We start from the raw sequence: 72,089 nt of genomic DNA, 5'->3' as shown, positions 1-72,089 counted from the left end.
TTCGACCCATTACATGATGATATATGTCCCCAGGGGTCATAAGATCCCTAGGGACATATTAGAATCATTCATATGGGTTAAAGGGGGTCGTAGATTGACCTATGACCTCGTTCGACCCATTACATGATGACATATGTCCCCAAGGGTCCTAGGATCCCTTGGGACATATTAGAATCATTCATATGGGTCAAAGGGGGCATAGGTTTACCAATGACCCCCTTTGACCCATTAAATGATGACATATGTCCCTACCGGTCTTAGGACCCCTAGGGACATATTAGAATCTTTGACCAATTACATGATGACATATTTCTCTAGGGGTCCTAGGACCCCTAGGAATGTCTTAAAATTGTTCATGACCCATTACATGATGGCATATGTCCCTAGGGGTCCTAGGACCCCTAGGGACATATTAGAATCTTTCATATCGGTCTAAGGGGGTCATAGGTTGACCTATGACCCCCTTCGATGCATTATATGACGACATATGTCCCTAGGGGTCCTAAGACCCGTAGGGACATATTAGAATCGTTTATATGGATCAAAGAGGGTCAAAGGTTGACCTATGACCTGCTTTGACCTATTAAATGATGACATATGTTCTTAGGGGTCTTAGGACCCCTAGGGACATATTAGAATCGTTTGTATGGGTCAAAAGGAGTCATAGGTTGACCTATGACCACCTTCGATACATTACATGATGACATATGTCCCTAGGGGTCCTAGGACACTTAGGGACATATTAGAATTCTTCATATGGGTCAAACGGGGTCATATGATGACTTATGACCTGCTTTTTCTCATTAAATGACAAGATATGTCCCTAGGGGTCTGTCATGTCCCCTTTTCAAATAATTTAAAAAGAAAATCTTTGCTAAGGCAGGCGGGCCCAAGAAAGTGAAGTTTCGGAAAAGGGGGTTAATCTTTGGAAACCGTTGGACTAATAAATGAAAATTATTATTAAAATAAGTTTCATTAACCTCTCTTGGACATGAGTTACAGTTATGCCCTCTTTTAAGGGGTTTGGAGGCATCTTGGGCTCATTCCAGACTTGATTTTCGCTCATTCTTTGTTATTCTTCAGAGGCTGCCAAACCTGTGGAGAAGGAGACCCAAGAACGGGAGTTTGCAGGTTTCCAAGGAGACCCAAGAACGGGAGTTTGCAGGTTTCCAAGAAGGCTAAGGATGGGAGTTTGAAGCCATTCCATGTGCATGCTCATACAGAGTTTGCCTTTGTGCTGAACAGTGCAGATTTGTGAGTTTCCGGGTGTATTTTTGTAAGAGTTTGGTGTTTCCGGTTGAGTATTTCATATCAGTTTTGGTTGCTGCTGTATATTAGACTTTAAGCTGTTAAAATAGAGCTGAATATATATATTGGGACGTGATTAAACTTCTGAGATAGATTATTAGTGTTCTTGTGGTGTTTTTGGGCATATTTTGTGCTATTTCGGGAGCCCGATGAGCATAGTTTTGGTCCTACATTTTCGAGTTGTTGTGTAAAGGCTATACAGATCTGGAAATGTCAATTTGTAGGCTATTATGCTGCTGAAAGTTCTGTAAAAATTTCCATTTTCAGATTCATTAATAATTTGTGAAGTTGTGAAGCTTTTAGCACTATTTTCAACATACCCGATTTGGGGTTTCTTGAGGAATTTGGTGGATCTTTGGGATATTAGCTGTTTGATTTTAAAGATCTTATTAGAGGTTGAAAATATCATGAAAAATCAGAAAAGGGACATTTCAGTGGTATCAGAGCCATGATCTTGCCAGCCTGAGGGTTTGTAGAAGTTGCAGGTCAGTTTTGACAACTACCCAGATCTTGCATTTCAGTTTTGAGAACTACCCAAATCTTGCATGTCATAATTTATGATTGCATGTTGCTTCTAATCAGTTGCATGTCAAAATTTATGGTTGCATGCTACTTCTAATCATTTTTATGTTAGTTCTTGGTGAATTTGGTGGTTGTAGAAGTTTGCATTTCAGTTTTGACAAGTACCCAGATCTTGCATATCAGTTTTGACAACTACCCAGATCTTGCATGTCATAATTTGGTGGTTGCATGCTTCTAATCAGTTGCATGTCCAAATCTATAGTTTCATGCTACTTATAATCATTTGCATGTTAGTTCTTGGTGAATTTGGTGGTTGTAGAAGTTTGCATTTCAGTTTTGACAACTACCCAGATCTTGCATGTCATAATTTGGTGGTTGCATGTTGCTTCTAATCAGTTGCATGTCCAAATCTATGGTTGCATGCTACTTCTAATCATTTGCATGTTAGTTCTTGGTGTTTGAAGAAGTTATATCCTATTGGGGTTACACTCTACTTTATCCAGAATGGACAGGTATAGTACAGAGTCTCAGAGGGAACAATCTTGGACAATTGATAGCCAGAGTCAAAATAATAGAAAGGATGGTTATTTAGACATTCGAGATAAACTTATGAAAATAAGCCATGACATGTCTAAACAGTTGGTTGAGCACCACCATATAAATGACATGTTATCTGACCCAGCTAAGGTGGATAAGTTGACTGGATTTCTATTTGGTAGATTTTCTCACAGGACAGATGACACAATTCCCAAGAACTTGCATGAGGAGTTTAAGAAACTAGCTGATAGCCAGGTAGAGGTCTCAGATTCTACTCTGCCACAAGAGGTGGTGGGAAAGGATATTACACAGATTGATAGTAACGGTCAACTTGATACTCAAATTAAGACAATTGTTTACAGGTCGTCAAAGGGTGATGCCACAGGTATTCAGGATGGTATAGTTACAACAGGCAGTGACTACAGTGTAGTGGGTTCAGATGATGATTATGAGGATGTTGTTGTGCAGGATGGTGAGATACCTAGTAGAGATGAGCAAACATTGAGCATTCATGACTTTGCTGAGAAAGAGTACCAGACACAGTTAGATGCTTCATCACATGAGGTTGAGGCTGGTAGTACTTCACATGATTTGTCCAGCCAGCTGAAGGTGAACAAAGATAGTAGTGTGACTTCATTATCTCATCATGATAGGTATGTGGAGTTAGTTGGTAGTGGTCATATTACTCAGGTGAGGAGTTTGCTTGAGTTACCAGTTGATTCTAGTTTACGGATATGGACTCGAGATTGTTATATTGGCATTTGGGATTCAGTTGACTGGAGATCTTTAACACTTTTTGGTAGCAGTGTTTTTTTGGGTGCTATCATGGATTTGATTAGCAGATTACACGGTGTTGTCTTTCCTTGTGCCAGTATCTTGTCTGATGTTGGTATTAGTTTTTATACACCAATGTTGGGCTTTGTTCATATATCCAGTCAGCCATACTTGCTAGAATGTGTTGATGATATTTCATATTTGGCAGTGTGTATAGATGAGTCCCAGGATCATATTGGCATTGATGACATCCAGAAGGATGCAGTGGGCAGTTTTGAAGACTTAGTTCCCTTGGGTATAGAGGAGTTGGACAGCAATGCTAATGTTTTTGATACTCTGTATGCTGATATGAGCTTTAGATTTGATTCACAGGATATGGATGGTAATACTCTAGAGACTAGTAACTTTGAGGACACTCCTTCAGACAGTGCATCAGAGGAGGTTTGTAGGAGACAGTCAAACCAGTGCCATCATGTGTCTAATCAGTTGAGAGTTAGTGACCAAGACATTGCTATCACTTGCCAACATTTCGATGCTGCTCGTCAGTTGTTAGCAGTTTATGGATGGGGTTCTCCTACTAGTGATGAGCAGGGAGGAAGTTATCTTTCCTTGACAAAGATCCACTCTTTATGGGAGGCTATTCGGATTTTGAGACAAAATTATATGCAGTTGGTAGCCGACAGAGATTATCTTATGGAGTGGGGCAGTACAGCATATGATGCATTGTTGGCCAAGGAAGATGAGGTGAGTGAGCTTACTGAGCAGCTTGAGGTGACTTCTGAGACTCTTGAGAGTACACAGTTGGCTCTCAAGGAGTCACAGTTTCATTTGGCTAAGGTGACCATGGAGTTAGAGAGACTATAGTCTTTACCTAATTCTATACAGTCACAAGCTATGGTGTTTGGTGATCCGAGGATGTCCATGGCCGAGATTGTTAGAGACAGTGGAGATGGGGATGCATCCATCCTTGATACTAACATTGGCATATCAGGTTCATTCCCACTAGAGTCAGGTTCAATTGAGTTGGGTGCTGTAGCAGATTTTTGTGGTGTGCCTGACATGGTGGTGAACTCTAGTACTAATGGCACGAAGACTAGAGATGTTGTATCAAAGACCATGTGTGACGTTGGTGAGCTGATAGTTGGCATGGTTCCTACTAGTAATACTACTCCCTTCGTAATGTCTTTAGAGGTAGTAGTCAGTTCCAACTTGGTTAATGATCGATTGCAGTTAGTTACATCTGGATTGCAGTCTGAGCCACTGACTGAGATTGGTGCATTCTATCGGCATTACACTATGAGGTATGCTCATCTATCTACCTTTGATGACCATGTTGATGAGATGATGATACAGAGATGTACTTTGGTTCCTAGTGCTTATCATCAGTTATGGGATAGTTTGATGCCTCGGGATGAGAGTTGTGATGGGCATGACATGGTGATAAGTCCTGCAATTGATAGGTTGATAATACATGACTTAGAGCAGGAATTTTGGAGTGATGCTTTAGCAGGTGTTGTTATTGATTCTACTCCTTTGGCTATGACATCTCTTGACTTAGCTGGTGATCAGTCACAGTGGGTTGTATCACTTCTTCATGGTGAGCTGTTGACTGAGGTTGGGTTTTTTTTATCAACATTATATTTCAGGGTATGTACATCAGTTAGCATTTGATCCTTGTGCTAAGAAGTTGATGGCAAACAAATTTGGTTTGGATTCCATTTCCTACTCTTTATCTTGTAATGTCTTTTCACCATTAGCAGTGTATGGGAGTTATGGTTATGAGATAGTAGCCGATGATTTGCAGAGTTGTGTTGACTATAGGAGTTGTACAGTGTGTGGATTCTCCATACTTGGTACAGTTTCATTCGAGAGGGTTCACCATTATTGCAGAGTTGGATTGTACATTCCATATAGGCCAGTGGGATGCGTTGATGGTATTTACTGTGTTGGTAGTTTGATTTGTCCACTTTACTTGGGTTCTGATGTTCTAAGAGTTTGTGCCTCATGGGTTTTTGATTGTGGTAGTGGTGATTTCGGAGTTTGGTTGAGCTATAATTGTCAATTTGATTATGGATTCCTCTTGGTCATATTGCAGAGGATATTACAGGAGCCTGTGTTAATTGTTAGTAGTATAGTTCATGACTACATTTGGGATCCAGGTGGATTGATTGGTTTATTGTTCAGCCATTGCTTGAGGACAAGCAATGATTGGGAGGGGAGGACTTGTCATGTCCCCTTTTCAAATAATTTAAAAAGAAAATCTTTGCTAAGGCAGGAGGGCCCAAGAAAGTGAAGTTTCGGAAAAGGGGGTTAATCTTTGGAAACTGTTGGACTAATAAATGAAAATTATTATTAAAATAAGTTTCATTAACCTCTCTTGGACGTGAGTTATAGTTATGCCCTCTTTTAAGGGGTTTGGAGGCATCTTGGGCTCATTCCAGACTTGATTTTCGCTCATTCTTTGTTATTCTTCAGAGGCTGCCAAACCTGTGGAGAAGGAGACCCAAGAACAGGAGTTTGCAGGTTTCCAAGGAGACCCAAGAACGGGAGTTTGCAGGTTTCCAGGAAGGCTAAGGACGGGAGTTTGAAGCCATTCCATGTGCATGCTCATACAGAGTTTGCCTTTGTGCTGAACAGTGCAGATTTGTGAGTTTCCGGGTGTATTTTTGTAAGAGTTTGGTGTTTCCGGTTGAGTATTTCATATCAGTTTTGGTTGCTGCTGTATTTTAGACTTTAAGCTGTTAAAATAGAGCTGAATATATATATTGGGACGTGATTAAACTTTTGAGATAGATTATTAGTGTTCTTGTGGTGTTTTCGGGCATATTTTGTGCTATTTCGGGAGCCCGATGATCATAGTTTTGGTCCTACATTTTCGAGCTGTTGTGTAAAGGCTATACGGATCTGGAAATGTCAATTTGTAGGCTGTTATGCTGCTGAAAGTTCTGTAAAAATTTCCATTTTTAGATTCATTAATAATTTGTGAAGTTGTGAAGCTTTTAGCACTATTTTCAACATACCCGATTTGGGGTTTCTTGAGGAATTTGGTGGATCTTTGGGATATTAGCTGTTTGATTTTAAAGATCTGATTAGAGGTTGAAAATATCATGAAAAATCAGAAAAGGGACATTTCAGGGTCCTACGGGACATATTAGAATTGTTCTTATGGGTCAAAGGGGGTCATAGGGTGACCTATGACCCCCTTCGAACCATTACATGATGACATATGTCCTTAGGGATCCTAGGACCCCTATGGATATATTAGAATGCTTCATATGGGTCAAAAGGGTTCATAGGTTGACTTATGACCCCCTTCGACCCATTAAATGATGACATATGTCCCTAAGTGTCCTAGGACACCTAGGGACATTAGAATGCTTCATATGGGTCAAAGGGTTTCATAGGTTGACCTATGACACCCTTCGACCCATTAAATGATGACATATATCCCTAGGGGTCCTAGGACCCCTAGGGACATATTAGAATCATTCTTATGGGTCAAAGGGGGTCATAGGTTGACCTATGACCCCTTCGACCTATTACATGATGATATATGTCCCTACGGGTCCTATGACTCCTAGGGATATATTAGAATCATTCTTATGGGTCAAAGGGGGTTATAGGATGACGTATGACCCCATTTGACTCATTAAATGATGACATATGTCCCTAGGTGTCCTAAGACCCCTAGAGACATATTAGAATCATTCTTATGGGTCAAAAGAGGTCATAGGTTGACCTATGACCCCCTTCGACCCATTAAATGATGACATATATCCCTAGGGGTCCTAGGACCCCTAGGGACATATTAGAATTCTTGTTATGGGTCAAAGGGGGTCATAGGTTGAGCTATGATCCCCTTCGACCCATTACATGACGACATATTTCCCTAGGGGTCCTAAGATCCCAAGGGACATATTAGAATCTTTTTAATAAGTCAAAAGGGGTCATAGGGTGACCTATAACCCCCTTCAACCCATTACATAACGACATATGTCCATAGGGGTCCTAAGACCCCTAGGGACATATTAGAATCGTTCGTATGGGTCAAAAGGAGTCATAGGTTGACCTATGACCACCTTCGACACATTACATGATGACATATGTCCCTAGGGGTCCTAGGACCCTTAGGGACATATTAGAATGCTTCATATGGGTCAAACGGGGTCATATGATGATCTATGATCTGCTTTTTCTCATTAAATGACAAGATATGTCCCTAGGGGTCCTAGGGGACATATTAGAATTGTTCCTATGGGTCAAAGGCGGTCATAGGGTGACCTATGACCCCCTTCGAACCATTACATGATGACATATGTCCTTAGGGATCCTAGGACCCCTATGGATATATTAGAATGCTTCATATGGGTCAAAAGGGTTCATAGGTTGACTTATGACCCCCTTCGACCCATTAAATGACGACATATGTCTCTAAGTGTCTTAGGACACCTAGGGACATTAGAATGCTTCATATGGGTCAAAGGTGTCATAGGTTGACCTATGACCCCCTTCGACCCATTAAATGACGACATATATCCCTAGGGGTCCATATTAGAATCATTCTTATGGGTCAAAGGGGGTCATAGGTTGACCTATGACCCCCTTGACCTATTACATGATGATATATATTCCTAGGGGTCCTATGACTCCTAGGGACATATTAGAATCGTTCTTATGGGTCAAAGGGGGTTATAGGATGATGTATGACCCCATTTGACCCATTAAATTATGACATATGTCCCTAGGTGTCCTAGGACCCCTAGAGACATATTAGAATCATTCTTATGGGTCAAAAGAGGTCATAAGTTGACCTATGACCCCCTTTGACCCATTAAATGATTACATATATCCCTAGGGGTCCTAGGACCCCTAGGGACATATTAGAATCATTGTTATGGGTGAAAGGGGGTCATAGGTTGAGCTATGATCCCCTTCGACCCATTACATGACGACATATGTCCTTAGGAGTCCTAAGACCCCAAGGGACATATTAGAATCCTTTTAATAGGTCAAAAGGGGTCATAGCGTGACCTATAACCCCCTTCGACCCATTACGTAACGACATATGTCCATAGGGGTCCTAGGACCCCTAGGGACATATTAGAATGCTTCATATGGTTCAAAAGGGGCCATAGGTTGATCTATGACCTCCTTCGACCCATTAAATGATGACATAGGACCCCTAAGGACATATTATAATCATTCTTATGGCTCAAAGGGGCTCATATGTTAACCTATGAAACCCTTCGACATATTACCTGATGACATATTTCCATAGGGGTCCTAGGACCCCTAGGAACATATTAGATTCATTCATATGGGTCTAAGGGGGTCATAGCTTGACCTATGACCCCGTTCGACCCATTACATGGTGACATATGTCCCTAGGGGTCCTAGGACCTATAAAGACATATTAAAATCATTCTTATGGGTCAAAGGAGGTCATAGGTTGATTTATGATGCACTTCGACACATTACATAATGACATATGTCCCTAGAGGTCTTAGGACACCTAGGGACATATTAGAATTCTTCATGTGGGTCAAAGAATGTCATAGGTTGACCTATGACCCCCTTCGACCTATTAAATGATAACATATATAGCTAGGGGTCCTAGGACACCTAGGGACATATTACAATCGTTCTTATGGGTCAAAGGGGGTCATAGGTTGACCTATAACCCCCTCTGACCCATTACATGATGACATATGTCCCTAGGGGTCCTAGGACCTCTAGAGACATATTAGAATGCTTCATATGGGTCAAAGGGGGTCATAATTTAACCTATAACCCCCTTCAACCCATTAAATGACAACATATATCCCTAGGGGTCCTAGGACTCTTAGGGACATATTAGAATCTTCAATCCATTACATGACGACAGATGTCCCTAGGGGTTCTAGGATCCCTCGGAACATATTAGAATCATTCATATGGGTTAAAAGGGGTCATAGGTTGACCTATGACCCCGTTCGACCCATTACATGATGAAATATGTCTCCAAGGGTCCTAGGATCCCTAGGGACATATTAGAATCGTATACATGGGTCAAAGGAGGTTCTAGGGACTTATTGGAATCATTCTTATGGGTCAAAAGAGCTCATAGCTTGACCTATGACCCCCTTGGACACATTACATGATGAAATATGTCCCTAGGGGTCCTAGAACCCCTAGGGACATATTAGAATAGTTCTTATGGGTCAAAGGGGCTAATAGGGTAACCTATGACCCCCTTTGACCCATTACATGATGACATATGTCCTAGGGATATATTAGAATCGTTCTTATGAGTGTAAGGGTGTCATAGGTTGACTTATGACCCACTTGGACACATTACGTGATGACATTTGTCCCTAAGAGTCCTAAGACCCTTAGGGACATATTAGAAAGCTTCATATGGGTCAAAGGTTGTCATAGGTTGACCTATGACCCCCTTCAATCTATTAAATGATGACATATGTATCTAGCGGTCTTAGGACCCCTAGGGATATATTAAAATCATTCTTATGGGTTAAAGGGGGTCATAGGTTGTCCTATGACCCCCTTTGACCCTTTAAATGATGACATATGTCCCTAGGGGTCCTAGGACCCCTAGAGACATATTAGAATCATTCTAATGGGTTCAAGGGGGTCATAGGTTGAACTATGACCCCTATGATCCCCTTCGACAGATTGCATGATGAAATATGTCCCTAGGTGTCTTAGGACCCCTAGGGACATATTAGAATTGTTCATATTGGTCAAATGGGGTCATAGTTTGACCTAGGACCCCCTTCGACCAATTACATGACGACATATGTCCCTAGGGGTCTTAGGATCCCTAGGGACATATTAGAATCGTTCATATGGGTCAAAGTGGCTCATACATTGATTTATGATCCCCTTCAACTCATAAGAACAATTCTAATATCTACCTAGGGGTCCTAGGACCCCTAAGAACATATGTCATCATTTAATAGGTCAAAGAGGATCATAGGTACCCCTATGGGCCCCTTTGACCCATAAGAACAATTCTAATATGTCCCTAAGGTTCTTAGAACCTGTTAGGGACATATGTCATCATGTAATGGGTCGAAGGGGGTCATAGGTCAACCTATGACCCCCTTTGACCCATAAGAACGATCCTCATATGTCCCTAGGGGTCCTAAGAACCCTAGGGACATATGTCATCATGTAATTGGTTGAAAGGGGTGATAGGTTAACTTATGACCGCCTTTGACCCACATGAATGATTCTAATATGTTCCTAGGGGTCCTAGGACCCTTAGCTTTATATGTCATCATTTAAGGGGTCGAAGGAGGTCATAGGTCAACTTATGACACCCTTTGACCCATATGAACCATTCTAATATGTCCCTAGGTCTCCTAGGACCCCTAAGGACATATGTCGTCATGTAATGTGTCGAAGAGGATCATAAGTCAACCTATGACCCCCTTTGACCCATAAGAATAATTCTAATATGTCCTTAGGGGTCCTAGGATCCCTAGGAACATATGTCATCATCTAATTGGTCGAAGGGGGTCATACGTCACCTTATGAGCCCCTTTGACCCATAAAAACGATTCTAATATGTTCGTAGGGGTCCTAGGACCCCTAGGGACATATGTGGTCATGTAATTGGTCACCTATGACCCCCTTTGACCCATAAGAACGATTCTAATATGTCCCTAGGAACATATGTCATCATTTAATGAGTTGAAGGGGATCATAGGTCAACCTATGACTCCCTTTGACACATAAAAATGATTGCAACATGTCTCAAGCTGTCCTAAGACCCCTAAGTACATATGACAACCTTTGATCCATATGATGCATTCTTATATGTTCCCCTAGGGACATATGTCATCATGTAATGTGTCAAAGTAGGTCAATTGTCAACCTATGACCCCTTTTGACCCATAAGAATGATTTTAATATGTCCTTAGGGTTTCAAGGACCCCTAGGGCAATATGTCATCATGTAATGTGTTGAAGCGGGTCATAGGTCAACCTCTGACCACCTTTGACCCATAAGAATGATTCTAATATGTTCCTAAGGGTCCTAGGACCTCTAGGGACATATGTCATTATGTAATGGGTCGAAGGGGATCATAAGTCAACCTATAAGCCCCTTTGACTCATATGAATGATTCTAATATGTCCCTAGGGGTGCTAGGACCCCTAGGGACATATGTCATCATGTAATAGATCGAATGAGGTTATAGGTCAACCTATGATGCCCTTTGACCAATATGAATGATTCTAATACATCCCTAAGGGTCCTAGGACCCCTAGGGACATATGTCATCATTTAATGGGTCGAAGGGGATCATAGGTCAACCTATGACCCCTTTTGACCTATAAGAATGATTCTAATATATCTCTATGGGTCCTAGGACCCCTTTGGACATATGTTATCATGTAATGCGTCGAAGGGGGTCATAGATCAACCTATCACCCCCTTTGACCCATAAGAAGCATTCTAATATGTCCCTAAGGGGTCGTATGACTCTTAGGGACATATGTCATCATGTAATGGGTTAAAGAGGGTCATAGGTCAACCTATGACCCCCTTAGACCTATAAGAATGATTCTAATATGTCCCTAGGGTTTTGAGGACCCTTAGGGACATATGTCATTATGTAATGGTTCAAAGCAGGTCATAGGTCAACCTATGACCACCTTTGACCCATAAGAATGATTTTAATATTTTCTTAGGGGTCCTAGGACCCTTAGGGACATATGTCATCATGTAATGCGTCGAAGAGGATCATAGGTCAACCTATGACCCCTTTTGTCCCATAAGAACGATTCTTATATGTCCCTAGGGGTCGTAGGACTCCTAAGGACAAATGTTGTCATTTAATGGGTTGAAGGGGATAATAGGTCAATCTATGACCCCCTTCGATCCATATGAATGATTCTAATATGTCCCTAGGGGTCCTAGGACCCATAGGGAAATATGTCATCATGTAATGTATCGAAAGGGGTCATAGATCAACCTATGACATCCTTTGACCCATAAGAATGATTATCATATGTCCTTAGGGGTCTTAAAGACATATGTAGTCATGTAATGGGTCAAAGGGGGTCATAGGTCAATCTATGACCCCCTTTGACCCATATGAACAATTCTAATATGTCCCTAGGGGTCTTAGGAGCCCTAGTGACATATGTCATCATTTAATGGGTCAAAGGTCATAGGTCAACCTATGACCCCCTTTGACCCCTAGGGACATATGTCATCATTTAATGAGTCAAAGGGGTTCATAGGTCAACCTATGACCTCTTTTGACCCAAATGAACAATTCTAATATGTTCTTAGGGGTCTTAGGAGCCCTAGTGACATGTCATCATTTAATGAGTCAAATGGAGTCATAGGTCAACCTATGACCCCTTTTTACCCATATGAACAATTCTAATATGTCCCTAGGTTTCCTATGACCTGTATGGACATATGTCATCATGTAATGTGTCAAAGGGTATCATAGGTTGACCTATGACCCCATTTGACCCATAAGAATGATTTTAATATGTCCCTAGGGGTCCTAGGACCCCTAGGGACATATGTTGTCATGTAATGGGTTGAAGGGTGTCATAGGTCACCCTATAACCCCCTTTGACCCATAAAAATGATTCTAATATGTCCTTAGGGGTCCTAGGACCCCTAGGGACATATGTTGTCATGTAAAGGGTCAAAGGGGGTCATAGGTCAACCTATGACTCCCTTTGACCCATAAGAACTATTCTAATATGTCCCTAAGGTTCCTAGGATCCTTTTGGATATATGTCATTATGTAATTTGTCGAAGCGGGTCATAGGTCAACCTATGACCCCCTTTGACCCATAAGAAGCATACTAATATTTCCCTAGGGGTCCTAGGACCCCTAGAGACATATGTCATCATATAATAGGTCAAAGGGGGTCATAGGTCAACCTATGACCCCCTTTGACCCATATGAACAATTCTAATATGTCCCTAGGTGTCTTATGACCCGTAGGGACATATGTCATCATGTAATGGGTTAAAGGGGGTCATAGGTTGACCTATGACCCCTTTTGACTCATAAGAATGATTCTAATACATCTCTAGGGGTCCTAGGCCCCCTAAGGACATATGTCGTCATGTAAGGGGTTGAAGGGTGTCATGGGTCACCTTATGACCACCTTTGACCCATAAGAATGATTCTAATATTTTCCTAGGGGTCCTAGGGACATATGTCATCATGTAATGCATTGAAGGGGGTCATGAGTCAACTTATGAACCTCTTTGACCCATAAGAACAATTCTCATATGTCCCTAGGGGTCGTAGGGACATATGTCGTCATGTAATGGGTCAAACCTATGACCCCCTTTGACCCATATGAACAATTCTAATATGTCCCTAGTGGTCCTAAGACCCTTAGGGACATATGTCATCATTTAATGGATCAAAGGGGATCATAGGTCAACCTATGACCCCCTTCAATCCATTTGAACAATTCTAATATGTCCCTAGGGGACCTAGGACCCTTAGGGACATATGCCATGATGTAATGTGTCGAAGGGGGTCATAGGTCAACCTATGACCTCCTTTGACCCATAAGAATGATTCTCATATGTTCCTAGGGGTCCTCAGAACATATGTCGTCATGTAATGGGTCAAAGGGGGTCATAGATCAACCTATGACCCCTTTTGACCCATATGAACAGTTCTAATATGTCCCTGGGCGTCCTAGGACCCCTAGGGACATATGTCAACATTAAATAGGTCAAAGGGGGTCATAGGTCAACCTATGACCCCCTTTGATCCATATGAACAATTCTAATATGTCCCTAGGGGTCCTAAGACCCCTAGGGACATATATCATCATTTAATGGGTCAAAGGGGTTCATAGGTCAACCTATGATCTCCTTTGATCCATATGGACAATTCTAATATGTCCCTACGGGTCTTAGGACCCCTAGGGACATATGTCATCATTTAATGGGTCGAAGGGGGTCCTAGGTCAGCCTATGACCCCCTTTGACCCATATGAACAATTGGACAAATGTCTTCATGTAATGGGTCGAAGGGTGTCATAGGTCAACTTATGACCCCCTTTGACCCATATGAACGATTCTAATATGTCCCTAGGGGTTCCAAGACCCTTAGGGACATATGTCATCATGTAATGTGTCAAAGGGGGTCATAGGTCAACCTATGACCCCCTTCGACCCATAAGAATGATTCTAATATGTCCCTAGGGTTCTTAGGACCTCTAGCAACATATTCCATTATATAATAGGTCGAAGGGGATCATAAGTCAACCTATGAGCCCCTTCAACCCATGTGAATGATTCTAATATGTCCCTAGGGGTGCTAGGACCCCTAGTGACATATGTCGTCATGTAATGGGTCAAAGGGGGTCATAGGTCAACTTATGACCCCCTTTGACCCATAAGAACGATTCTAATATGTCCCTATGGGTCCTAGAACCCTAAGAACATATGTCATCATTTAATGAGTTGAATGATGTCATATGTCAACCAACGACCCCCTTTGACCCATAAGAATGATTCTAATATATCCTTAGGGGTCCTAAGACCCCTAGGGACATATGTTGTCATATAATGCGTCGAAGGGGGTCATAGGTCAACCTATGACCTCCTTCGACCCATAAGAACGATTCCAATATGTCACTAGGGGTCTTAGGACCCTTAGGGACATATGTTGTTATGTAATGGGTCGAAGGGACCTATGACCCCTTTTGACTCATATATATTAATAATATACATAAATATTAATAACATACATATTAATATAATAATATATATTAATAACATATATATATATATAATAAAAATATTACGTTATTATATATATTAATAACATACTTATATATATATATATATTACATTATTATATTTAGTAAAAATAATAATAATATAAATTATATTTATAGATTATAATGAGAATAACATAATATTTTAATATTATATTAATATATTATATGTTATATCTTTACATTACATTATTATATATATATATATATAATATATTATAATACATATTTACATAGTAATATAACAAAAATAATTTATAAATAATAAGCTATAAAATATTATGTTATAATATATATTACGTTATTATATATATTAATAAGATATATATAAGGTTATTATATTTAATAAAAATATTACGTTATTACATATAAATTAATAACATATATATATATAATATAAATAGATTACGTTATTATATTTAGTAAAAATAATAATAATATAAATTATATTTATAGATTATAATGAGAATAACATAATATATTATTATATATTAATATATTATATGTTATATCTTTACATTACGTTATATATATATATATATATATATATATATATATATATATATATATATATATATATATATATTTACATAGTAATATAACAAAAATAATTTATAAATCATAAGCTATAAGTCTTAAATCTAGTTTTGCCTCCAAAATGGGTTGGGATTTCAAGTTTTCCACCAAAATTCACCTAGCCATATCGGATATCTGATTTGAAATCGGATATCCGATATCCGATTAGGCTTGGTATTTACTAAGCCTACTTAGTCAGCCCAAAAGATATGTTTGAAGAGGGTTTTAGTGATACTCAGACTTCAGGTAGTCGTCTGACAATGTTATTTTCATTGAAATTGAATGAAACGAAAAGGGTTTTTTAATATCGCTCTCAAGATTCCATCAATATAATTTCTGTCAAATTCTAAGATCGATAAGTATTTATTAGTTAATTATCAATGAAGATTATTGTAAAGTGCTGATTGACATGCTAATTGAAAAATAGCTATAATTTTCAAACGGTATAACATTTTTTAAATTTAAAAGTTGCGTCACATTCTATGCTTCGCCTAGTATAAGAAAAAAAATTAAATTAAATTTGGTAAAATTTTCTATTAGTTAAGGTGGTCAGACACGAGACTTTTTTTTTTCCAAAAAACTTTTGGTAGAAAAATCATATTTAATTAATTATTTGGAATAAAAATACCAAAAAATATGTATCACATCCGGGCACGAGTCTACTTTTCATATCTATAATTATATTAAAAAAAAATTATCATTTGATTTTCATTAAGGTGGTCAGACATGCACCTACTTTTTATTTTTGCCCTGAAATTTTTGTAGTACTACATTAAAATTCAAACTTTTGACCAATCAATTATTTTTTTCTCCTGATAAGGCCTAGTAGTTTAGAAACTAAATTCAATTTTCTATAGATTATTTTCTTACAACTTTTTGATATAAAGTCCATAACCACGTTAAAATTATGTGTCAAGTTGACATAACCCTAATTTTCTGATTTTTTACTGCCACTTAAGGCCATAGTTTGGTACACCATGATCCTGCACATACCCGTCACTCCCGTGGGCAATAGGTCTTGAGGGATGCCTGACTTTTTGAAATCTATCTTAGGAATCCAAGTTGCCTCTGACTCAAGTTTTCCCTTCCACTCAATGAGATGTTCCATGTATTCCTGGTGTCTTGTTTCCTTGTTAACTCTAATATCCAACACTTGTCCAACTCCTAACTTGCTTGGTGTAGGTACTACTGCAGGCTCTAGATCAGTATTGACCTCGTGACTACTCTAAAGTAGTGTACTATTGAACTCAACCAAATCTTTCACATTAAATAATGGAGAGATTCCCAAATCTAATGGTAAATCAACTTTTTAGGCATTGGCTCCATATTTGGCCAGGATTTTGCAAGGACCTACTCTTTTCATCTATGGCTTGGTTGGCATACCTTTTTGCAATGTAGATTTGTTCAAATTTACCATAATATAATCCCCAACAACAAACCAAATGTCTTTCCTTCTTTCATCCACCTTGGTCTTTAGTTTTGTGTATTTTCTTGAATAGGCCTCTTGACTTGGTCTTGGATTTCTTTCATGGTTTGGGAAAAATCCTAGCATGTCCACTTCTATGCTCCATTCCTCCAAGATCTCTCAACTCATACACACCTCTAGGATGGATGCCATAGATAATTTCAAAGGGGATTTTTCTGGTGGTTTTATTCCTACTATCATTGTGGTGATACTCTACTTGGGGAATGATGACATCCCAAGTTTTCTCATACTCCTTAGTTAGGCACTTCAAGAGAATACCTACCACCTTGTTAACCACTTTAGTCTAACCATCTATTTTAGGATGGTAGGCTAATCCAAATGAAAATTTTCAACCAAGTCTGCTCCGTAAGGTCTTCCAAAAGTGACTCATGAATTTTAGATCCCTATCTGAAACTATACTTAATGGAAGGTCATGGATCCTCATAACCTCTTTGAAGAACAAATATGCAATATGACTTGCATCATTGGTAGTTTTACAAAGAATGAAGTGTGTCATCTTGCTGAACTTTTCCACAACAACATAGATACTGTCATAACCCTATTTTGTATTAGGTAGTCCTACTATGAAGTCCATGCTCACACATTCCCATGGTCTATTGGGGATTGGTAAGGGCTGATAGAGACATGCATTACTCATCCTTCCTTAAGCTTTCATACACACCATGTATTGTTCCACATATTTGGTCATATCTTTGACTAGTTTAGGCCAGTAATAGAAACTTTGGACTAGTTCTAAAGTTTCTCTAACACCAAAATGCCCACTTAGACTATCATTGTGCTTCTCCTATCTTAGATTCTCTCTTTATGGATCCCATTGGTACACACAACTGATTGCCTTTGAATAGAAATCCATTCTGCAATGTAAACTTAGAGAATTCTCTATGAAAATGATTTTAAAAATCAAAACATACCTTGTATGCCTTTGCAAAATCTTCATCTTCTTGATAAAAACTCTTGAAGCTCTCAATCCCAATTCTATGGAACTGTACCTCTTGAACTGTTAACACCCTTCTTCTTAGTGCATATGCTACTTTATTCATCTGTCCTTTCTTATGCTTGATTGTGAAGGTGAAAGCTTGCAAGTACTCCATCCACATCAAATGTCTATTACTTAACTTTTTTTGTGTGTTGATGTAGATGAGATCTTGATTACATGAAAAAACAACAACTTCCTTGGGTAATAGGTAATGTCTCCACTTTCTATGAGATTGAACTAGGACATATAGTTCTAGGTCATAGGATGACTACTTCTTTTTAGCCTCATTAATTTTTTCACTAAAGAAGGCTACTGACCTACCTTCTTGAGTTAACACCACCCTACTACTAGGAAACTTGCATCACACTCTATGGTAAAAAGTTTCTCAAAACTAGGTAGTTGCAAAACAAGTTAGGTAGCTACTTGCTTCTTCAACATTTCAAAAGACTTCTCAACTTCTAAGGTACATTTGAACTTAGACTTGACCCCACCCTTTATGGTATCTAGTAAAGGTGCACATATGCCACTAAAATTCCTAATGAATTTCCTATAGAATTGAGCTAGACCATGAAAAGTTCTTACCTCAGTAGATGTAGTAGGTGGTGGCTAGTTTGGGATTGCTACAATCTTCTCTTGGTCCATATTTTGGGTTGCCTTAAACACCACAAAGCATAAGTACACAATCTCTTTCTTGAAGAAATCACACTTCTCAAGGTTGATAGCAAGATTTTCCTTATGAAGTCTTTGCAATACTACATCCACATACTTGATGTGTTCCTCCTTAGTCTTGTTGAAGATGAGTATATCATCTAGATACACCACCAAAAATATTCATGTGAAGTCTTTAAAAACTTTATTCATGAGCCTCATGAATGTGCTAGGAGCATTGGAGAAACCAAATGGAATCACTAGCCATTCATATAGCCCATGCATGGCCATGAATTTTGTCTTCCATTCATCTCCCTCCATAATCCTGATTTAGTGGTATCCACTCTTCAAGTCCTGTTTGGTGAAGTACATAGCTCCTCCAAGACAATCCATGAGATCCTCAATATTAGGTATGGGAAACCTATACCTCATTGTGATCCTATTTATGGCTCTTGAGTCCTTACATAATCTCCATTTCCCCGCTTTCTTGGATGCTAGTCACATGGATTGTACATGGGCTTATGTTCTTCTTGATCAAACCTTGGTCCATCAGTTCTTGCACCTGTCTAGCCACTTCCAAATTTTGGTCTAGAGTGAACTTGTATGCTTCTTTGTTAGGTAGGGATGCATTAGGAAAAAATTCTATTTGATGGCTTATGACACTTTTAGGAGGTAAGGTAGCAAGAGTGCCATCACTCACAATGTATTTGTATTTCTCAAGCAATGCTTGAACTTCTGCAAAAGTAAAGGGTCCTTAACTATCTTGTCTTCTCCCCTGGACTTTAGAACTACTTAGATAACCTTGTCTCTCTTCATCTTTAAGGTCTTAAAAAAATTCCTTCCCATGCAAAAAAATACACTAGGCACCTTAGACTGTGGCTCCTCTCCCTCCAACAAAGACTAGATTTTAAATTTCCTACCTCCTTTCTTGAATGATATGGAATTTACCTTGTCATCATAGACAACCTTTCTGTTATACTTTTTGGGTCTACCCAATAGTAGGTGGCAAGCATCCATGTGTCACACAATAGTCTATCCTTATACCCTGGTATGGAGAAGTCCACCCAAGTCTATTCTTTGAATAATATTCTCTATCCTTTGTTGAGCCAAGTCACTTTGTATGGGTTCACATGTGATACTTTAGTTAGCTTAAGCTTCTCAACTACCTCCTCTAATATTATATTATTAGTAGAACTTTAATATACCACAACCTTACAAAATTTTCCAAGGATCTTGCATTTGATCCTTAACAGAGCTCTCTCATGTTTGGGTTCATCATGAGTAGGTTGTTTGATTAGCATCCTCCTAAACATAAGGTTCTCAGATTTTTTTGACTCTATATGATCCACCTCATTCTCCTTGAAACTATCCTCTTGTGCACATGTCACTCTCTTTCCATGATTTGAAGAAGAGTGCTTCTTAGGTCATCTATATGTTGGATGGACAAGTTGACTACAATTATAACATTTCATACTAGCATAGTATGAGTTGCTTTAGCCTGATCCTCTACCTCTATTTGTACTTCCTTGGTTTCCTTTCCCTCTACTATAACCTTCTCTAAGAGTACTTTCAGTGGATTTCTCTATGAGATTATTCTCACCTTGATTACTCTGCTCATTACCTTTTCCATGGTAACCTCCTCTTTATCCTCTCTAATTTCTACCCTTACCTATGTCCTTGAAGTTGGAATCTCCTTTCTTGTTGTTCTTTTCGTACACCTTTAGGGATATCTAATGGAACCTTTGAATAGTGGTAGGTGCCCAAAAACTAAGCTCCTCTTAGATATTCCACTTCAAACCACCCAAGTATCTAGCCACCATTATTGGCCCTTTTTCTTACTTCTTACATCTAAGGCACAACCTTTGAAACTCCTTTGTATAAGAAGCTACATACAAATCCTTTTTTCTTAATCCTTGTCTCCTTTTGTGAAGTTGGATTTCAAAGTCTTCTAATAGGATATTCTCCTTCAACTTGGTAACAAAGGCATTCTAGTTGGCTATATGATTCTTATCCATGCTAATCCTCTAATCTTGTACATACTTCCACCAAGTCAAAGCTAAGCCTTTGAGTCTTGACTTAGCCACTTTGAAATTTTGTACCTCTGATAGCCCTTCACATTAAAAATGGTTCTCCATGTCATCCAACCAATCCATCACTTCATCTATATCCAACCTTCCATTGAATAGTGTCACAACATCCAAAGCTTTCCCTCTTAGATCTTTAATAGCTTTCAAGAAGGGCTCATCATTCAAAATAGGGTTTGGTTCATGGACGACATCTTCTTTTGCTACCTCCTTACCATTCTCATTTCCTTGTTCTTCCTTTCTTTTAGCTACATCAACAACTTCCTCCAACTTTGTCTTCGCCTCTTCCAAGGCTATTCTTCTTTATCTTGTCTAGGGTTCCCAAAGACAAAGTTGGTTGAAGTTGTTGAAGTAGCTAAAAGAAAGGAAGAAGAAGCCAATGAGACTAGTAAGGAGGTAGAAAAAGAAGATGTTGTCCTTGAATCAAACCCTATCTTGAATGGAGAGACCTTCTTAAAAGATATTAAAGAACTAGGAGGGAAAGCTTTGGAACTTGTGCCACTATTAAATGGAAAGATGGATATAGATGCAGTGATGGATTGGTTGGATAGCATGGAGAATTATTTTGAGTGTGAAGAGCTATTAGAGGCACAAAAGTTCAAAGTGGCTATTCTTCTGGACCTTGGAGTATATTCTTCTCTGTTTTCTCATCAAATTCCTTGGCTAGATCTATATTAGTCACTATGCTTGAGTCACCCACTGACTCTCTAGTAGCTACAAACATACACCTTCTTCCCAAGTCCTTTACTTGCTTTAATACCACTCTAATGTGACAAAAAATCTTGCTCTTACCCTATCTTCCTCTAGAGTCTCCTTAGGTGTTTTTCTTGATCCAATAGGGTAGCTAGTCACCCTCCTTCCCTTAGGATCCTAACACAAAGGTCCTATTCCATTCAACTAGTCGACGCCAACAAGGTAGAACAAACATAGCATTACCACTTCCTATACTTTCTTTCTTCCTCTTTAATAAGTTCATCAACTACCTCAACTTTATGATCAACACCCAAAATGGAAGTATGAATATCTCAGATGACACTAAGACACTTTGCAAACCATATTACCAAATCTGGGAATGAAACCCTAAATGACTTTAATAAACACTTTGAAATGTGTGCAAAATTGCTTGTAAAAAGGCTACAACCAATTAGCTCTCCAAATGAAGTAAAACTCAAATACCTTGAAAATTTTCTAAATAAGGGGTCAAAAAACCACTAGTTCAAACACCCTTTATAGAGACATTAAGGATTAAGGGGGTCTAGGGTTCCCAACTTGTCCATACACTATGACCATAATTTTAGCCTAAAACCAAGGGTTTTAAGGGTTTTACTAACTAACTACAAATAAGTAAGCTCTTCCCTACATATAAGACTTGCCAAAGGCTCCCATTGAATTTGGGGCTTCACTGCACCTTTCTTCAACACTCTCCATGATTTTTCTGAAGTATCACACACTTTCAACCACTCCTAACACCTCTGCATCTTACTATGATCCCTAGCCATGCAAATCTAGCTCACCATAAAAATACTTTTTTTTTCTTTCCATGGACCCTCCTTTGTTCTACAATATGTACAAAGAGTCATCTATCAAATCCTAAGAGGCCGTACAGATCCTACAGTGAGAGTGGGAGTTATGACTCCATATTGGTCCAAGTCTAGATTCAAAACAATAGACGCACAAAAAACAAAATAATTTCTACAAGAAACTAAAACTTTAGAAATCCAAAAACTAGAAATGTACAGAATCTCACATTAATCTCTTCTAACACCTGAAGCAATTACAATTCTCAATATAATCAATTAAAGTTCCAAAAATCTTAAAAGCTTAAAACTGTAACTATTAACTTGTTGTCAGTCCGTACACACCAGAATTTCTCCAAACTTCCAATCCTAACAAAAGGTCAAGGATGGCATTATAAACACATCCCAAATCCTATCCTAACTACTTGAGAAAGTTACTAAGGTCCAACTAAAAATTTTCTCTTTTACAAGAAAAGTTGTCAATGTTGTCAATGATAGTTCATTGACAACTTTTAAGCAATTTTTGCATTTTTGAGCATTTGACTCTCAAACTTGCCCCAAATATTTTCAAACATGTCTGAATGCCTTAAATGGTTAGAAAATATGTAATAAGGAACTTGAAATCCTTATTTGACCTTATTATCATTCAAAACACAAAAATTCTTTATATAGCCTAATTGAGCAACTAGGAGCAACTTGAACCTTTTAAGACTCTCTGATCTTAACTTACCTCAACATAGCACTAGGTTAAGTTGTTTATTCACCTAGTGGTGTGGCTAGCACCACTACAAGAAAAAATACCCTAGGAGCCCTAGGTCTTCCACAACCCCACCTACATGCCCCTACACCATAATACAACTCCTATAAAGATAGGATAATGTAAGATAATGTATTTTAGAGGATATTCCACTAACATGATTTTTTCAAATTACATCTTCCCTCAACAAAACTTGTCACTACCAAGACATAATATTAAGGAGAACTTTTCTTAGTCACATTGCTATCACTCTAGCCAAGATCTTATTGGATATATATTTAAAAGAGTGATAGGCATCTAATTTTTGACAAGTGATATTTCATCTTGAGGGAGGAGTTGAATAATGCCCTTTTTAGTATCTTTTCCTAAATAAATAACTCAAATATCCTCCTTTTAGGGCATCCAAAAGATCTCCAATATTTCATTAATAAATATGGATGGTGATATTAGTTACCCCAGGGGATTTATCATTCTTGATAAACTAATGATACAAGACAATGGTATTTGGGTGGATATTATTATTCTTGTTGTTATCTTTCTAATTTTGCAAGCCAATCTACCTATTCAAGGCTTCTAGGAACACTAACATCACAAAACACTAGTGTTCTTATAGCTTGCTACCTCACTTCAATATATTCCTTCATAGAAACAATAACACTATGATAATATATCATTTTCCATAGAATTTCCTGTACCAAGTTTCCCACATTCCCCATACAATTCTTCTTTTTTTGAACATTATTTTTTTCTTCATGATCCAAGTTGTCCAACCCTCTATACAATCCTTATGTAACCTTTGTAGATCCATACCATGTTTTTTTCTCTATTTTACATTATTTTCATCACCACGAATCCTTATGTAAGATCTGTATATAGCTACACTTTTTTAACTTAAAATGATATATTCTTCCTAAAAAATCCTTTACAAGAATGTCTTTAAGTACATCATCTACTTGCTTAATCAAGAAAATGAGTAGGTTAGTTAAAAATTGAACTTATTGCCACTGTACTTTGGATTCAACCTGCCCAATTAGGAGGCCTTCTATCTCCAAAATCCTAATAGATTTAAAGAATGACATTAAGTTTTCCCCACAGTTTCCTTACACTATGACATGTTACATTTTCCCCACTTTTCACTTACATTATGATGTTCTATTTTCACCACTATCTTTTAACATTACCACTTTCCCTAGTTTGCCTTTAGTCCTTTCAAGTCCACTTGCCAATCTTCCTATTTTCCTTGATGTATCTATCATATTTTACAAACCATTTTAAGAAATTCGATCACATTCTTAATGGAATTTTTTGGCTTTATAGAGTTTGAAAAAAAAATATTTCTTTATGGTTGTTCCATCACAATTTTAAATGGACTGTACTATAAGTAACCAAAAAATGCTTGAAAAAGTAACCTATTTATTGAAGAATGACTGAACATATCATATGATGTTGAATATATGCAAAAAAAATTATTTTGTAATGTTTCCTATCATACCCTCTTAACAACTACTCAAATAAAAAATTGGGTTATAATTGAATCCTTCATTGAAATAGTCAGCCCTATGTAAACTATAATGAACTCAAACATTTTGTAAAAGAAAATCAGCTGAATTTTGTGCTTCAAAACCCTTCTTTCTTGATTTGGCTAGCCTCATTAGTTTGCAAGAATGCCTTCTAGGATGCCCTCAATTAAAACCCCAAAAGAAAAGTTATTGATGGTCAAATGGTTGCCCAAAGTGAATATTCATGATCATTATTGTTGATAACTCCGTGGGAAAAAAGAATTCCAAACTCATATTCAAACAAATAATTGTTGAATAGGTGCATTTGAATAATATTCACAGAATTGTGCATTCTTCCTAATTTTCTTTGTGTATTCTAAGTTTCCTTTGCTATCAAAACATATAAATGGTTGGACATACAATTTAGAAATCACTCCTTCTACAAGCATTTTATTTCTAAATTTCACAAAATATCCCAAAGCATGCATCCTACTTAAAACTATCCTTCGGTTTATAATGGTTACTATAATTGTAATTCCTTCTCTATACTTTCTTAGATTATTTCTATAGAGAAGGCCAAATAAATTTCTAACTGAGACTATTGTGCACTTATAATTAAATTCTATTTATTTATACATGTCGAAGTTATTCATTCACAACAGTATCAATTATGTCAACTACATCAGAATTGTCTATATCAGATACATATCTTTTATTTAAAGAATTCTCACTATACATATTAGAATTTTCTACATTTGATGTTTGGAAAGACAATAAAAATTTCCTCTCATAAGGATTTTCTACAGTTCATAAAAACCCTATATTTCTCTTCCTTTTTATTGTAGAAATTGTGAAAGCAAGGGTTGGCCAGAAGTGCGATCTATCACAACCAAAGACTAAACAAAGTTTTTTTAAAGATGCATAGGCTTGAAGACTGCTAAGGAAGACAAAGGCCCATTACAGAGAATGTCAAGCTTTGAAATATTTTCTCAAAAAAATGTCTCTAACCATCTATTTTTTGTATATTTTGAGCCTTGCAAATACATTGACTACTATAAATTATAGTATGTACAACTATTGCTACTATTTTTTTGAAGTTTGTGTGATAACACAAATTATACTTAATAATATTAATGATAAAATAGATAAAGTGTTACTCTATATGATTCTTCCTTATTAGATGCTCTCAGATAGTCATCAATTGTTTGTCTCAAAAATTACTATTAAGATTCAATGTATACTTTGTCTTTCTTTTGGTCAAATGTTACACATTTGTTTCTTATCTTATATATCCTACCAACTCGTAGGCAGTCTTTTATTAGGTTATAATTTTCTTGCTATTGAAGTTGGTTGCATGTTTTCCGTGTCTCTAAATTATTTAGGTTTTAATTGCTTCTTATTGCCATTGATCCTCCCATTAAAACTTGAGTAGTCTTTGGGTTTGATTCCCCTCAAATGAATGTTTTTTTTTTTTTGGATGTAATAATTAAAAGAGTAAAAATCTTAGGAATAGATTCTAAGGAATTTGAAACTAGATACAAGTCTAGTTTAGTTGAAAAAACATTGCTGCAAGGAATTTATATAAGGACAATATAGTTCTAATATTATTTAAATTCTAATGAACATTTAGGTCTATCATTCAAATTAAGAAAGACAAATAAATGTTAGAATTGTTCCTTTTGGTTAGGATATATATTAATGGTTTGATATTATAATTAGTTTATTATAACTTCATTTTATTTGACGATGAATTAGTATTTAAGGATTAGTTAAATGAATATATGATTTGTTAAATCTATGACTGTCCTTTTGTTGTGAGAACTTTGTTGCTTGAGGATTAGGTTTCATAATCAAATAGGGAATTTGGAATATTATGATTTTTTGTATCATTCATCATTTGTTTTATTCTCACCTACAACATGAATGGCTCCTTTTAAGTAATATACAATTGATGTGTATTTCTAGTTCCTATGAATTAGATACTCTTCCAAGGGTATCACAATTGTTTCTACTCCTTTGATTCATGAGTTAATAGAGGTGTCATAACATACTCTAGATGAGAACTCTCTCTTCCAATCTGAATCAGTTTTAGGTTTTTTTTTCAAGGGCTTAGTTGATTTACTTCAGTCCCATCATTTGCTAAAGAGGCATACTGGAATGTACACTTTCTTATTGTAGTACTCTGTGTATAAGTTGAGGACAAGGGAAAACATCTTTACCAAATTATGTGTTTGAGATGATACCATATAGAAACTACATACATTATTTTACCTTTTGTGACTTCAATTATGTTCTAAGACTAAATTGTCCATAATATAAAGTTTGGCAGGCCTGGGTCCTTAGATAAACTATAGTCTACATGCACATTGTGAAGACTATAATTTTCTCAAGCTTCAATTTCTACAATACTATAAAACCTTGGAGAAGAACAGGCTGATCCTGAATATATCTCATAACAACATAGATGTATTTTCACCTTTCCACAAAAATCCAGTAGCATCTACGATGTTCCAACACTTGTTCTAACCCTTAAGACTACTATATCTGATTTCTTAATCAATAGTACTACCCCAGCGAACACTAGACAACTCTAACTATATAACACATAATAAAATTTATGATAGCGATCTCTGGAAATCAAACACATCTTCTCATAATCTCATAGAAAACACAGTTAGATAGTGGAAGTTATCGACCAAATCATAATGGAGCATTTATTTAGAGAACATTGTGTTTCAAGTTTCCCTGTCCTAGTGCAGCAATAAAACTCCATATAAGCAGCATCCATGCCATCACCACAAATTCCAAATTAGCGGCATATCATTCCAGGGAAAGCAAGGCATTCCAGATTGGTTTTGCAACATGTCATCTCTTTATATTCTACACTTGCTACTACTTTTGCCAAGTCCACTACCAATGCCTACATTATTATCACCAGACAAAATAATTTCATTGCCTTTGCCATTTTCTTTTCAAACTATTTTGAAGAAATTCTTATTCCATCTAATTTATAAAGCAAAATTGTAGTGGAATCCGTTGTTTTCTAGACTGGAGTTTCTAACATATCTAATTTTTTTTTTGCTAGAATGATTGTATAGATTTCTTTCAGCTCTGTGAACTTATTTGTATATTTTGTTACGTGAATACTCAAGTTCCTAATATCTTTCTATACCAATGAGAGTTAGGTATAATATTTCAAGAATTGATTAGAGTGAATACGTATGCAATCCTTAAGATAGTGCCTGAAATAAATGTGTCAACATCTTTCAACTTCTTCTAAAATTCCAATTAGATTAGTATAATATCCACATATGACTATAGATTGATGAGCATCCTCTTCATTGAGTCTTGGAATTATGGAACTGTCAAGAATTTGAATATATTTATGAGCTATTCATTATCTTAGAGCAATATGAAAATATTGTTAGTATATAAATTTATGATTTGGTTATTACTATAATATTATTGTATTTTCTATGTAAGATGCTTGGCTTGATTTGCACAAGTACCTATATTTTGGTTTCTTCCCTCTATTTTATGAATATTAAAGTCATTATTGTCCACATAATTTAATTTCCCTTGTAACTTTCATATTTTATCACATATTTTGCCTCTTATATTAATTTGTGGAAATATTTTAGTCATGCACACAAATCATGATAGTTCCATCTTGCTTTCTTTCTTTATATGAAAATGAATTTTGTAATAATGTTGTTGGAAATTTATTACTAAGTTATATGAACACCTATTTTTGTTAAATTTGGGTCTCTCCAATACATATGCTTACATGTACTCTTTTAATATTTCTTACTGCTCTTTCCCAACACAAGGCAGGTACTCAAGTTCTATAGAACTCTTGTGAATATAATGAAACATTCAAATTGATTATTAAATAAAATCTTAATTCAAATTATTATATTTATCATTATAACTCTCTTTATTTTCATCACTTATATTTTTTAGTCTTATATAGTAAAAAATCTAAAATGATATAAAACATATTTTGATTAGATAAAGTGGAGCAAGGCCTAAATCCTTAAAAAATAATTAACACCATGCTTAGATAACAAAAAGACAAGAGTTCTTAAAAAGTGAGACCCTATAAAACAAACTAGAACCTTAAAACTTAAAATGGCATAAAGTATGTCATCTAATTGGAAATAATAGACTTATAAATCTCAACAATTCAAGGATAAAGATATAGAAACTTCATATAATAATATTCTTGACAGACATAATAGTTAAATACATACAAATTCATTTAATAGGGTTTCAAATTATTTTCAATTTTTACCATTTATATGAAATGAAACATTAAATATTTAAATTGATTATTAAATAGAATCTTGATTAAGATTATTATATTTATTATTATTATTCTCTTCATTCTCCTCGATCATAATTGTTAGTCTTATATCAGTAAAAGTTTTAAAATTATATAAAACGTATTCTAATTAGATAAAGTGGGATAGAACTCAAATCCTTAAACAAGAATTAATACCTATTTCAGAAGATAGAAAGATAGTTCTCAAGAAGTGAGACCCTATAAAGTAGACCAGAACCCTAAATCTTTTTTTTGTTAAGAGGGGTAAATGCTTTGACCTGGAGCTATGAACCAGTGAGGCCACAAACGAGGGACCTCATCCCCATGAGATTTGAACCTTGATGGCAAGGATAACAACACAACAACTTAACCATCACAACATGCCACTATTGGCACCAGAACCCTAAATCTTAATATCACATAAAGTTGAACTTTTTTTAAAAAATGTTTGTCCCTTGTTAGTAATTTTTGACTTGTTTCTTATGAACTATTAATTATACAATGTGTATTTATATGTAAGGACTAGGACCCTTGTATCATACATTTTAAAGAATGTAATATTATTGCAAGTAGAGGGTCCTAAGAAAGATTATAGATAACCCACATAAATCACAATTTTAATTTTTTTCACTTGTCTATTAATTCTCCTCCTATTATTGTTATTTACCTACTACACCTCTATTCCTTATTGATATTCTCTTCTAACTTACAAATGTTTTAAAATTGCATATACATAAATTTCTCCATTCTCATCAATTATATTTGTTAGTTTCAAGTTAGTGAACATCTAAAATAAAAAAATAACACACTTATGAATCCCAACAATTCAAAGAATTAGAAAATCCATACAATACAACAAGCACTTAATAAACAACAGCGTAACATTTCTAGATATCAATATTTTAGAAAAAAACTAAAATAACATTCAATAGACCAAAATATTTCAAACTAGACACCATTCCAAACTCATAAGAAATCATCTTTTAAATAATAGATGTATTAATTGAAATCAAAAGTTGATATTAAACCAACCAACTCTCAAACCCATTCATTAAATATAGTGCATGCATCCAATTTCTCTCATTAAAATCCAACAATTAATCATCAAATATATAAATTATCTCAAATTCTCAACTTCTTAGACACAATGCATCTTTATTATATTTTTTAATAATTCTCCTACATCAATATTGTCAATCATGAGGAAGGATTTGGGCATTTCCATTCTACTTTGCACATCTATGAAAATTTAAAAATAATATTAGAAAAATGAGCTCTTCTAATGTGTAAGACTTGCAAGCAGTTAAAATCCCTATCCTTAAAATGATAGTTCTAAATATATGAGTTTAGCACCATCTTGTCCTTAATTGACATAGTTAAACACATTTATGAAGAATCTTGATGATTGATTTGAGGTGAGACTTCCACATTCAGTAGATGCACTATTAGAATTCCACGTAGAACAATTACTTTTTTCCAATCTATTAAAATATGACTACAAAATATAATTGGTGATAGTTTAAAAAAAAAAAAAAATCTTCCATTTATTTATCATTATTGTAACTAAAATAAGATCGATCTTCATTCATTGTTTTTTATTCTCTTGATAAGATGTTGGGGGTTACAAGGAAAACCTTCGCCGCATTCAACATGTTAAATTAAGTCACATAAGCCATTCAATCATCCCAAATCAATATAGAAACCACACATATATCACTTTGTAAAATCAAAAACATGGATCTCCAACATAAAGACTTTATGACCTTTCCCTGTAAACATAATCTCATTTACCACCTTCCTACATTTATTATTCACTTGTTTATAATTTAAATAATCTTTCAAAACTCAACTCTTTTATCTTATATTGGTCGCTATGCTAAATCATTACTCAAATAACAAAAAACATATTATCAAAGCTAGATAGTATTTCAAAATTTAGTTATTAATTTTAAATATTGTTGGATTATATTTATTAAATATCAAAGTAAACATTAAATATACAAATGTGAGGAGTCCTGATTAAAGAGGTTTGACCATTTGGTAAGTTTGTATTTTGTCTAAAAAAACTAGAATACTAAAGTTGAAAAAGGTCCTACACTTTTGTAGGAGTGTCAGCTTACAATAGAACTCATATCACTCCATCAATCATAGTGTAATCAATTTTGTTGGACTTAGGGAGTGTTTTTTCACATAATTCCCTTTTCAATTGGACCACTAAGCATGGAGATGCATGACAACCAGGATGGACATGTTAGTGGACAAAAGGAAATGGTGTTGGCTAATCTCTAGACAAAATGCAGATCATGAAGTCAAATGTTGACAATTTAAAAAAACATCACTGTATTTTCAATTTTTTGAAATTTAGTCAATGGTACAATTTATAGGGAGGATAGTTGCATCCAAAGGAAATTAGGATAAGGTTGATGGGTATAAAGGATGAATTCAAGGTAGAATAGACCTTAGTGGTTTGATAATTTTAATATCTAAATCATGCAACATAGGAGATAAAATATTTTACAAGTACACCTACTACCTACAAATTCTATGCAGTCACTTTATTTTCAAACATTTTCATATTATTTCATTATAAATATTATTTAATTTTTAGATTATAAATAATTGAGTTGAAGTTTTTATATTTTATTTATATCAAAATTATCTTCTTCATTGATATATTCATTCTTAAAAATTACTTTGACTAGATATAGTTACACTCACATGAAACTTAATATGCGTAAGATCTTAAAAAAATATAGCAGTATCCTAAGGACTAACTATAGACTCTATAAAATTAAAATATGCAAAGTAGAAACACATGACACAATGTATACCCTAAAAGAACCCTTAGCGATGTATAAACCAAGCTTCCAACACATTTCTTATTATATCAATTTTATAAATATAGTTATAATATATCATAATGACTTTCCAAGTATATTATTACATAATATTTAAATGACACCTTCAGACTTGTCAAATGGCCTACCAAATAGAAGGACAAGATCCTTGTGTAACTCTTTCATATGATTGCACTTTACTGCATACCTTTCCTCTCGGTGGTCAATTTCTCACTACTAAACTTACATATTACATGTCTCCTCCTTCTTAATCATTTTTATTACCTACAAATTAATTAAAACTACTTAGATATATCTTTCTTCAATGACATTGAGAAAATATTAAAAAGAACAATATCGCAGTCTATCTAAATATCCATCATTTGGTGCAAAACTAAAATATGTTCTTGCAAACCAAAACAATTCAAGCATCTTGCAACACTGGAAAACCATAACCATGTATCTTCTAAATGCTAGTCTTGAATGAGTCCAAATAACCTTAAATTTTAATAGAACACCAATAAATCATACAATGAGCTACTCTTGAAATTGTTGAAACTAGTTATTCCAAACAATGAAATGCAACAACATTTCTTTCTCTTAAGTTGGAAACTACTTGTTAAGAATATAATTAATCTCAAATTTTCATATTTTCAAATAAAACACATAATTTTTACAGTCCCAAGTATGCCCTTGCATGAATATGTAACATCAATATTGTCATCCATAAGGATTGGCTATAGATGTTTACATTATATTTGGAATTTTAAAAATATGTTGTGAGGCCTCATCCTAGCCCATCATATCATAGCATAGCACTTTATTTACATTTCAGATACTCTATATTTTAAGAACTTGTTATATGTTGAACTTATTTTGGACTATTATTTGGACTATTTGATACTATGGGATGCTTTATTTTTATGATCATTATTTATGATGTTAGAACTTATTGATGATGCTTGATGATTGTTTATATTCATGTACTTTGTTATTTCCTTGAGGAGTATGAAATTATGTTTGAATGCAAAGGTTAGATGGATTATATATTTGAAAACCATGAAATGTTGCATATCATGCATAGTTTGGTTATGCTAGTATTATATATGCACAATGGTTTAGAAATGGAAAAATATTATTTGAAATTCGATTGAGAAATATTTAATTTTTTGATTCAATTTAAGATTTATATATACATACAATTTATTTGTGTTGGACTCCTAATACATGGGTTGAGTGTGCAAGAAATAACCATGGTAAAACGGAGAACCCAGACTATACCTTTGTATCAACTGAGAATGCCAAGGTTATATCTAGTGAAGAGATCTTAGCCTCATTGTTTAGTATTTTATAGTTTGTGAACATAACATGAATGGGTATTTTAAACTAGATTTATTTTTGTGAAAATTGATTTGTCACTCGTAAAGTTAAGTGTATATTTTATAGTATCACTTGGAACTTGTATTGTTATATGTATAAGTGGAAAGTCAGATTTAGATATTAGAAAAAGATATCCAACCTTATTTCTAACAAATTAGAAATGTTTAAGCTTTATCCCCTTGCATCAAATTATCATATGAAGGCTTTAATTGGATTCGATTGAGATTTTATGTATAAGGTGACTTTAGAGGGCTTTATTAGAGTCCTAGGGTGTTCTTTTGGTAAAATTAAATTACCTACATGTTAGTATTATATGTTAGGACTTTAATTTTGACTTTTTTTTAGTTTAAATCAATTTTCTAACCCTTTTAAAATCCCATTTTTTTAGTATTTCAAAAATGGAAGAAATCTTACCCAACTTCTCACCTTATCTTCAATGAGTTGGAGTTCCAATCAAATAGGGAAACATAGTTGGAGTTAAGGGGATTTCCTACTTTTTTTCTTAATGGAGAAAAAGAAGGAGTTGAGGTTTTTTTATTAAATAGGAGATTAATTCACCCACTCTCTAGTTATAGAGATTTTCTATTTTGAAAGATTTGATTAAGGAAGGATATACCTGGTTTTTCTCAAATCATTTCATTTTCCATAGATTGGACAATTCTTGGAGTGTTTACCATGTTTTAGGAATTATGTATTGTATTGTTTTTTTGAATAAAAGTTATATAAATTTGGCTACAAATGCATTTGTATTTTTCATTATCTATGTTTTATTATAGGGTATGAATGAATTTCCGTTATTATTTTTTCTTTCTCTTTGATTTTGAGAGTATGATGTTATGGGTGTGGAAGGACATCACTCACCCTTGAAAGGGAAGAGGTGGCCTCTAGGTAAAAGGGTCAGTTGGGCCTTTCCCTTGAGTGTAGAGTCTCTTCCCTAAAAGGAAGAGGGATATGTATGTAGTATGGACTACATGTGCCAATACATTGTTATGCACTTTAATGGTCATAAGGGGGGAATTATTGTGAGAGCTAGTATTTATTTTGTATGCCTTGTGAAGGAAAATTTGGTTTTATGTATTTGGCTTCTCCTTAAGGTTTTAGGCACACCTTCACCCATTCTATTGGTTGCTATGGTAACCTATTGTGTAAGCTTTAAAAGGGTGTTAAATGTTGTATCATGTAATTATTGTTTTATGTGTTTGTGCTCAACTGTTACTTGGTTGGTCTTGGTTCTCCAAGCTCGGTCGGTGGTCACATAGAGACTGAGGTTGGGAGGTGAGCTCTCCATGGTTTTTAGCATTATTTTCTATAGTTTTCATATGAATTTATGTTGAAGAAAAACATGGAAGATTTCATTTTCTATTAGAGATTTCAAGATGATTTATTATGAATATTTGTGAAAGTTCTATATTGTAAAAGATTTCATGTAGATCTTCATTTATGTAAATCTTGTTTTGTTGTAAGATCTAGATGTCATTGTAACATTGAAAGAGACATGTCAAAGTTGTGAATACATTTCACTTTAAATATTTTCTAGAATATGATTAGATGTATTTGAAAATTTGTAGCAATAATCTACAAATGACTTGATATGGTTTCTTAAAGTGTTTCTAATTTTAATTTTATTCTCATTATTGAGTAGTATGTATGTGTGTCTTGTTCAAAATTTGGGCATTGTCAAAGAAAAAGGTTAACTTAATTTCATTAATTAAATTAACTTTTCTCCCTTCTTAAGATTTTTCTTTATGCACTCTTTTTATTTACATTTAATAATTAATTAGTAATTATTAAATGGCTTTTACCTTTTAGGTTACCCTTTGTAACTTTTTAGGCTACCCTTTTGAGTTTCGATCTCCTCTTATAAGGATTGATCTTTTGTAATTATCTTAATTTTTTCTTTCTCTGAGAATACAATTTGCATATTTTCAGAGCAAACAGTTGCCTCTTCTTGTCTTTTTATTCTTTGTGGGAGGTTTTGTACATGTAGGTATTCAAGGGCTTCATGGATTTGATTTGCATATCTGATATGATCTTTAGTTTTTTGAAGTATTTCCTGAGAAAATAGGGCATTCACTAAGATTTGGAGTAGTCTAAGGCCAAACAAAATTCATGAATGGGTCTAAAAGGCATCAGAACCCCTATTTCCATATAAAGTTTGTCCATTTGGACAACATTGATCTATGAGGCAATTTTTTTCCTAAAAGGTTGTACAACCTCCTGTACGCACTCCAGGGTGATTTTAAATTTTTTTTTAAAAGAGGTCACATGCCATTTTTTGTCTCGTAGCCCCCTTTTCTAGCATTGACAATTCATTTCGGCACTGCTGACCCTCTATTGGCATGCAAAATTTCCCACCCCTTGGAGATCTTTTTCTACAAACTCGGCCAAGACTGTGTCACTATCGAGACCTCCACCATATCGCTAGGGCACCTCACCATCACTAAGATCATAGTGCCACTCAGCTCCCACACCATTGTCAATGATCCACTTCCCTCCAACCATTCTACCTCCTCTACCCATGTGGCAATCATTGACACCTACCATGCGTTAGGTGCCACACCACTTTTTTTTGGGCCCACTACCACATGGATGCCATGTGGTAGTCTTTTTTTGCTATAAAAATTATCATGCCATCAATTTTAAGGTAGTAAAATGCTGACATTAGCATTGCATCATCCCTCATGCTTGCCCTTCAAGTCCTCTTTTGACATACTATTGGTTTTTTGGCTATATATTAAGCATACAGAGGTCTTTTTTTAACCAAAAGAAGCACCAAAAAGATGGTTCCAAGACAGAGATATTGGAATAAGAATTTTTTGTTTTACATGTAGTTTGATTACTTGTTTGGGAAATCAAAGCCAAATGTTCTATTTTTCACTCCGAAGGACATATCTTGAGCATCCCAACTTCATTTTTCAAAAATATTATATTTTTGGAAATCTTGTTTAGTACTCTTTTTAGAAATGTTGCTTTTCCTTCTAGATTCTACCCCAAGCTCTTTTTATTATGATTTTTGCATTATTGCACTATGGTGGATATCTTGGTATTTCAGGTATGAGGGTCATTTGCATGGCATGGGATTTCTTCTTTTGGGTTGTATTACCTATTTTAATAGCTCTTTTCCCTTTCTAATAATTGTTGATATCATTTTAAAGTATGTTTATGCAAACACACTAAGATAAAGTGCCACTCCTTGCATTTTTAGGATATTTTTCTTCATTGTGACTTATTGAACTCACACTACATTATAGAGTGTCATGGGGGGATAGTTGTTTTCTTTTAGTGCCCTCTTCCTTTGTCAAATGAGTGTCCCTTCCATGACATTAGCCCCATGATGTGTCAATGGCACGTGCCTTTATAGGTGTTTGTACCTCTTCCTCACTCTTGATGTTCTTGGTTCTTTCTATTTTATAGGAGTTATTGGTCCACTGTTGTAGTTGCATGTCACCTCACCCTTGTCTCCATTAGGGGGGTTCTTCTATTGCTTCTTATGCTTCCTTCGTTAGATGGAGTGAGCTATGTATTCAATTTTTGTTCCTATGTACTAGACGGATGTAGTGGCTGAATACCCATACATTTTGGTGAGATGGATTACTTACCATATAGAAACACTTCTTTTCATTCCTCCTGTGGTTGTATCCTTCCATGTTTGATTGATCAACTCTTTAGGATTTGGTGTTTCATACCATCTGTATCTTCAAGTTTGGTTGTTTTCCTTTCTATGCCTCCTGATTTGATGTTGATTACAATCTTCTCTACCTGGTCAGGTTCTATTTCAGTGGATATTCTTCATATCAATAGTTACTTTTGATAGAGCTTTGCATCTTCTACATGCTTCAATGGTTTTCTTCACAATTTCTTTTTGTTCCTATTTTCTAGAACAATCCTCTGGTTGGAGGCTTCTATGGTCCTTCACTAGGTTTACTACTATCTTTTTTTGGAGTAGATTTTTTCCCACTTGGTTTTCTCTATTTCTTCATTTCATAGATATTTAGTTGTGATTGGTTACCTCATCAGGCCTTGTTTTCAGGACCCATGTTTTCTTTTAGCATTGCATTGTAGTTTCCTTGCTCTTTTTGCATTGTTTGTAATTGCATTGTTGCTCATCTTAAGGCAGGGTGTTAGAGAAAAAGGCTAATTTCATTTCATTAATTAAATTACCTTTTCTCCCTTCTTAAGATTTCTCTTTATGTGATTTTTGCATTCACATTTAATAATTGATTAGTAATTATTAAATGGCTTTTACCTTTTAGGTTACCCTTTGTAACTTTTTAGGTTAGCCTTTTGGGTTTCGATCGCCTTTTATAAGGATTGATCTTTTATAGCTATCTTCATCTTTTCTTTATTTGAAAATACAATTTTTATGTTTTTGGAGCAAACTCTTGCCTTCTCTTATCTCTTTCTTCTCTTTGATAGGTTTTCTACATGTAGGTATTTGAGGGCTTTGTGGATTTGATTTGCATATTTTCTCAAATCCTTCAGGCATGACATATGTACAAACAAATATCAAAGAGCTTTATTTAAGTGTAAGAGGAAAACCAATAATAATATCTATATAGGAATATCAACTTATAGATATAGTTTTTTAAACATTACTCTCTTCTATATAAATGTCAAAGGAAAAATGTATTAATGAAGGAACTACTTGTAGTGCCTTCCCCTAGTTCACATTTTGTTTTAATTGCCAAACTCTTTTAGGCCAGTTTTATACTTGATGTTTAGTAGCATTACTTTCAGATTATCAGATGTTGTTTTACACTCAATTTATTATATGATGAGATGACTTGGTACTCTATATTTCATGCATGTATGATGATTATTCAATGTTTTCAATTATCAATGATGATTAGTTATATGGTTTATTATCACATGTGCTTTCTTATGGATACTTACCCCATACTGCATGTGTATGGTGTGCGTGTTTGTTTTCTTTATGTATGGTGTTTCTGATGTGGTTAAGGAAGGGAGTCGTAGTCACCTGCTAGTCAGGATCTACACGATGCACCACTTCCTGCCATTGTCTGTTTAGCTTAGAATATTGTGTCTGTACATGCGTGGATTTTATGCAGGTTGTAGGTACCGGGTATCGACTTCCCTAAATTTCCAGGATGAGCGTACCCTATCACATTATCTCAATGGTAAGAGAGGGGAGATAAACTCTTAAGTCCAAATCCTAAACCCTTTAGCCAATTGTCCTAATTCATAATTAGGGCAAGTATCTAAGTTAAGTACCCTCCAAATGCATCAAATGATGTTATTTCGTGATTATAACACTTTTGTTTTATTTAGTATGTATTTTTCTATGATGGGTTTTCATATGTTGCTTTATGAGTCCTTGATGTATTTTCTATTAATTAAGTTTAATTAAAAGGATTAATTAATTATTTAATTTAATAGAAAATTATTATGATATTTTAATATTTAATTATATTTAATTAATTGAGAAATTAATTAAATAAAAAGAATTAAATTTGGAAATAAAAATTTTAAGTATAATTTTAGAATGTGATAATATTTATTTAATTTAATAATAATATATATTTAGAGTTCATTTTTAAATAAATGCTAAATATTATTATTAATTGAATTAATAAATATTTTATCAATTAAAGTTTCTTAAATAAATTAAAAGTGGAAAAGATATTAAATTATTAAAGGTTTCTAGATCGCATGATCTAAGCATGTGTTTAAATATAAAAGAAATTAATTAAAATGATTAATTAATGATTTAATTTAATAGAAGATTATTATGATAATTTAATATTTAATTATATTTAATTAATTGAGAAATTAATTAAATAAAAAGAATTAAATTTGGAGATAAAAGTTTAAGGATAATTTAGAACATTATAATATTTATTTAATTTAATAATAATATATTTAGAGTTCATTTTTATATAAATGCTAAATATTATTGTTATTTAAGTTAATTAAATATTTTATCAATTAAGTTTCTAAAATAAATTAAAAAGTGAAAATATATTAATTATTAAAAGTTGTAAGATTGCATGATGCAAGCATGTGTTGAAAATAAAGAAATTAATTTAAAAAGATAATATAATAGAAAATAATAATGTTATTTTAATTTCATAAAGTGTGCATGGGTTTAAAAGTAATAAAGATTAAAAATAGAAGTCAAGTGAAAATATTAAATAAAGTTATTTAATGATTCATTTAATATGCATTAAAAAGATAAAGCAAAGATTAATAAGAGTTAATTTGAGAGTTAACTCAGTTGAGTAAAGAGTCTTCTCGGGTGAATGCACAATTAAGTGCCCCGATTTGAGGGGAAAACTCTTTATCACAACTTGTGGGTTCATTTTAGAGGGATGGCAGATATTGGACACGATTTAGGACCGAGAATTTGGAGACAAGATTTTTGGGGGAGGAACTTTTGGTAACAAAATTTGAGAAGGAGAATTCTAGGAAGGATTTTCAGAAGAAAATTATTGAAGAGAAGCGAGTCCTCTTACAGTTTTGGGGATTGCATGTTAGCATCAGGATCAGGTAGGGTCTTGTGTTTTGATCGTTGATTATTTACACAATTTCTCTATTCCTTGTCTTCTTCGTGCCTGTGGATTGTAAATCCAAATTCTCTTTGATAAAAGCTTAAATATTTTAATATTGTAAAATGCTTGTCAATATATTCAACGTACGTAGTGTTTAGAAAAGTGATCACGAATCCTCGTTTGTTAGATTAAAATTAAGATGTAATCGGAAAGGGTTTCATTTTAGATTAAATTTTTTTAAAAATAAATAAATAAATAAATAAATAAAAATGGTTTGTTTCATAAACCTATATTTAATAAATTTAATTAAAAACGTTTATTTTTTTAAAAATATATATTGAATTTGGAGGCGGGGCTGTGACACCCCCACCTCCTTCTCCTTATGTGCGGTTGTCGCACAGTGACCTTGCTGCTGACGCAGCAGGTACGACTGCTGACGCAGCATACTCTACTGCTGCAGCCGCCCCCCTTTAATAAGGGCACGGGGTAGTTTTGTTTATTTTGTTAGTAACTTTTAAAAGTTATTAATTTTAGTTGTAATTTTATTATTATTTTAATATAATTTGTTAATTATTAATTTTAATATATATACATATTTATATATATATGATAATTTATTAATAATACTTCATTAATTAATAATTAATAAATATTAATTATTAAATAAATTTTAAGAGTTTTTAATTAATTAATAATTAATAAATATTAGTTTTATTTTTATTTTTATTTTAAGAATTATAATTTTAATAATTAATAATTATTAAATTTTAGGTAATTTGGGTTATTAAGGGTGTTAAGTTGGAATTAATGATAAGAATCAATTAAAGATGTATAATTATTCAATGAATATTATGATTGGGACTGTGGGTATTTAATTTTTAATAATCTATGATTATTATAAAATTAAATAAATAATTACCCTCGAACTTATTATCTTTAAGTAATTGACTTGATAAGAATTTAGGATAATTGTACATGTTATTTGAATATTAAAATGGGTGTAACTACTAGGGTAAAATTGTAATTTTTATCTACTCGAAAAATTGTACTAAAACGAAAATTGAAACCTTATATCCAACTTAACTATGTGATTCAATCAAGCCAAAATATGAAACCTATACTTTGTATCTGTACTATTTTATTTTATTGTCTATGTTTTTGGGGTGTGTCCTAGCGTTGACCAGTCCTAGGTTGTTACCAGAGGCTCGGGGATTATGTGAATGTGATGTTATGTTGTTTTGATCTCGATCTTTTAAACCCAACCCTGGTGATGTGTTGATATGCTCTATGACATGTTTGTGATTATTGTTTGTTATTGCTTTCTAGTTTCCTGGTGTGAAGCTGAAGTGTATGTATATAAGATACCCGACTTAACCATTTTTGAGTCATCGATCAGTTATATTGGATAACCATTTTTGAGTCATCGATCAGTTATATTTGATAACCATTTTTGAGTCTCGATCAGTTACACTTGGATTGCTTTCGGTCGCTTGAGAGGACTGAAGTGTTTGTTAAGTTCTTGATGATGTCATGTGTTGACTTGACCATTTTGGAGTCTTTGATCAGTATTTTGATTTATCATTGATGCCTTCAGTTGCTGATAGAGAACTATTGTGATCATATGATTATTATTTGATGCTTACCTGTTGCTCATGAAGAACAGATGTAAATTTTGTGGCTTATCTTTTATGATGTTTTTCAGTCGCTTGTATAGGACTGAAGTGATTTTATTATGATTCTTTAATTCATGATTTCATGAGCCTAGGGTAGGTTATCTATGTGTAGTGTCAGGAAGTGGCTTGCAATGGGGATCGGGGCCCTAAGAGGCTGCTTGGAGTAACCCATTGTAAGTTGTTTTAACAAGTGAAAACATCTCACCTAAATACTGACTTAAATGAACCTAATAAGATAATTGTATGTTCTCTCCCATGCCTTGAGTGCTAGTACAGGCTAGGATGGGGTAGAGAGAACGCTTGGTTATGACCTTGCATTCCACAGTATGCCTCGTCAGTACGAGAGGATACTAGTGGCCGTAGGAATCACTAGGGACCCGAGATTCCTAAGGGATTGCTCAAGTAACTTCTACGTGACTTTTGTGATGACACTTTCTCGCTTGCATAGCAAGTTTCCTACGTGTCTTTTTGGTGCCTCTGGGTCTAGATGTATTTCTATGTTGGAACCTTTGAGTTAGTATACTTTTAGGATTTCCCAGACTTAGAGAGTACTTGTGTTTTGTGTTTGATACCTTGTTTGGGACTTGAGACTATATCCTCAGCGCGGTGGGGAGTGGACCATTTAGGTTCCACGCGGTCGGGTGGTAGTGCTTTTTACTCTTACCATTGAGATCTGTCCGTGGTCACCGTGGCTGAAACTTTCTTGGTTGGCATTTACCTTCACTCTGTTCTTGGATTATTATGATGGATGGTTAGATTTTAGGATAGATGTTTTATCATTATGGATGTATGGATGTATCAGGTATGTTATTAGTTTCATTTATTTTACTGTACTTTGTATCATGTATTTGAGGATGATGTATCTTTATCTTTACATATGTATATTATTTTAAGCCTTTCATACCCTGTAACATGTATAGTGGATGATTGAGCATTCTGAATTAAATTGCCAAGAGGCATTCGGAACAAATGTATATTATGGACATTGGACTTTCTGATTATTCTTTCATATGTATGTGGTAGTTGTTAGACTTAGAATTAATTAAATTTAAATGTGACTCAACGTCTTGGGATCCTTAAGGTGTAACTTGTGATGTTGATGATTACATGTTATTGCTTCCGCTACTATGTGTTTGATGTGTATGTTATACTTTCTTACTTTAAACAAAAAAAAATGTTTTGCAAACTTAGTGAAACTTTAGGTTAATTCTTTTGGATCCCTTGGCGGGGCGTTACACTACTTAATTGATCCAAGGCACATTCAAATCCACATTCAAAATCTCATATTTGAAGATTTCAATGTTGAGATTAGCATAGTAGGTACAAAATTGAAACTCAACATAAAATATTTAATTAGATGTTTATTGAAAGAAAGTTTGATTGAATTGGACCAAAAAAAAGTATGAATTTAATAAAATATTCAATATCTTTGTTAAAATTAGAAAACCTAATTCTAGTTTACACAATTGTAATACACACACACACACACACACACACACACACATATATATATGTATATACATATATACATATGTATGTGTATATACATATATATATATGTCTCTGTGTGTGTGTGTGTGTATGTATATACATATATATATATATATATATATATATATATATATATATATATGTATATACACATACATATGTATATATGTATATACATATGAATATATATACATATGTATATATGTATATGCATATATACATACATATACATATATATACATATACATAGATATATACATATATATGTATATATATATGTACATATACATATATACATATATATATATATATATATACATATACATATATATACATATATATATATGTACATGTATATATATGTGTATATATGCATGCATATATATACATACATACATACATACATACATACATACATACATATATATATATATATATATATATATATATATATATATATGATTCTTATTATTATTATAATATTACACATTACAATCTAAATTGATTACTATATCAATTATTTATTAAACTAATAAGCTTAAAGAAACTTATTCTTCTTTATACAATTGAATTTACTTCATTTTTATATATTAGCCTATTATTTTGTATTACATTTGTATCTAAACAGATCATTATGTCAATTGTTTAATAAAATAATTGGCCTAAACAAAACTTATTCTTCTTTATGCATTTGTATATTCTTACTCATATATTTGATAATGATTTTGATATTACACTTTTATCTAAATTGATCACTATATCAATTGTGTAATGAGAAAATCAGCCTAAACAAGAGTTGTGATACAACTGGAGTCCCACCAAATGTAAAAAATAAATTAACATTGAAATGAATTATACTTTGATGACTTTGATTAAATACATTTGCAATAAAATAATATTGTGAATTGTATAAAAATTAATAATAATAGGCACTCAATATTCACATTATTAATATAAATAATAGATAATATTTATAATGTTATTTAATTACTTAATAAATTATATATATGTACACACACACATTTTCTATCAATAAATTTTAGATAATTATCATATATAAAATAAAGTTTAGGTACATTTTTAATAAATATTTTGCAAGGAAATAAAATGTTGATTTATAATATTTAAGTATGTCAACATAGTTATATGTTGAATTATATTAAAAAAATTCAACATCAACCTATACTTTTTCTTAGTGTTATGAGAGAATATGTAAAGTGTAATCTTGGAATATTTTTTTTTTTTAAAGAAGAAAAATGAAAAAAATCCACTAGCAAAAATATGATGAACCATTTAGAAATAAAAAATAGTCTTTCAAAAAGTAAAATTAAAATAAGATCATTGTAAAACATTAAAAATATAATTTAATATTCTTATAAGCAAACAAACTAATTGTAAAAAATAAAGTGAAAACATAAGTCTTTGCCTATATAGACTAGACTAATAATTTTATAAGGAATATCTTTTTCTTTTCAATATTAAATGTTAGATATAGCTCAAAGTCTTCATTAATTTAAATAAAATAAAATTGGGTCATTACTAAATTGAAGTAGATAGATAGAAAAACAAATATCCGGAGCTGTGAATAAGAGGTATTTTATCATTTCAACAAATTTTGTTGAATCTAAACAAATAGTCAAAATGACCCATGTGCTTTTGGATAAGTCTTCACTATTTATTGAACTTATAATCTCTGGTCCCTTGTTAAGCCGAGAGGCTTTCTATAGTGGAAGCATTCATCAATGTAAACATTTGCCTATTTTAATAAAATTTGACATTTTTTTGAATGTTCTATGAAGTGCTAAGTTGGTAGAATGGTGAGTTAGCAAATTGACAACAATTATAGATATGATGGAGAAGTGGTGGGTCAGTTACATACTATCATATATTGCATGTTTCTTTTTATTTCTTGACCAAACAAATTCTTTTGTATGCTAATTGTTGATTCCTGATAAGTTGATTTTGCTTGCTGTATGGTTTTTCTCCTGAAGAAACTATGAGTAATTATTTGCCTTCAATTATTTTTGCTATGCACACTTAATTGGAAGAGTGTACATATGCATTAAATTTCCTTAGTTTGTCCTTTGCATGTATCTTTTGTTTTCATAATGAATCTCATCCTTGAGATGCATGTTTCTTAGATTTTCAAGTGAGCAAGGAATAGATCTATAACAAAACACAAACAAGGTATGTTTTAATTATGAAGGCTGATATGCTGAAATTGACACTCATTGCCATAAGAGTTCATAATTTAGAGCCATCACATGCCTAATAATTATGATTGTGGACTATTTTTCTCAGTTAGATGGCTAGATTGTTATCACTCAGTATATTTTATAATGGAAATGCTGCAAAGTTTATAATGATCTATGGTAGGAATTTGGTTACATTTGGCTAATTTACTCCTTGAATTTGAAATAGAGGCTTCATTAGCATTTTATGGGATTCCAATGGCAGAGACTTGTGTATCTATAGGGGAGATCAAAGTCGCCCAAGGAATTGACAAGTTACAACCCTCTATAATTGATGGGGACACAACCTAAGAACAGAATGGACACAACAGAAAAAGGGAAATTATATTAACTAAAAAATAAGCTAGTTCATTCAGTACAGAGAAAATAAACTTCAAAACATGCCCTAAGGGCTTACAATAGCATAAATGTGGAGATAATTTCTCCTTTCAGTACCTCCTCTCAAACTCCACTCCAAACTGCCTTTTACAATGCCAGAAATTTCCTTAAATAGACCTCGGAGGGTTAAGAACTAGGAGTACATTCTAGAAAGTGCTAGTAGGCATCCACTGACAAATAGAAGGTTCCAGAAGTTGCATTAGAAGTCGGCGCAAATCTAGAAGAATTCAGAAATGGTCACCAAACTTCTGAGAGGCATAACTTTTGAACCGTAGCTCCGATTGACGAACTGTTTACATTTTCGAAAAGCTCTCAAAGCGCTCTATAGCCCTATGGACAAGCTTAGCTCATCCCCCATTTTTTAGCCCTTTTCGAGGTCATTTAATGCCCCTAGCCTAACTTTGAAGCATTCTTAGGAGGTCTCCACAACCCAAAAAACTGTAATAACTTTCAAACCGTTGGGCCTTTTGACCTAATTCTTTTTCTGGAATGCTCTAAATTACAATTACATTCATCTAGCCAATTTACACCTCCTAGTTCACCAAAATGATGGCTCATTTACATACTCCTATTTTTTTGGGATTTACACGAACACTGATAGTGGAACTGTGAGAGTTGGAACCTTTATTTGACCCAAATGGGTATCCAAAAATGAAAACACATGAAACAGAAACTAAGTCTAAGTATATTTTTTTGGGTGACACAGGATTGCCCTTATACCTCTGGATGCTCCTACATCAATAATAGTAAAACATTTAAATCTTGAAGAAATTACTAACCTAAAGTTATTAGAAACCATAGGAATCCAAAATGTTACAAGGAACATGTATTCAAATTTGAATCTGAAACAAAAAGATACTCCACTCTTTGAGATCAAATGAAAAGAAAAATCATTAGGTAGCTTGAATTTTCATCTATGTCTATCTAAGAAAGCTCATTTTTAGAGCCAAAAGAGATTTTTATCCACACCTCTTCATCTATGAGCACTTGTAATATTGAGGCTATGTTATCTCTAATTTTTTCATTTGCAATTAAATTTTTTGGATGTGTATTTATATCAGGTTCTCAAAACAAATCGTGCAAGAAGGGCTTCAATTTAGGACTTGTAGTTTTTTGCATTGGTAAATCATTCTTACATTCCAATTTAGTTTCAAAGAGAGATGATCTTATAATTTTAGGGTAACCTTTTCTTTTTTAGGAGCATTATACTTAGCACAAATGTTTTTGAATTAGATTGATTCTTCAATTAGATATTAAAAAGAAAAATTTTGTCTTTTCTCTTATTATTATTAATTCATTAAATTAATGTACTTCCAACTACAATTAATGTACAACTAGTACAAATCATCCTATTATTTCTTTAAAAACAAACTAATTCTAAATTTTCTTTCAGATTTCTTTTTAGCATTTGTGTTGATATATATTGCACATAGTATGGGCAATGATTGATTATGAATTGAATTTAGTTATTATTTTAAAGAATTTGTTATGTAACTATCATATGTGGTAGAAGGGTAGAAGGGTATGTGGAGGTACAAATCAGAGCAAGTGAGAGAATCATAATAGAAACTTACTTATAAGAATCATAAAATTTGTTTTTCAATACTAAATACAATTCATTATTTTCATTTTTTTATTGATTTTTGAAAAAAATTAATAGAAACATATCTCAACAATCTAATAAGTGGAATGCACCAGCTGAGAGATGGGCACATGATGATATTCTGATTGCCTTCAGTCTTGGACAGGATAGGGACTCCAATCCTTTCAAATTGTGACATAGCAGAGGTCGAAATAAGTGCAAAACCCTCATATGAAGTGGAAAGAGAATTGGTTGTGATGGGAGAGGTGGAAAAACTTGGAGAGGTTTATACTATTTATGGTAGCTTCTATCAAATTGATATTGCATTATTCATATTATGTGTATTGGCATATAAAAAGTCTCTCCACTGTGTAGAAAGTATTGAGAGATATATTTTTTAATTCACTTATGAAATATAGTAACACATTTTCAAAAAAAAAAAAAATTATACAAGAAAGTTTAGAGCTCCAACCATCTCTTGTTACAGAGCATACAGATTATGGGTGGTCTCCAAAATCTTCAAGGGAAGTGTGTGATGGTTGGAATTCTGATTTGCCTAAGTGTGATCACAGCTGGGAAAGGAGTGCATAAACATGTTGTGGCCCATTTGAGCATGGTAACATTGTGCAGGAGCATCCTATTGATTGGCTGGATTAGAACCTTGATCCATGCAGTAGCTCACACGGATGTGACACAATGGTGGAATAAAATGTGGAGTATACAAATTTTGAATTTTGTTTAGATTTTGAACACATTAAGCATAGGTTGATTTAATGTTAGATCTTCACATATGTTTTTGTAACTTGGAGGTGTGGTCATAGGAGGTAGTTGATACTCTATATTGTATTTATGAAGTGCTCCATATTTAGTTCGATATTGTATTGTCACCAAAATATAATACTGTAAATGAAAGGAACGGTGCTAGGTTTTTGTCCTAATTCTTTCCTAGTTGATTTTGAATCAGTTTTTTTATATAAATATATTATAGTGGCTTGCCATTTTTTCCTTAAAAAAAAAAATCCAACAAAACATTCAATTTAGAAAGAAAAATTAAGATTTTTTAAATTAGAATTTAAAAAAATTGTCTGAAAATTAGAAAGTATATGAAGAAAATAAATAAAAGAAAAAATTACAATAATTTAACAACTTTATTTTTAAGAAAAATACCAAAAGAAAAATAAAGAAAAAAAATCGAATAGAGAAAAAATTGGCCATTGGCGAACAACTCTTTTATATGGGTTTTTTTTTTTCCATTGTTTCATATCAAATGATATTTTTATCTATAAGAATAACCTCATTTTTTGTGGTCAACAAATATTAAAATATTTGATGTAGGGCTAAAAAATTCACCTTCATTATAATTTTTTTGAATGTTTAGTAGTTTCTAACCTATCAACTAACAAATATTTTTATTACAATACTATATATATTATAAAAAAAAATTTATAGACCATGTATATCTTAAATTATAAGTCAACCTTAATACTAATATTAATAACACCTAATTAATAAAAAAAATTAAATTGGATATCTTGGTTATAAATTTTATATTTATTAAAATTGGATATCTCTTGGCTTATTTTATACAATATTTTAATTAAAATTTTAGATATTTATAAAACATTCAACTCACAAGACTGCCAATTAACCATAAATATCGTTAACTATAAGCATGAAGTTGACATGATTATAATTATTACATTCTAAACTAAACAAAGCGTTAAATTAATTAAATTAAGCATTGTTAGATAGTTGTCAAGAATTTTCAAATGTTCAATTTTGGTAATAAATTGTAAAATATTTTTTTATGGGGTAGTTTCTAAGTTAGAAATTATAAAAAAATTATATTATTTTATTTTAGAAATCTTTGCATCCAAGATCTTTTATTATGTTTAAGTGGACATAATTTATTTATTATTTTAAGTTAATCATAGACACCACTTAATTGGTAATATAATCAATTCATTTTTTAATTTTAAGATTTAGTTTTCTATAAATATTTAATTATTTGAAAAAATTGGAACAAAGAGATAGATATTACATAAAAAATTATAACTAAGGTTGAAATTTATAAATTTGGACAAACCTTAGAATGTAGTCAAACTTGTAAAGATAAAATTAAATGAAGGTTTAGAAGTCATGTTAAATTTTGAATGTGAAAAGAATGCTTTGAAATAAAATTTTAGTTTACAAATAAAATTAAGTTCTATAAATAAATTCAAAGCATATACATGTAATCAATTTTGAAAATGAGCCTATCACATGTGAGAGGGAGTGAGACAAGGGAAAAAGGGTGACACTTGAAGTAGACACTATGAGAGAGGGCAAGAGATAAATATATAGGAGACAAAACAGTAGGCAGTAATAAATGGAGAAAACATTAGAGGGGGAGGGGAAAGTGTGAGAAACAAGAGGTAGACATAGAGAGAAAAATTGAGAGATAAAGTGATATGAGGGAAGAGATATGTATGAGATAAAGTGAGATAAGGGGATATAAGGTAGGAGACATGCATTTGAGAGAGAAATATTGAGTGATAAGGAGATGTGAGTGTGTGTGTGTGTGTGTGTGTGTGTGTGTGTGTGTGTGTGAGAGAGAGAGAGAGAGAGAGAGAGAGAGAGAGAGAGAGAGAGAGAGAGAGAGAGAGAGCATAGGAAGATATTGTGAGATGAGGGAGGGGAGAGCATTAAAGTGATAAATTAGGGAGATAAATATGTTTGGGAGAGAGAAAATGAGAGAGTCTAAAGAGATGGAGAGAGAGAGAGAGAGAGAGAGAGAGAGAGAGAGTAGGTTAGCATAGAGAGATAATGCAGGACATAAAGAGATGTGTGTGTGTGTGTGTGTGTGTGTGAGAGAGAGAGAGAGAGAGAGATGATGATACAAATGTATATTGTAAGTAGGGGAGAAATTATATAATAGGGTAGGAGATAGGATGCATGGAGATGAGGTGGAAAGGGACAATTGCGATAGGGAAAGAGATGGGGTAGACAGAAAAAAATAAAACAAGGAGATGAGGAAAAGACATGAAGTAGACACCAAGAGAGATTGTGAGAGGTAAAGAAACATGACACAATGAGAGTGGGTGGTAATAATAGGAGGTGATGAAAGAGATAGAGAGATAGGGAAGAGAAGAGGGAGAAGGTGAGAGAGATGAGATAGTCATAGAGAGAGAATTTTAGAGATAAAGAGGCATGAGGAATGGGAGATGTGTGAGGCCTCGTCCCGACCCATCGTAGCATAGTGATACATTACTATTTTTTCTTGATACTCTAGACTCAAGATGTCGAGACTTTATTTGATGCTTAGAACATATTATATTATTTCATGTTGTGTGATGTTATTTTTAGATATTTGATGTTCTTCATTTAATGTTTTATGTATATGTATGTTGATGAAATAAGTAAATGTAGGATTAATACATTGATTTTGGAATTTTTATGATTAAGGATATAAGTAGGATGAAAGAAACCCTGATTGATGTATGTTTCAATTTATGTGAATTTCTGATATGTATATACATATGTGCATGTGATTTTATGGGACTACTGATGTGTGCAATGAGTGTGCAAATATTTTAGCCGATAAACCTGACGGAGGAACAGAACTAATCCCCTTGTGCTAATTGTGGAAACCTTGTTGTTTGTAATCAAATTAATTGTGAGATGTATGTATGTATCTTTTTGTGTTCAGTAAATGTTAATGTTCGTAACTATGTTCTTTTAGTGTCGCTTGACACTCGTGAATTTTTTATGCTCTTCAGTATGCTAATTAGGGTTAGTTGTGTAACCTTTGGACCTAAGTCAGATTAAGTTAGTGTTTTTTTTGCTAATTTGGTTCTTAATCAAGTTTAGTCACCCTTAATTCATATTAGTGCTTAATCTGCATGTTTTTAGAGTTGTTAGATGGTCCTAATTTTTTTCCTAGCTTTTGTTTGGTTCCAAACCTATTCCTAAGGCTTTAAAACATGAAATATTTATGCCCAAAGGGAATGGGTATGGGTTGGGGGTCTTTTCCAACCCCTAAGCCCCTTTTATTGTCTTTTGAGATCACTCAAAAAGTCTCTTTTTGCCTTTGTGCGAAAATTGACTATGGCTACCATGAGTTGCATCACCTCAACTCCACTTAGTGATTAACCATAGTATGGGTTGAGTTAGGAGCTTCTAGATTAGTAGGTGGGTGGGAGAAGTTATTGTTTTTTTTGGTGGTTGATTTTGAGGCTTATTTAGAGGCCCTTCTTGGAGAAGTTTAGGTTGTTACCCAATCTCTACTTTTAGAGAGGAGACTTAGAAGATTGAAGGAAGGAAGGGAAAAGCTCTACTCAAAATTGTTCATTTTCTATTACCTCTTTGTGAAGGTAGGAGTTCTTCATCTCCCTTGTTCAGATTTTCATGCTTGTTTTATGCTTATGCTACTTTGTTGTTGTTTGAATGCTTGTATGTATGTTGGGTATGTTGGGAAGGTTTGAAAACCATGTTCTTGAATGCTTTTCTTTCATGTTTATGTTTGAATTTTGAATTTTCTTGTATGGGTGTTTTGGTATTACTCACCCTTGGATAGGGTAGAAGTGACCAATTTTGGGAAAGGTCTTTTTAGTTGGACTCCAACATGTGTAGAGTCTCTTCTTAGGATGAGAAGAGGGAGAGAGGGTAGGGTGTTATGGGCCCCTACCTATCAGCACAAACTTCGTATGAGTTTGGTATGTTAAAATAGAACAGAAGTTCTTGGTTTATAGCCCTGATTGGGCATCTATTTTAGTGTTGTGCCTGACTTCTCCTGTTGGAAGAATCCACCTTTCCCTAGTTTTGATTCATTGTGAATCCTATTGTGAAAACCTTGTATGAATATGCATGTTTGATTGTTTCTTGGTCATGCATGTTGACACTTGATCAAATTCTATTCTCTCCACGGTTCTTAGAAAAGTGTTGCAAAAATTGACATGGAAACCTTGATGAGGGTCAAGAAAGAAATCCAATTAAATTATTGTAATGTTGGGATTAAAATCCTATGTAATTTGTATTTCAAAACTTTGTTTTAATGGAAACGACGTCGGGTTTTCTTCCTGGTTCTTTCCCAACTGAGCCTTTGAATCAGGTTTGCCAATAAAATGGTGATTGAGAAATATTGCTTATTATGAGATTTAATCGTAATTTTCAATTATATGGATGCATATTAAAATAGGATGAAATGATGATGGTTTAGTTTAAGCAAGATTTTCAAGTTCCTTATATGTAAAAAAAAAAAATGAAAATTATGTTAAGGAAAGAAAAATGGATATGGTTGATATATTTCAATTCAAGTTGGTTTAGGAGATCAAATAAATCTGGTGTTAATGTGACACAAACTATTTTATCAATGTTTTAAATCCATTCAAAAATATACCCCTTGGAAAAATAATAATAATAATAATATACATTACCTTGTAAATCTATACTTAGAAAAAATTTGAAAAAAAAAAAGGTTCAAGAGAGTAAAAACTCTTTGTCTTTTGTATGGAAAAAGGGATTGTTACCTTTTTGGTAATAGAGAATCTAAAAGATTCCCTCATTATCCTTTTTTTTTTTAATGTTATATTTAGTATGAAAAACAATAATAAAATAAATATAAAAAAGAAAAGAAATTATAACTAAACATAATATCCTAAATATCTACTTGCTACCTAACAAACTTTATGTGTTAATGCATACCCATCTCCCCATGTTGGACGTCAGTTTGAGAGATGCTTTTTTGAAAAGGGCTTATTAAAAAGTTTTTGTTGCAAGTCAATGTGCCATCATAGCGATGACATCATCCCTGTCTCCATTTATTTCGCTGAGTTTGGAAAGGGAATTATATATGTTTTAAATTTCTTTTTTTTCCCCCTTACAATTGGGTCATCCACCTTTTTAGGGAGGCCTGTGCTTGTATTGTCATGGAGCAGAGCGTTGTACCCTCGGCCAGCACTTGGGAAGTGCTACCCATGGTGTAGGTAAGGTGTAGGGGGGAGCTTGGGGAGGAAAGTTAGTATTAGGTGTGTGTTAGTGTTAAGTGTGTGTTAGTATGTTAGCATAGGTGTTAGTGTTAGGTTATGTAGTTACTTTTTGATTTTTGTTAATTTTTAATTAGTTAGTTTTATTTAAATTAAGTTTTTAAGTTATGTTACTTTAAGATAGTTTTAGTGCATGTTTTGTTAATTATTAATAATTTAAGTTAGTTATTAATTATGTTTGATTAATTGTTATTTGTTTTAAATTTTAATAAATATTTTCTAGTAAATTTTGTACATTTAAAAGTTTTAGTAAACTTATTGTGAACTATTATCTTGTTTTATTACGTGAGTATATGTTAGACTAATAGAAAATGTTAAATTGATTTCTTTATCAACTAGTCAAATTTAAGTGTAATTTACATTGTTAATATCTTCATAAATGTTTAATTCTAAATAGCATTATGGATTTTAATTAAAATTGAAATTTGAACTTAAAACTAAATAAAGTATATATATTTATGTATGGGTAGATGTGTAAATTCTTTTAATTAGTTCTTGATTTGATATTCTCAAATTAATTTAAAACGAACTCATTTAAAATTGTTATTTAAATAGTCTTCATATCTTGTTGAGAAGTTAATGAAATAACGTGTTTAATGATTGCTATAAATCTAATAACGAGAGCATCAAATTTTAACGATGTATTCCTTCACAAGATATGTACTTAAGATGAGATGTAGAGAACCTTACTTAAACTGTGATTGCAAACTTATCAAACTTAGAGCATTCTAATTATTTAAAAAAAATAAAAAAATTGTGTGTTTTTTCCTCATAGTTTGGGCATGACATTTTGGTATCAGAGCCTAGTTTCAACACTAGGAACCTTAAACCATTGTGCTTCCTAAAACTTAACTCAAACATTTAATTGTGTAGATGCCTCCTATTACTCGAAACAACCGGCGAGGTAGAGGTCATAGGCTAGGGGTGGTAGAGCGGGACAAGAGGATGGACCACCTCCACCTCCACCACCACCAAACCCGAACTAGGACATTATAGATGCACTTTAGACTTTGATCGGTGTAGTTCAGCAGAGAGTAGTACATGTAGTTTAGGCAGTTCAGCAGATTCTAGTAGTGGAAGCAGAGAGACCTAGAGGAGGCAGACCCGGAGTCAGAGAGAGGACTAGGAGTCCCCCATCGAGACAGATAGAGGGTCAGGGTGAGCACGAGGAAGAGTCAATACACCAGAGAGGACCCCCACTTGACAGACCTCCTAGACATATAGGAGATGACATCAGGAAATTGATTCGACTTGGACCACAATTATATAACAGTTCCACTGAGGGAATAGTAGTAGAGGCATGGTTACAGAGCCTACAGTCGTGCTTTGGGTTACGCCCTTATGGGAGTAATCTAAAAGCACGCCTAGTAGTTCATCAGTTGAGAGGGGATGCCTCCAATTGGTGGCATCAAGAAGATACCATAGGAGGAGCGAGGATCGACACCCTCACATGGGAATTATTCCTAGAAAGATTTTGAGAGAGGTACTTGTCAGAGCATTTTTGACAGAAACAAATAGAGGAGTTCCATTCTCTTTATCAGAGAGGTCTTACAGTGGCTCAGTATGAGAGTAGGTTTCTTGAGCTCCTTCCTTATGTGGAATACATGAAGGACAAGAAAGTGCGAGTGCATCTCTTTATCATGGGTCTGAATTTCACATTTTAGGGCCCAATTCAGATGGCCTTCTTTACCACCTTCAAATAGGTAGTGGAGATAGCACTGGTTGCTAAGGATACTCGAGGTAGGCAGGAGTCTCGAGATTAGTCTCAGAACTGAAACTCTTCCCAGCAGAAACCCCCTTGGAAAGGGAATCATAACTATACAGCAGGGCCCTCTAAGGGCCAACAGTCTTAGCAGCCAAAACCCTAACAATAGTAGTAGAAACCTTCTCAGGGTTATCAGGGCTCCAAGCCCAAGTAGTGGTAGTCATAGGGTCCCAGGCTGGATCAGAAAGTACAGGCCTCACAGTCACAGTTAGTGAAGACTCAACAGTCTTCTAGGGGTGGATATAATGGATCTAGCTGTTCAGTAGGCCCATAGTAGTCTGGATTATAGGGTGCATGATCTTATACTCAAGGACCATGCTACACTTGTGGTGGCATGGGTCATATAGCTAGGGAGTGTCTGCAGGGACAAGCATCCAGTGGTCAGAGTATGACTTTTTCAGAGCTAACAGTTGGTGACATGGGTAGATCCCACAAAGTTTTTGCAGCAGTTGACAACCACCAGGCTAAGCATCAAGCCATAGTTATCGAGGCTACAGGTAATATATAGGGCCATATGGTTGCAATTTTATTTGATTCTGGAGCTACTTACTCATTTATATCTCCATATGTGGTGGAGCATTGTGGGCTAGTGATAGTTAGACAGGATGTTAGTTGGGAAGTAGAGTTAGCCTCAGGAGCTAGGGTATCAGTTAGTTCCATGGTGCAAAATTGTCAAATGCAGATTGGAGACATGTCCACTATGTCTAATCTACGCATTACCCCTCTAGGTTATTATGATGTTATTCCTCGCATAGATTGGCTTTATGCCTACAATGCCAAGATGGATTATTGACAGAAGAGGGTGGAATGTGTGGATGATGATGGTCTCTCTAGGGAGATCTTCAGAGTGAAGAGGCATGTTTCCCTTCGTATGATTTTCACTATGCAGCTTAGACGATGCATGCGAAAGGGTTGTCAGTTGTTCACTATCACCATTAGTGACAGAGAGAAAGATTTAGAGGGGGACCATCCCTCGATGATTTTCCAATACTATAGGAGTTTGCAAATGCGTTTCCTTCAGAGCTTCCTGGTATGCCTCCACCAAGAGTAGTGGATTTTCACATAGACCTTGTGCCAGGAGCCGAGCCAGTTTCGAGAGCACCATATAGGATGACTACTCATGATCTCAGTGAACTAAAGGCTTAGTTGGAGGAACTCTTAGAGAAGGGGCATATTCGACCTAGTGTGTCACCTTGGGGTGCACCAGTGATCTTTGTCAAGAAGAAGGACGGATCACTTAGGTTGTGTATTGATTATCAACAATTGAACAAAGTGACCATCAAGAACTGATATCCTCTTCCCAGAATCGATGATCTCTTTGATCAGTTGTAGGGTGCTCGAGTATTTTCAAAGATTGATCTAAAGTCAGGTTATCATCAATTGAGGATTGTGGATAGTGATATCCCTAAGACTAGTTTTCGTACTAGGTATGGTCACTACGAGTTCACCATAGTACCATTTGGCCTCACGAATGCTCTAGCTGTATTCATGAGCCTCATGAATGGAGTATTCCATACCTTTTTGGATAAGTTTGTGGTTTTTTTTCTTGATGACATTCTGATTTATTCTCATGACGAGAAAGAGCATGAAGAACACCTAAGGCAGGTATTGCAGAAGCTAAGAGAGAATCAGTTGTTTGGCAGCTTGTCAAAGTGTGCGTTCTTTAGACCTAAAATACATTATTTGGGGCATGTCATATTTGGTGATGGAGTCTTAGTAGACCCATCAAAGATTAGGGCTATCATGGATTGGCCAGCACCCACCAGTGTTACTGAAGTGAGGAGCTTTATGGGGCTAGTAGGATATTATTGACGTTTCATATCAGGATTCTCTAGATTGGCACATCCCATCACATCTCTTTAGAAAAAATGGAAGAAGTACAAGTGGACAGAGAAGTGTGGTAGAGCTTTTTAAAAGCTCAAGAGAGCCCTCACGAGTGCACCGATTCTTATAGTATCGAATCCTTCTATAAATTTTGTGGTGTGCACTGATGCATCTTTAGATGGTATAGGGGTAGTCCTTATGCAGGATGGACAACCTATTTCCTTTGAGTCTAGGAAGTTGAAGACTCATGAACTCAATTACCCTACTCACAACTTAGAAATTTTGGCAGTGGTTCATGCCTTGGTGAGATGGTGACACTTCCTTTTGGGTCATAGATTTGAGCTTCGTTCTGATCACCAAAGCTTGTAGTATATATTTTCCCAGCCGAACCTTAATGCTAGGCAAAGAAGGTGGATGGAGTTTCTATGTGAGTATGATTTTGATGTTCATTACATCAAGGGAAAGGAGAATGTGGTTGCAAATGCCTTAAGTAGAAGGTTCCATGAGCTTTCATCTATGACTACTTGCACTGACTTGAGAGAGCAAATCTTACAGCATTTACCTGTCGATGAGCTTTATGCAGAAGTGAGTCAGATAGTGCATTTTTAGAGACCCTTGGAAGGGAAGTATTCAAAGTATTCCTTGGAGTCCAATGGACTTTTGCATCATAGGGGACGTATGTATGTACCTTCCATTAGGGGTTTGTGCGAGCTCATTGTACTTGAGGCTCACAAAGCACCTTATGCAATGCACCCCGGTGTTAAGAAGTTACATGCAGATTTGAGGTAGTTGTATCACTGGCTAGGCATGAGAGTGTAGATTTCTAGCATAGTTGCGAGATGCTTTGAGTGCCAGAGGGTGAAGATGGAGCACTGTCATCCTGGTGGGCTTCTTCAGCTGCATGATATTGCAAAGTGGAAATGAGATACTATATCTATGGATTTCATTGTTGGTCTTCCTATGTCATCTTGTCGCCATGATGCCATTTTGGTGATAGTTGACACATTGACCAAGGTTTCCCACTTCTCATCTGTGTGTATTACATTCACAGCATGAGACATAGCTCAGGTTTTCTTGCGGGACATTGTCAAACTTCATGGTGTTCCCCGTAAGATCATCTCTGATAGAGACTCATTGTTCACTTCTTCATTTTGGAGAGAGTTGCAGGTAGCTTTGGGCACTAGGCTCAATTTTAGTACAGTGTACCATCCTCAGATCGATGGTCAGACCGAGTGAGTGAATTAGGTTTTGGAGGACATACTATGTATGTACGTGATGGACCATCAGGTCAAATGGGAGTAGTACCTACATCTTGTCAAGTTTTCCTATAACAATGGACACCATTCCTCCATAGGTATGCCACCTTATGAGGCCTTGTATGGGAGACCATGCAAGACGCCCTTGAGTTGGGATAGGATCAAGGATCGAGTATCTATTGGTCCCCAGTTAGTAAAGGAGATGGAGCAACAGGTGACCCTGATTAGACAGTGCCTGAGAGAGTTGCAGGATAGGCAGAAGTATGCTGATGCGAAGAGGATAGATCAAGAGTATCAGGTTGGTGATAGAGTGTTCTTGAGGGTGTGACCGCACAAGAGTCTGGTTTGATTTAGAAAGGGTTCTAAGTTGGCACCCTAATTTTTTGGGTAGTTCAAGATCCTAGAGAGGATAGGACCTGTTGCATACCGTTTATTTTTTCCACCTAGCCTGTCATGCATCCACGATGTGTTTCATATTTCTGTACTTAGAGGATACATTTATGATGAGTCTCATATTATAGATTGGGATGCTTTACAGGTGGATTTGGATAGATAGCTAGCACTGGAGCCTATCCGTATTATTTACCAACAGACCCTAACACTTCGAGGCTGAGAGCTGGACCAGGTTAGGGTCCAATGGGATTGTTACGATGAGGTCACAACTTCGAGGCAGGATGCAATGCAGATGCGATCTTAGTAACCTTATCTATTTTATGAACTCCATGAGGAATTTCATGCCTAGTGGGGGAGGATGTGAGGCCTCACCCTGACCATCGTAGCATAGTGATACATTATTATTATTTTTTTGATACTCACGACTCAAGATGTCGAGACTTTATCTGATGCTTAGAACATATTATATTATTTCATGTTATGCGATGTTAGTTTCAGATATTTGATATTCATCATTTAATGTTTTATTTATATGTATGTTGATGAAATAAGTAAATGCAGGATTAACACATTGATTTTGGAATTCTTATGATTAAGGATATAAGTAGGATGAAAAAAACCTTGATTGATGTATGTTTCAATTTATGTGAATTTATGATATGTATATACATATGTGCATGTGATTTTATGGGACTACTGATGTGTGCAATGAGTGTGCAGATCTTTTAGCCGAGAAAGTCGACGGAGGAACATAACTTATCCCTTTGTGCTAATTGTGGAAACCTTGTTGTTTGTAATCAAATTAATTGTGAGATGTATGTATGTATCTTTCTATGTTCAGTAAATGTTAATGTTTGTAACTATGTTCTTTTAGTGTCGCTTGACACTCGTGAATTGTTTATGCTCTTTAGTATGCTAATTAGGGTTAGTTGTGTAACCTTTGGACCTAAGTCAAATTAAGTTAGTGTCTTTTTGCTAATTTGGTTCTTAATCAAGTTTAGTCACACTTAATTTGAATTAGTACTTAATCTGCATGTTTTTAGAGTTGTTAGATGGTCCTAATTCTTTTCCTAGCTTTTGTTTGGTTCCAAACCTATTCCTAAGGCTTTATAACATGAAATATTTATGTCCAAAGGGTATGGGTATGGGTTGGGGGTATTTTCCAACCCCTAAGCCCCTTTTATTGACTTTTGAGATCACTCAAAAAGTCTCTTTTTGTCTTTGTGCGAAAATTGACTATGACTACCATGAGTTGCATCATCTCAACTCCACTTAGTGGTTAACCATAGTATGGGTTGAGTTAGGAGCTTCTAGATTAGTAGGTGGGTGGGAGAATTTATTGTTTTTTTTGGTGGTTTAGTTTGAGGCTTATTTAGAGGCCCTTCTTGGAGAATTTTAGGTTGTTACCCAATCTCTACTTTTAGAGAGGCGACTTAGAAGATTGAAGGAAGGAAGGGAAAAGCTCTACTCAAAATTGTTCATTTGCCATTACCTCTTTGTGAAGGTAGGAGTTCTTCATCTCCCTTGTTCATATTTTCATGCTTGTTTGATGCTTATGCTACTTTGTTGTTGTTTGCATGCTTCTATGTATGTTTAGTATGTTGGGAAGGTTTGAAAACCATGTTCTTGAATGCTTTTCTTTCATGTTTATGTTTGAATTTTTAAGTTGCTTTATGGGTGTTTTGGTATTACTCACCCTTGGTTAGGGCAGAAGTGACCAATTTTGGGAAAGGTCTTTTTAGTTGGACTCCAACATGTGTAGAGTCTCTTCTCAAAATGAGAAGAGGGAGAGAGGGTAGGATGTTATAGGCCCCTACTTGTCAGCACAAACCTCATATGGGTTTGGTATGTTAAAATGGAAGAACGAAAGTTCTTGGTTTATAGCCCCAATTGGGCTTCTATTTTGGTGTTATGCCTGACTTCTCCTGTTGGAAGAATCCACCTTTCCCTAGTTTTGATTAATTGTGAGTCCTATTGTGAAAACCTTGTATGAATATGCATGTTTGATTGTTTCTTGGTCATGCTTGTTGACACCTGATCAGATTCTGTTCTCTCCACGGATCTTAGAAAAGTGTTGCAGAAATTGACATGGAAACCTTGATGAGGGTCAAGAAAGAAATCCAATTAAATTGTTGTAATTTTGGGATTAAAATGCTATGTAATTTGTATTTCAAAACCTTGTTGTAATGGCAATGATGTCAGATTTTCTTCCTAGTTCTTTCCCAACTGAGCCTTTGAATCAGGTTTGCCAATAAAATGGTGATTGAGAAATATTGCTTATTATGAGATTTAATCGTAATTTTCAATTGTATGGATGCATATTAAAATAAGATGAAATGATGATGGTTTATTTTAAGCAAGATTTTCAAGTTCCTTATATGTAAAAAAAAGAATGAAAATTATGTTAAGGAAAGAAAAATGGATATGGTTGATATATTTCAATTCAAGTTGGTTTAGGAGATCAAATAAATCTGGTGTTTAATGTGACACAAACTATTGTATCAATGTTTTAAATCCATTAAAAAATATACCCCTTGGAAAAAAATTTTTAAAAAATAATATACATTACCTTGTAAATCTATACTTAGAAAAATTTTGAAAAAAAATAAAATGTTTCAAGAGAGTAAAAACTCTCTGTCTTTTGTATGGAAAAAGGGATTGTTACCCTTTTGGTAACAGAGAATCTAAAAGATTCCCTCATTATCCTTTTTGTTTTGAATGTTATATTTAGTATTAAAAACAATAATAAAATAAATATGAAAAAGAAAAGAAATTATAACTAAACATAATATCCTAAATATCTACTTGCTACCTAATAAACTTTATGTGTTAATGCATACCCATCTCCCCATGTTGGACGTCAGTTTGAGAGATGCTTTTTTTGAAAAGGGCTTATTAAAAAGTTTTTGTTGCAAGTCAATGTGCCATCATAGCGATGATGTCATCCCTGTCTCCATTTATTTCGCTGAGTTTGGAAAGGGAATTATATATGTTTTAAATTTCTTTTTTTTCCCCCTTACAACTGGGTCATCCACCCTTTTAGGGAGGCATGCGCTTATATTGTCATGGAGAAAACCGTTGTACCCTCATCCACCACTGTAGTGCCTCTCCCATTTGACTTTTGTAAGTTGTCTTGATGGATGCAACCTTGATAATCTTTTGTTGTGATGGGATCATGATAGTGACCTTGAGAGGTCTACACTGTTGCGGTGTTTGGATTTATGTTTCTTTATCGTTGCGTTGATTATGCTTTTGACTGATCTATGAGATTATGATGTGATTTTTGGTTCACTGAGGTTTGTGCCAATGGTTACCAAGATCGATGTGGTATCATGAGGTTGGTTCGTGATTACCCTAAGATGTGTGCAGAGATTGCACTGTGTACTTTTACCATGCTACACTAGACTAGGCTCCTGTAGCAGTGGTTAGTCATGTTTATAACTGTGTTCACTTATGTGTTTTAAGTGCCTTATTTAATGCGTAAATAATTAGAATGGATTGTCCATGTTGATTTATTGGGTTATGTGCTGAGGCATTTACCTTGTTATATTTCTGATTAGAGAGATATTTGTTACTCATGTTATGTTTACATTTGAGAGGACCCGAGGGTCAGATGCTACACTTTGATTCCAGTATCATGGATTTTAGACTACTATGTTGTTCAGTTAATCATATTGCATGATGATGCCATTTTGAGATGACAGTGTGTTTTGTGATGTTATCTGGTATTTGGACATATCTCTTATTATGTTGTGTGATGAATTTAATGCTATGGTTATTTACTTCATTCCTACGTTGTTATGCTTTATGCGAACGTGAGTGATGTAAATAGATTATTTTAATATAATTAAATAAATGGTTAAATTAGGTGATTTAATGCATTTATTGCTTTGGCTATATTATTATATGCAATTGCACTTGATCGTGTTGTTTAGTGTGCAGGATTTATATCCCTGGCAGTGGCACATGGAATTAGTGATTCAGCCGTTCATATTTTACCAATGTCGTCCTTATATGGTCGACGTATCCTTTATTAAAATGTTTAATTTAAACCTTTCGGTGATTATTAAATTTGAACTCATTTGCATTATGTGATTAGACCAGTAAGCGTGTCTGTGCATTTAGTGGTTCGCATTGTCGCGAAAGTTGTTAAGGTGATTTTTGTGTTTTTGGGTTTTTGAGCTTTTAATTGATTTATTTTAATTCTTGGCAGCTTTGCCATAGATGAATTCCTATTTATAGGAATAGCCTATTTTTGTTTGGGTCGATTCGGGGTTTAACTAGATTGGCTGGTTAAATGCCCTAATCGATTATTCACCCAAAAAGTGAATAAATATCCAAAGAGGAATTTAATTCCTCACTTCTCACTTTTAAATTGGAAAGTTGGAGAGTAAAACCCAAAATCCTCTTCATGAGGATTTACTGTTTTGTTCGTTGTGGGAGCTATGGGCATGGGATCGTCACGAGGTTGAGCTCGTTGGATCCAGCTTGGGGAAACCTTGGATTGCCGTGATTTTTAGCTACTTCTGTGGGATATTTATTTTATGGTTCAGATTTCTGTTTTGCCCTTTTGGCTGTGAGGTAGGGCTTTCCCGTTTTATTGTTTCTGCTCCATTTCTACTTTTGTTTTTGGTAGCCGTTTGTTTGGAGGCTGAGAACTAGTGTTCCCCTCCGTTTATGTATGCTAGTTCTACCCGGTTGGGCGGGTATGAACATTTCTCTATTTTTTGAGATGAGGGTTTGGGATTTTATGCCGTTATGCTGGCTGTTTTTGCATACGGTGTCCGATTTCATTTATTTTTTGAATTTTTGGGGTTTTTGAACCCAAAGGCCAAATGGGTTTTAATTTTGAAGTTTTTCAAATTTTTGGGGTTTTTACCTCGTTTTGCATGCCGCCCTATTTTCTCGAGTTTTCTTAGCACATTGTGGGTCGTGGACTTGGATGATCCATTTGGATATCAGTCAGACCACTATTGCACCTTTTGTTGCATTGGGATGCATGTTGCATCCGTACTCCCGACGTGCTCGGTTGAGTGATTTTATACCTGTTATGGTTTTTGTTGGACCTTTGCTTTCGTTTCATGAAACCTAGGATTTGTGTAGAATCCATACTCTTGGATTGAGGCCGATTGAGTAAGTTCATGACTTTTGGTCTTGTTGCATCATTAGGATTCATGTAGAATCCATACTCTTAGATTGAGGCCGGTTGAGTGATTTCATGATGTATGATTTTATTGGCTTTGGGATTCGTGTAGAATTCGTTCTTCCCGTGTTGCTTTCAGTTGGGTATTTTCTTTGCATTGTGTTCTCATTCTTGTCCTTGTGTTATGATCTTCATGATGGTGGTGTGCCACACACAAGTACGTACGCGTACATTTGTTGGGTGACTTGCGAGGCCCGATCTTCCGTGGATTTGTCGAAAGTTATGATCATTGGGGTTGGGATGGGAGTATGCATGCCCACGGGCACTTGTCGTAGGATGAGCATGGGTAGGGTAGGGTAGCATATGGAGGGGGCTTCTATCCTGTAACCTGGTGAGTACTTCCCGATTGGCAGAGGAAGTTTTATATAAGTGATAATTAAATTAAAACTTTGGGTGGTAATAAATACAAGATAATTAAAATGTGTGGGTTGTGCGCCTTCTGTCATGAAGAGTAGCTGCCCTAGGTTGTGCGCCTTTTGTTGAGAAGAGTAGCTGCCATACTAGCTTGGGCTTGTCGATGCCAAGCAACTCTCCATGATGTCAGCCCCTACTTAGTAGCCTATTGACTGTCTAACCAGGACCTGTACTCCTTGCATTGTCTTAGGTTCTTGGTTGCAGCCATCATACTGTCTGGCGTGAGTGTTAGCCTTGGATGTTGTGCTTTATGTGTGTTTGTGGTTGGATCATTATCTCCATCAGCACGGCGGGTGTGGACCTATGGGTGCCACATGGTTGGGAGGTGTAGCTACCTTCACCACTGCTAGAGATCGGTGTATAGAGATGATCTTTTGTCCTTGTGCGACCATTGCTGGATGTCTTCACTTGGTACTTCGGGTTTCGGAGTATGCTTTCTTGTGATTTATGCTTTCGTTGGGATGCTTGTATATCATGTTTAGATGATGTTATTTTATTTGGCACATTCCCTTATTATGATGTTTAGCATATGATTAGATGCTGTGAATTATTGTATTAGCATATATGTTGCTTATTATTGTTTAGCATGTGATAGGTGATGTTATCTACTGTAGGATTATCTTATGCTTTACTACTAGCATGTTAGATTTCCTTATGCTTATATTGTTGCATGTTTTTAGTAGTGATGTCCCTATTATGACAGTACCGACTATTTGGTTGGTGGCTTGGGATGTTATGCATGGGGGGTGGCTAGGACCCACGATGGTCTTATGATGCTATTGACGGTTGGGAGGAACCGCGTACTTAGTTTGGTTGTTTTGTTCTTGAGATGCATTTATGTGCATTGCAATGTTGCTTTTGTTCTCTGCAATGCTTATTTTCAGTGTGTTCTTTGCTATTGTAGTTTAGATGGTTTGGTGTTCTTCATTCTGTGTTGTTCTTGCACTCGAGTGTTCATTCCTCGAGCCTTTGTGGATCCAGTACTCCCTAGTGTGGAGGTTCTTTGCTCTATTTTGGTCCTTTTTTCTTTTGGGAGTGTTTTCGTGTTTCTATGGGTGACATTTGTTCAGCATGGTGCGACACTTTGAAAAGTATCGCACGCCCATGCAAACTATGTCGTACGACACTGTAAAGTATCGCACGGCTTCTTGAGAAATGTTGTACGACATTGGAAGAGTGTCGCACGCCTTCTTGAGAAATCTCATATGATGCTGAAAAGTGTTGCATGCCTTCTTGAGAAATGTCGTACAACATTGGAAGAGTGTCGCACACCTTAAAGAGAAGTATCGCCCTCCCTTAGTAAAAAGTGTCGCACGATTTTTGTGAAAAACCTGTGCGTGCCATCAGCGAGCACTTTTCTTCGTGATCCAATCTTTTTGAGAGTGGTTTTGGATACCCTTTTGGGCGTTCTTTAAGCCTATGTTGTTGCATTTTGAATTCAGGAGGTTTCTTTTGAAATTCAATTTTTGAGTTTCTGTTGTAGTCCTTCGGGGTTTAAAATATATCGTTTAAGTATAAGTTGACGTATATTTAATTCAATTCCTTATACTTAAGATATATTTTAATATATGTGAGAAATCATTTGAGATAGGTTTCAGACCTCTCAGAGATAAGTTATGGATTCTAGGAAATTTTAGGGCTTCAGAAATCCAGACTTAGCCAATTTTCAGGCCTTTAGGATTTCAGGCTTAGCCAAATTTCGGGATTCTGCATTTTACCCTAGCTTGGTGTTTTGTTGATGGGTGGTCATTTCTTATGCCCTCATCTTGTTGTTGTCATTGTTGGCTTTGTTTGTGTTTGTCAGTTTGGTAGTGGTGTTCAGAGATTCGTTGGTTGCCGGGATTGTGTTGAAGTCTTCCGTTACGATCGTTGTGATCCCTGTATGATGTTGTCATGTGCATTCATACTTGTTAAAAAAAAGAAATATCTTAGCTTGATTTGAATCCTTGTTTCCAAGGATCTCCGGGCGGGGCATTACAACCGCTGGCCATGGTGTAGGTAGAGTGTAGGGGGGAGCTTGTGGGGGAAAGTTAGTATTAGATGTGTGTCAGTGTTAAGTGTTAGTTAGTATGTTAGCATAGGTGTTAGTGTTAGGTTATGTAGTTACTTTTTGATGTTTGTTAATTTTTAATTAGTTATTTTTATTTAAATTAAGTTTTTAAGTTATGTTACTTTAAGATAGTTTTAGTGCATGTTTTGTTAATTATTAATAATTTTAGTGAATTATTAGTTATGTTTGATTAATCGTTATTTCTTTTAAATTTTAATAAATATTTTGTAGTGAATTTTATACATTTAAAAGTTTTAGTAAACTTATTGTGAACTATTATCCTGTTTTTGTAGACACCTAAAATCCTTTAGAAAATAAAGTATTTTTATGTTCTGAAAAATTTCTGATGACATCATCATTTATTAATTAATTAATTATTTAATTATTTTATTTATTTTTATACCATTAAATCCCTTTATCTTAATTAAAAATATTTAATTAAGGAATCCCTCCCAAAAATGTTTAAATCTTATTTAAACATTATTTCCTTATTTATTAATTATTTAATTAATAAATTGACCAAAAAACTCAAAATAAATAAATAAAATTATTTTTTGCCCAAAACTTGGCCAATTTCCTTAAGACCACTAACCTCTTCCAAAATCTTCTAATCCTTCTTTAATTTTGATTAAAGGCTAATCCCATCATTTCCTACCCCTAATCCCAACTCAAAATATTTAATTAAGATTAAATATTAATCCTCATGTTTATTAAAAAAGTTTTAATAAATATCTCCTCAACCCAAACCCTTGAAATAAATAAAACTTTATTTATTTCCTAAAAATCTAATTTATCCTCATCCTAAGAAGTTCTAGACTCTTCTAGAAAGTCTTCATCCTCATCCTAGGAAGTTCTAGACTATTCTAGAAAGTCTTTATCCTCATCTAAAGTCTAGACTCTTCTAGAAGATGTCTTTAAACCTAATCCTAATCCCCTCCTAACCTTGTCACATTCTCTAAACATGGGTTAAGACTTACTAACCCAAGCCAAAGTTAACAAATATCTCCTCCTTCACCCACCCTCATTTAATGCCATCCACTTACCTATCCCTAAGCTAATCCTAAACCATCCTAATCCATCCTCTAATCATTTGCACAATCCTAAGCAAGCTTAAAACCTTCCTAATCAAGCCCAAGTCAAAATTCCTCTCATCTCCCTCAAAATATCCCAACCATAAAACTTTATGAAGCCCACTAGGCCATAAATGACTCTTCCAAAGCCCTTTCATTGCTCTTGCAAGCCATTATGAGGGTCTTTATGAAGATTTTATCCCTTGAGCCTCCATTTGTTGACTCATCCTTCCCCTTTCCTCCATCCTCTCACCCTGTGACATGTGTCACTCCCTGATGGGTTGTAAGGAAGCACAATCCATGTGCTCTCCTCTCATGCAATCTGAGCCCTCCATGAGCTTTTCCCCATCCTTGCATCCTATCCCTTGATCCCTCAAGCCCTTTGCCTATTTAAGGAATCCTCTCCCACGCCATTTTAACACAATCCATGAAGTAAAGTCATAATGCCATTTTAAGAAGCCATTTTACATCAAAACCATACACTCACACCCAAATTCCAACTCCATTTGAAACCCTTTTTGAAGCATAAAGCTTGAGTATACATCCTATCTATTTAGACAAAGCTACTCAACAAGAGAGCTTCTCATTGAGAGAGCCCATTAATGGCTCATATTCTCAATTAAGAGCTCATCTTAGTCTATCTTGAAGTTTATGAATTTATTTTAGTTTGTAGAAGCTTTATTTAAATTTGGTTTCTATTAGCATACTAACATTGCTCATATACATTTTGGCATGCTCAGTGGGACCCTGCATGGGTCATCTTCATTAGTGTTTTTAGTCAAGTTGTGTATGTCATTTGCTTATTTTGGCTAATTTTGCTTGTTTTTGTGATTGGTAGGATTGTATAAATTGGTTTTGTAGGTCCACATGAGCATGAAGAAGACAAAGGAACTCATAGTCTATCTCATAGTATTTGCAGATTTTTCAAGCTTATAGGTGGACAAAGCACTTGGAATTCTTCTTCCTCTTCTTGTCTATATTCTTCTTATTCCATCTACTTCTTCTTCTTCTTCTTGTGGGAGATCTTGGCCATTTTTTTTAAGGAAGCAAAATCATACACACTTCTTTTTAGTGCTTAAAATGAACCTCCAAATCATACTTAAATCCATTAAAAAATTAAAAATTTGCAAAAAAAATAAAATCTTTTAACAAGTGAAACTAAACCAATCCAATCATTTGCATCCTTGCAACATCAAGGTTTTAGATGCATTCATGCAAAGTTAGGAACACTTCATTTTTGAGAATTTAAAAAGAACTTCAAGTTTCCATTTCAAAAGGTTCAAAATCAATTCTAAGTGCACACTAAAATCTAAATCAAACTCAAAGCATCAATCAAGGATAAAATGAACCTCATTTGCACATATTTTTAAGTTCTTTTAAAAATCTCATGAAAACTAAGAGTCCTAAATGGTTGCCAAAAATTGTCCTAAAAGCTTTTTTATTTGTTCCAAACAAATGTCTTGTTGCAAAACCTTAAATGTTTCTTAGGTTTTTCATGCATCAAAACAATCTAGGAATATCATTTTTGGGCTTAAAATATGCAAACTAGAACACAAAATCTTGAATGAAAATCAAAGTCCAAAGAGTCATTTTCACTTTTGAGTCCAAAACAATCTTGAATGATCTAAGGTTAAAACAAAGCACTTCAAAGTTCTTAAAACAACACACAAAATCTCAATCTTGAATGGTCAAAGGAAAAAATTTGAATGTTTAATCACTTGTCTTTGAATGCATGTTGCTAAAATCACTCTTGAGTGCCATGGATTAAAATCAAGTTTTTTTTTTTTATGAATGCATGATTAAAACAACAAATTCAATCTTGAATGCCATAGATCAAATAATCATCTTTTGGGGCATAAAAAGAATCCACATTTTTGAAATCTTCTAAGTTATAAAAAACTAATAAAGACGCTTTGAGTAAGTTTGTAGTTGGACTCACCCTCTTTAATCACCCATCAATTTAAACCATTGGTTGCAATCTCAGTGCCATCTATGGGGATGGGTCTACCTAAGAGGGTGTTAAGTGCTCCACAAAGATCAAACTCCACTCACTTGGGTCTTTAGTGGTTTTTCTAAGTTAGAAAATTCCTTGAATGCGCATTAATCTTGCTCACACTTCATTTGGGCATAAAAATTGGACAAATCTTGACCTGGAGGGACTTTGGGTGCACACTTGGCAATTGAATTTCACACATCTTTGTTTTGGGCTTAAAACAAACTCACACTCAATCTTGAATGCCTAACAATCAATGAACATTGCATGGTTTGGACGCATTTTCAATGACGCTCGCATTTCTTATGTTGACAATCTCTCGACTTTCATTATGCTGACGATGCTGTCAAATTGGAATGAACATTGTATGCCATAATCACAAGTGTCTTCAATCATAGCTTACAAAATCTAAATCATCAATTGGAATAAATGTGTGTCTTTTAAAGCCCAAGATCATGTGTGTGGTCTTGTTTTACACTTTTTAGGAGGCCTGCTTGGGGATTTCATCACCCCTTGGGATGACCTCAACTCCAGCATTCCGGCAGAGTATAAAAATTGAGAGGTGAATCCAAAGACACCTCTCTTGGAATCAAGATTTTGTCACTCGAGCTAAGCCTCAAGGAACTTTATACCCTTGAGAAGTGAAAGAGGAGAAGTGGGTTACCGCTCCTCTCGACTATGTGACATCTTTTTGGTTTCATCTACGGATTTGGGCCTCACGTACCTTATGTATATCGAGGACTCCCTAGCTATAACAAATTTCATCCTTGTAGAAAGCTTCCTAGGATGTTGGTGTGTTTGACGTGCTTGCTCCAAAATTTTGTCTTCTTTTTTGTTCATAGCTTTTGAATGAATGTTTGCCAACTTTGGTCAAAATCCCAAAAAAGCAAAAATCTCCCCGCTCAAGGCATACTTAGCGTAGTCACTACCTCATCAGAAAATCATCCAAGCTCCCCCACTGCAACCGAATCTATCTAGTTCCTTTCTTTAGAACAATCCCAAATCCAAAGTCTCTCCAAATCATCCCCCCCAGCCAGCTAGCAACCCAATCCAAAATCACACCCAAGCCTTTAGAGAGTTGTTTTCATTCTGCTAGAATTTGCTATCCAATCAATCCGACCAATCCACCAGCCTCACCAAGGTTATCCCTTTCACAGAGCTTTGTCTAGGGTAATCTAGCTTTGTCACTTGTTATCCCTCATCACCTTGAGCTAAAGGTTGGAATCCACAAGTGGTCAATCTCGTGCCATGCCCATAGGATCATTAGTTTATCCTTAAGTTGACACAATCTCCACCAATCCAGTGCATAGGAAAGAAAAACTCTCACTTTTTGACAGCATGCCCTTGAAGTCTTCCATCCATAGGAAAGCCAAAAATCTCCAGCCAATCCTCCTTAGGTCTATCATACAACTTTGGCTCTCCCTAGGAAATCCTTCATTAGCCAATCCAAAATCTGTGATTAATCCAAATCCAACCATGAGCTTCCGTGTTCATCCATATGCAAGACCCCATCCCCATTCGACTCATCATCAAAACATGAAATCCCAAACCTATCATGATGTGTTTGGTCGTATTGTCCTTGCTCCCGCCACCTCCTATTCCAATGATGATGAAAATCTTGTTGACTATGACAGGTATATTGAAAGCCTTAGAAACATTCCCCCAAGCATCCCACAAAATCCATGCATTCTTCCGAACTATCTAGTCATGCCATCTGATATCCCAGCTTCTCCTCCATCACCCAATCAACCAAGCTTCCAATCTTCCACCCCCATCACACTAGCTATTCCTATCAATCCACCTCCACCTCCAACACATGAGTCTCCAAGGAATCTCCTAGAGGAAATACAAGAAAAGTCACCTCCAGCAGTCGATAAGCCATGTCATCTAATCCAACCATGTGAAGTAGTCAGTAATGAAGCTTCCCCATCTATAATATCACCTCCATCTCCCATAGCTATCATCCCCATACCATCCATCAAATTTCTTAAAATCCTTCCACTTCCCGCAAGCATCAAAATCCCACCATCTATCAAAACCCTCCAAATCCTATCCACATCACCTCCAAGCATTTCCAAAATCTCGCATAATGACCCTTATGCATCCATCTTCTACTCACCCATCTCCACTACTGAATCTCCCATCTATCCATCCGTTGCCTTTGAAGAGTCCATCCCTTCACCTCCTATCGCACCATCCACTCCAAACCAATCCTATCAAGATCCTACCCAAAAGCATGTTGACATCCCCCAAAGCATAAATGAAGATATCATCATACCATGTCTTCCATCCATAGTGCAATCACTATCCCCTCCATCTCCAAAACCTCAAGCCATACCTCCTCTATTGCAGGATATCATTTCATCCCATCAGCTAAATCAAGATCCTATCCTACCATCTCCTCCACTCCATGCTTCCATCTTACCACCTATCCAAGCTATTTCACCATCTATAATATACCCTCTTGGTTCACTTACATTCATCCATAGTGGCCTCCTCTCAGCAGAAGAATTAAGAATAGTATCTCCCTATTGTAGTACATCTGATAAAGCACTTCCACCATTTTCTGCAAGCAAAAAGTATCCTCAACTAGTTCAAATGCTCAATCGATGGCATTATCAAGGTCAAGGTTTAGGACCACAAGAGCAAGGAATCAGAAAGCCTATGCACAAAAAAATCTAGGATTTCATGGTCTTGGATATGTATCCAAAGGCTCACCATCTAAAGGTGTTGGTACACCACACCCCCAAACCAAGCCTATCTCCAAACCCCCCATGCCAGCCTCCCATCACTCCTTCAAGAAATATTATGTCATCCCCCCTCCACCATCTTTGCAACCTAAAACAACCTACCATATCACCCCTTCATCCGCTAAATCCATTTTGGGTCCCTATGTCCCAAAATCTACCATCCTCCATCTTCCTATCAACCATCATTCAAATCCTATTCCCTCCATTCCTATGCAAGATCAGCAAAGGCACATATTGAGGCACATCATCCATCATCATCCCCCTACACGCTCTCCCATATCCTCTCCATCTCACAAAGCTTCTCCTAACCATCTTCCCAAAGCTTACCACAGCAATGTAAATGCCAATTTCAAAATGCATAAAGCTAAAAATCCACATCCTAGGCAATCATATTCCTATTCTAAAAGACATACTCCAAAAAGGAAAATTCCAATCAAAGAATGCAAAATAATGCA

The sequence above is a fragment of the Cupressus sempervirens genome, chromosome 10 (genome assembly GCF_028749045.1).
Source record: "Cupressus sempervirens isolate cs-2001-9-10 chromosome 10, ASM2874904v1, whole genome shotgun sequence".
NCBI classification, from domain to species: Eukaryota; Viridiplantae; Streptophyta; class Pinopsida; order Cupressales; family Cupressaceae; genus Cupressus; species Cupressus sempervirens.
Note: the sequence above shows the minus strand (reverse complement) of the source record.